The sequence below is a fragment of the Miscanthus floridulus genome, chromosome 8 (genome assembly GCF_019320115.1).
Source record: "Miscanthus floridulus cultivar M001 chromosome 8, ASM1932011v1, whole genome shotgun sequence".
In the NCBI taxonomy this organism is placed as follows: Eukaryota; Viridiplantae; Streptophyta; class Magnoliopsida; order Poales; family Poaceae; genus Miscanthus; species Miscanthus floridulus.
Window position 1 is genome coordinate 230449085 of NC_089587.1, and position 72089 is coordinate 230521173.

The following is a 72089-nucleotide window of genomic DNA, read 5'->3' on the forward strand; positions in this document are numbered from 1 at the left end:
AAACCGGCGACCGGCCACGGCTTGGTGCAGCCAGCAGATGTGCAGGCCTATTTGTTAACTTGGGCTGGGCGTCGGGCCAGCCCGCCAGGCTGCACTCGCGCGTGTTTGTTTACATGAAAATCTGTTGAGCTAGGCTGACACGCATGGTATAAAACGACTAAAGGCCTGCACGTCCAAAAAGCGCATCTGGGTTCCCATTCTTCTCACACGGGTACAAAATCGATTTTCTCTATTTTTTTTACTGGTGGTTCATAATGTATAGATAACACTAAAAATAAAACTGTGGGCGCAGGGTATAAACCGTCGGTATAGATTCATTAAAATACATGATTTTTTACTAGCAGTAGCCTTAAAAAAATATCAAGTAAAAATACGTTTATACTGACGTTTTTTAACCTAGCGCCATTATAAATAATATAAAATTTATTTTTTGATTTTTTCAAATGATCTCGGATGAAGAAATAGTCTGAACAAAAGTTGTAGTATTCTAAAAGATATACAACTTTGTAGTAGATAACCTTTTCATTTAAAATAAATTAAGGCGCCGCAATTATGTTTTAAGATTAATGATTTTAAAATTCGTATTTTTTGAATTTAGCAAATGACCTTGTATGCTAAAATGATCAAAAGCAAAGTTGTAGATATCGAAGAGATTAAAACTTTTTGTAGTTGATTTTTTTCATTTGAATCCGTTTCGGGCTTTAAATCTCTATTTCTAAATCTACTGGAGTGAATACTAAGGTAATATTTCTATTGTTTAGTCACAAGTGACTTTGATGTGCGGTGGTAATGAGTGTAACGCGAGAGACGTACTTGAGGTGTTGAGTTTGATTCCTGGGGGTTGCATATGCCTGGATTCCTCACGAAATCGCGAAAATGAAAGAAAACTCACAAAACTGTGTGTGGTTGCCCCCTCCTCGATAAAAAAAAATACTTTTTTAGCCGATTTGTAATTTCAGAAAATCATTTACAGTGATGGGTTTCCTAAGAAAACTAGCAATGTAAATATTTATATTGGCAGTTCTCTTTAAGATGGCCTTTCACGGTGGCGGTTGGTAAAAACGGTAGTGAATCACTGGGCTTTTTACAGTGGGCGGTTGGTAAAAACGGCAGTGAAAATAGGTTTAGAACTGCAAGTTACTAGCCAGTACAAAATCTTTTGTCACTAGGAAGCCATGAACGAAAATAGCCACCATGAGCACAGTTGCATAAGAAATTTTTTCCGCCGTTCGGTTGGCTGCTAGCCTGCTACGCATAAGAGAACAAGATTAGCTGCTCGCGAGGCAATTATTAGGCCACCCAATCGAATTATTTCTCCCGATACCGATATCACATAAAAAGATATATCATGAGTGGTAGTATGATGCATATACGTGCACTGACGCCAGACAGAAGGGGCTCCACGGCTAACCACTCTTGGTGCGGTGTACTGGCCGGCCGCGAAATGCCGAAATGCATGGATCGGGCAGCGGACCGGGGCACGACACGAGCATCAAATCGATCTGTGCCGGGGCTAACGGTGGTTGTGATTCTGAACCTGTGACCCTCTTTCGACATGGAAACGATGCCATGCATGTACTGCACTGCATGCATTGCAGTTGCAGGCAGAGAGAGCAATGCAAGCACCCGCGGCGGAAGCTTGGGTTTCACATGAACTTGCAGATAAATTAAGCGGTGAGTTTTTTCCCCCCTGCGATATACAGTAAAAACTAATCCTCCTCCGTTTGCAGAGAAAATGGCAGTTTGAACGAAGGAGCGGAGAATCCTGAGGCAATTAAACTCCCGCATTACTGCTCGTCGTCATCAGCAGGGACTATTAAGGTGGATGCGGGGGCGCACCCACGAGGCCACGAAGCAAGCAGGGGGCTCCCGGTCCCGGGCCGTCTTTGCCGGGCGCACGAGTTCTGACTTCTGGGAGCGCGTCCTGTTTGATCAACAGTGTACCCCCTGTGTCTCTTCCAATGTCAAACACCCCCCATAATCCGTGCAATAGAGACGCTAGCTGAGCTGAGCTGACCTCCGTTTATTATTGAGTTTAGTGGCCTCACTAGTACTAGCAGCAGTACACCGTGACAGCTAATGCTGCTTGGCCATGGTGATGGCAAGTATTGCACTTCCAGTCTAGCCCAGGTGGCAGCACGATTTGAGCTAAACGTTGGCTGACTGTGCGTTAGGCGTAGCCTGTTTGTTTGGCTGTGGCTTGTCGTAAACGATCGTAAATTTTCAGTCAGAACAGTATTTTTCTCTCACATAAATCAGACAGCAGTACTTATTCACGAACCAACAACGATACGAACCCGCGAACAAAACAGGCTATAGCTCGGCTGGAATCTGGGAATGTGGTCGAGTAGTCCTGCTTGCTACCTTGCCTTGCGGTTGCGGAGCTGTTTTTACTCTTTTACTCGATGGCTCTATGCGGAAAAAGGAAGATTTTGTTTGATCTCGTCTCCATTTTCGTCCAAACACGGCAAGGTCCGAAGGTGAAACTTTCGCTGCGGTGTTGCAGAGCTGTAACTTTTCTGCAATCTTCGTACTGTAATCTTTTTTCCTTTCTGAACTTGACCTGCTCGTCTTGTTTAGTTGGACCCCAAAGTCTAAAAAGTTGCTACAGTACCTGTCACATCGAATGTTTGCGGCCCATGCATGGAGCATTAAATGTAGACGAAAAGAAAAACTAATTGCACAGTTTTGTGGGAAATTGCGAGACGAACGTTTTAAGCCTAATTAATCAATGTTTGGACACTATTTGCCAAATAAAAACGAAGGTGCTACAGTAGACCCAAAATCCAAATTTCGTGAACTAAACAAGGGCTGACTTACTGTGCTGCAAGCTTTTTGGCCTGTCCAACCAGCAGAGTATCACGGGGCAGCAGCAGCAGCAGCCGGTGGCTTGGGCGCTTGGCCTGGCCTGGCCATGCAGCATTGCAGCTTGCCAATGCCAGCCTGGCTCCGCCTGCGCTGCGTGTCTTGCTGCACGAGCAGGGAATTGATGGGCGCTTTGGGGGCCTGCCGCGGCAAAAGGTTTCTGGAATCTGGCCAAGTCAAATCACTGGGGCAGGGGGTACAGTACGAAAATCCGGAGCAATCACCATCGCCGTCAGTCGGTCAAGCAAAGTCCACTCACCATCACAGAGAAGCATCTGGATTTGAAAGCCGCGCCTCGGGATTGGGATCGTCGGCTCCCTACCCAAGTGGTGTTCTGTGCTCTCTGCTCCCTTTGTCGCGCCCTCTTCTCCCTTTGTCACCGTCTCTCGGCGCCCTCTTCTCCCTTTGGCCTTGTTCGGCTGACATGAAACCCGGCTTGATCCGCTTCTTTTTTCAGCCAGAACAGTGTTTTTCTCTCACAAATTCATCCGTGAACAGTAACTTTCAGCCGCTACAGTTTTTTTTATAACCAGCCGAACGGCCCCTTTGTCACGTCTCTCTCATTCACCCTATATGGCTAGAGATGGCCATTCAGTTAGATCTGATTGGTTTGGTTTCTCGATTATTTGCTAAGTTTGGTTACCAAAAAAATAAAAGCCAATCACTTTCTATCTAGTGACCATCGAGTATTTTAGGTCTAGCTCGGTCTTTGGTTACAACCAAACTAATCGAGCTACCCATACGCAAGTAGAAATTGGAGCACGTAGAGTTTTCCATGCTTCCTTGTCTTCAGCCTGTTGACCTCCCAGCAACAACATCAACCCAAATTAGAATAGTTGCGTAGGGTCTTGGCACCGTTTGCCCGTTGTCACCACACCAATTAACGCCAAATTGCTAAGCGGTTACCACCCTTGCCCAGATCTCCATGATTGGAAGGGAGGGTAGGGTCTTGCAGGCGCTAGCCTTGCCCTCTTGTTGTGAGCGCATCACGCACGATGGGAAGAGTCCGTCGAGCGACACTAACGTGTTGAGTCACCGGCAACAATCGAGAGTAGGTTGAATTTGAAGAAGAATTGGCGGGTGTGGGACCAGGACCAGGACTAGGGGTGAGGTGTCTGTGATGGTTGCATCAGAAGAGTTCAGGTAGAGATCTATGGGTGGTAGGGACTTGAGGGTTGCACATGTGCGGGAGAGAGAGGGTGGGTCGACTAGGTCAGGGTGAGACCATGGAGGGTGGAGTGGCTAGGTGGCATTCATGTGTAAGGGGCGTCTTATATAAGCTTGCGTTGGGAACTATTGTTGGGCTTAGAACTCAGTTATTTTGGTTACCCAAGGCTAGAAATTGAACTAGATGGAATTATTGTTATGCTTGGAACTCGGTTATAAACAAATTGTCAGTTTCCTTTCCGGTCATTTTGATTCCTTTATAGGCGTTGCAAACAAAATTGTCGGTTATAGTCATTGGCTAACTGTGCCCACCCCTATCCGTGATCTCTGCTTGCCTTTCGCCTGGGGGGGGGGGGGGGGGGGGGGGGGGGGGGGGGGGGGGACATGAGAGCGAGGAGATCACAGAAGCTGCCATGGAAATTTCACAGGCGCCACTGCTGTCCTCCTGTGCGTACCACATAATAATATCATCGATTCATCGCTCCCAATCCACGCCATCAATTCGGCCCTGCTCCATGTGTCCGCGTACATTTCTCGCAGATCCGGCAGCTTCCGTTGCGCCCCCTCATTTACGCGCAACGCAGCTAAATCTTCCCCACGTTTCCGACAGTGCCGTTTCGAAACGGTCGATCGATCGCAGAGCCAGCCATCTCTTGCAAGGCTTTTTTGTTTGTTTGGCAGCATGGATGGTTGATCGCGCGGCTGTCACGATGGCAGGAATGGATCGCGCGCCTGTGCCCCTGGCAGCGTGTCTGGCTGCCCGCTGCCGACCTCGTGACTACTCCATGTCGTTGCACCGCACCGGTAGCGGTTGCAGGTCAATGCGACCCCAGCAAGTGCAAGAGAAGTACACGAACACGACGACACTAGCAGCGAGAGGCAGCGGGCCGTATCGTATCTAATCCTCTAGAAACAAATCGGAGAGATGTGCAGTACGCGCGCGCACGGTACACGTACACTGCGCTCACCGAGAATCGACCACGTCCTTTTGTTAACCCTTCAAAAGTCAACGAGGTTATAATATGCCTGCTTGTTCTAGGGACTGGATCCATCAACATCAAGGAAAGAATCAAGAAGGTAAAAACACCGACAAAACCAGGCAAAAAGAAAGAAAGAAAGAAAGAAAGAAAAGGGAGTCGATCTCAGCACATCAACGAACATCAGCACCGAATTGTTTGTTTTCTCTGACCTCAGCAGAGTGACCCACCACACTCGCGTGTCCCGCGCAGGCCACAGGTCGGGGGCGGCGCTGCTAACCCACACCTAATGCACGCTGTCCTTTTCTAATTCTAATCCTGATTACAATTGAGTACTTGGCTGTGGCTTCTCACGCAAAGCTTCCCTTCCCTCGCCTCTAAACCTGCACTGCAACTGCAAGTACTTGTAGCCAGGACTAATCTACTAGTGCTCTTTCTTTTGTTGCGTCGCTGGTCGCTCCACCACCACCACCTGCCCCCGGCCCCCGAAAAAGGTCCAAGAATTCGACGACACTTCCTCCTCTTCCATCTCCTCCTCCACAACCACAATGGCCATGCCAAGATCCTTCCCCAAATCCTAGCACATGCGCAGCAATTTGTTTTTTCCCCAAAAGGAAGGATTTCATTCCTTCCCATTCCATAGTTTGGATTTGCCATCAAGCAAAGGCAAAGCTTCTCCTGTGATCTTCTTCTACCTTGGCGAGCTGTGCGACTGATTGGTTGATCCAGGCTGTATATAGGATAATAATTAGCGGTGGCAATTCTTCGTGGCTGATGCCGCCGCCGCCGCCAGAGCCCGCGTCGTCGTCGCTCGACAACGTGGAGGCCAAGATAAGCCCCAGCATCGTCTTCATCGTGGCGATCCTGGCGATCGCCTTCTTCGTCTGCGGCCTGCTGCACCTGCTGGTGCGCCACCTGCTGCGTCTGCGCCGCCGCCGCCGCCGCGCGCGGGAGGACGCGGACAGCGTCACGGCGTTCCAGGGCCAGCTGCAGCAGCTCTTCCACCTGCACGACGCCGGCGTCGACCAGGCTTTCATCGACGCGCTCCCGGTGTTCGTCTACCGCAACGTCGTCGCTGGCGCCGGGGATGGGCACGGGGAGGGCAAGGACCCGTTCGACTGCGCCGTGTGCCTGTGCGAGTTCTCGCCCGACGACCAGCTGCGGCTGCTGCCCAAGTGCAGCCACGCGTTCCACCTCGAGTGCATCGACACGTGGCTGCTGTCCCACTCCACCTGCCCGCTCTGCCGCCGGAGCCTCCTCGCCGAGCTCTCGCCGACGTGCAGCCCCGTCGTGATGGTGCTCGAGTCCGACAGCGCCCGCGACATGGCCGCGTCGGCTGCTCGGGCCACCGACGACGCTGACACCGACCCACGCTCCGGGGCCACGGTTGCGCAGGAGGGAGCGGAGGAGGAGGTGGTCGAGGTGAAGCTGGGGAAGTTCAAGTGCGTCGAAGGCAACAGCGCCACCGCCAACGCAGCAGCGGACGGAGCAGGCACTAGCGGCGACGGCGACGGCGACGCCAGTGTCAAGGAAGGTCTCGGGCAGAGAAGGTGCCACTCCATGGGGCCCTACGAGTACGTCATGGACGACCGCGCCTCGCTCCGCGTGGCGATCAAGCCGCCCAAGAAGAAGCCCGCGGTGTCCAAGTCGCGCCGCCGCGGCGCCATGTCGGAGTGTGAGTTCGGCGCGTCCAAGCGCGGGGAGACCTCGCTCCGCCTGCCATTCCCAGCAACGGTGCACAAGCAGCAGCTGCTGCAGCAGTCCGACGCGGCCACGGCGAAGCTCGCCAAGGACAGCTTCTCCGTGTCGAAGATTTGGATGGTGCCGTCGTCCAAGAAGGATCCGGACACGGCCGGCGAGAGGCGCGCGGTGTCGTTCCGGTGGCCGGTGAGCAGCAAGGAAGAGGGAGACGGCAAGGACAGGAAGAGCGGGAGCGAGGCCGACTGGGACGTGGAGGCCGGGAGCTGCGGCGGCAACAGCGCCGTGTCGTCGCTGGCGGAGGAGAGGCCGTCCTTCGCGAGGAGGACCCTACTCTGGGTCGTCGGAGGTCGGCAACAGAGCAGAGTCGGGAACTGTTCATGATCACCGCACGATTGTTTGAATCAAGAGAAAAAAAAAGGCAAACAAATTCTTTTGTGCTCTTTTGGCAGATTGGTTGTAGTGAGTAGCGACTGCAATAGCTAGAAATTTGTAAAACCCAAAAGGCTCTGAAAATTTCTTTCTTTCGCTTGTGCATTCGATTCCGGCTTCATTTTAGCAGGGAGGAACCCCCTCCCAGATCAGGACTCGTCAGAAGCAGCGATGAACTGGACAAAGAAACAGCGAAATCAGCTTCAGCTGCTACCGAGACAAACATATGCAGGTCATAAACTGAACTAACAGTTCCCTTATCAGTTGCTAATGCAGCTAACAACAGCTTCTGAAACATTTGACGTTGTTTGCGTTGCTGCTCAGAGATTCAGAAACCAAGTGTCCAAGAGGATCGCTATGGGAGTAGTCCTCCGGGGCAAAGAAAGGAGCCGCTGGCTGCTCTGCACCTACACGCAAGGAAAAAGGGCGTTTGGTTGGATCCGCGCATCGGATCGGCCGGTGACGGGCATGTGAGCTAGCGTTGCATTGCATGCTGCGCGCAGCAGCAGCAGTGCAACACGGCGTGCTCCTTTGTTTGCTCCTGCTTGTATTTGGAATTCTGGCAGGATGTTTTTCTCCTTTTCAGAAGCGCCAACGCAGGCGTGCCGTCGAGTTTAGGAAGGTGGCATGCATCTTACTTGACCTCCTGACCTGTAAAGAGGCCCCCGCTCAGCTCTCAGCAGAGATTCTCCCTCCTCTGCTACTCTGACGGCTAGTATATACAATTTTGATATGCACGATCGTGAATTTATTTTTTCTGGTTCAAACGATTCAAATGTAGTGTAAAGTAGGCGTAGAACACACACACTGGTGAGTTGAACTTTGAAGTTTGGGCTTGTTTGACTTATAAGACATAGCTGAAAGTACGGTTGTCTGGTTTGGTGTGAGAGAAAAATACTGTTCATTGGCTGATAAGCCATGACTTATAAGCCAAATACGATCAGCGAACAGGCTGTTGAGCTCTAATTCAGGTAGTAGTGCTTTTATCCAGCGGCTGTACCAGTGACAGTAGGAGGACAATATGTTCTCACCCCGTCATCATCTCAAGCAAAAGGTTTTGGACGCTGATGAGCTGTTCTTCCATCACCACTGGTAGCAACGGAAACGGTGGAGTCCTTCAGGTCACAGGCTGTTCCAACAGACTGTTAATGCACTTCGTACTACTCCAGTGGTAGAGATATGGATCTCTGCATCTTGCTTTGTTAAGTATTCCGCTTTTGAGCAAAGTGGTGGTTAATGCAAGCGCGCCAAGCGCTGCAAATCAAGTCAAACGCATCTAACCCACGTTTACCCCTGATTAATTCCCCCTGCTTTTGCAGAGCTTGGGCAAAAAAAAAAAAGTCCTTAGAAGTAGGGCTAGGTATTACCAGCTCCGGAATTTTGTGGAGCTGGAGCTATGATATGCGTTGTTGTTTTTTCTTAAAGAAAGAGAGTCGACAGGCCTCGAAACCCATGAATGTTTAGCAACGGGACTTCAAAAGAATAGAGAAAAAAAAAAATCCGTGTTCCAAATAGGCTAAGAGCGTCTCCGAGAGCCTTTTTAAATCCCACTCTCTAAATCATCATTTGAAAAGTCATTTACATAAAAATCATTTTCTATATCTTTTTACTCTCCAACAGTTTTTATATATCTCGTGCACACTCTAGAGAGCCATTATCGTCTTCTATTTTTTGCTAGCGAAAAATCAGAACAGAAGATGCCTATATTTAGAAAACTATTTAGACGATGGAAAATAATTTTTCATTAAAATCTCTATTCTTAGCATTCAGGAACGACACAGAGAGCCTCTTGGAGTTTGGTAGGCTCAGTTTTTCTTGCCGTCGCCAATGCTTCTGTGCTCCGCCAGGGCCACCATTATATCACGGATTACCAGTTTTTCCGGTGGATCGGCACCACCATGCATACATACACATATCACACGTGTCACGGTCTCTCTAGTGGGCCCCACCTGGAGCATCCCATTGACCACATTCATGTTCATGTGCAGCTTGGTCAGTCGTTCGTTCCTCGTTCGTCGGTGCCGTGGTTTCAGGCTTTCAGCTCAATGGACCCCTCGGCCTTTTCTTGGTGGGCCTCGTGCGGCCTGCTTTTGAATTGTGGTAGAGACGCATAGAGCGAGAGACAGATCCATGCATGCGCGACCTCACAGACTGGGCCTTTGCATGCCTCCGCGTCCCTCCTTAACTTTGGGGCCCATCTTTGTTGATTAGGACAGTACGCTAAAAATGGGCCTGGAGTCCCCCTGGCTATTACCTAGCCCTCCATTTTATCGTTGGCAGGCTAAGGCCCGTTTAGATCCAAAAAATTTTGGATTTTGGCAACTGTAGCACTTTCATTTGTATTTGGCAATTAGTGTCTAATTATGGACTAATTAGGTTCAAAAGTTTCGTCTCGCGATTTCTCACCCAACTGTGCAATTAGTTTTTTTTCGTCTACATTTAGTACTCCATGCATGTGCCGCAAGATTCGATGTGATGGGGTACTGCGCAAAAAAAATTGGCAACTAAACAGGCCCTAAAGCTGAGAGCCCCATTAGATCCTTTCAGGTTTCTCAAAAATAAATAAATAAAATAAAATAATAGACTCTTTCAGAAGTTGGAGAGTGCCCTGGCAATCTGGCACTATAGCCTACTTCTTGTCCCAAGAATATATTGATCCTGTACGGCTACTAGAATGCTTGGACCTTTTTTTTTTCAAGTACAAGTAGAAGGATGCTTACAACATATTACTCCCTCCATCCACCAAAGAATGCAATTACGAGAATCGTGCTGGTCAAACTAGTCAAAGTTTGACCATGTTTATAGTAAATAATATTAAAAACTATGTCTCTAAATAAAGTTATTATGAAAGCATATTCTATAACTAATCTAATGATGCTTATTTTGTATCATGAATGTTAATACTTTTTAATATAAATTTAGTCAAAGTTCAAATTGTTTAACTTCTCGAAAAGTGAGAATTGCATTCTTTTGCGAATGTAGTACATCCTTTCCAAATTATAAATCGTTTTGATTTTTTCTAAATAAATAATAAAGACATAATATACATTCAGATCTTTACCGTGCACCTAGTAGAGAAACAAATGTTGTTATAATTTTGGGCGAAGGGAGAACTGCTTTTTGAAACTTAAATGCAGAGTTAAATATCCTATCGACGTACGTTGTTGTCTGTAAGATAAACCCTATATTGCTATGGCCACCTGTGTATTTGATTAACCTTTTATCCAGCTTATGTTAGCTTTGTTTAAACTGCCTCTGGTCCAAATAAATGGCGACTGTTTACGTTCAGGTGCACACGGGTGTTTGTTGCCCTTGCTAAAGTTGAGTTGGCTAAATCTAGTCCCATTTATCCACTTTTTATTCAAACACTAGGATGTTGTTAAATGGGGCTAAATTAAGCTAAACCTCATCTTTTAGTCTCATTTAGTCACTTTAGAGCCAAACACCTTGACTAAATGAGACTAAAAGACTACTTTTAGTCACCCAAACCAAACACCTAATTACTAAAGTTTAGTCTATGATTTAGCTACTAAAATTTAGCGAGTCAAAACCAAACGCCCCCTGCCTTTGTCGCTTGTCAACCAAAGACGTCATTTCTCTCTCGAAAAAAGTACGCACACCAAGGATAAGGAAGCAAGCCACGAACACCTTTTTTTTTTGTCAACGAATACGCCCTACGGATCCGATCGTCCACTAGAAGAGACAGTACCAGAGGAATCAACTTGCGCAACCTACCAAGTTGGATCACGAGGCACGGAACAAGGCAGCCGCGATGTCTAGTCCATTCCCTTTTCCTAGCTTGCCGTCCATGCTCGCTTCGACTAGGACGAATCGCGCCCGCCGAGAAGGTGCTGCCGCCCTTGCCGCCTGCCGGCCTCGCCCTCCTCGGGTCGTCGCGCCCGCGCCGCACGGACAGACGGCATCGGCACCGTAAACAAAAGCACACTCCAACGATGCGCGAACGAGAGGGGGAAAATGTATTCTCCGGCACGGTTGTAGCGCGGCGGCCGTACGTCGCCGTCGTCCGGCCTGCCGGCCTCAGCTCTTGCCGCGCGGGATCCGCACACGGCGCGGGCATATCCCCTTCCCAGTCGCCGCGGATAAGACGCCGCGGAACGGTCCGTCGTCCTCGTTCTTGCTTCGCTGGGAAAAAACCGAAACACTGTTTTCGACGGATTTGTTGTAGGAGAAAATTACGACTAAAAAATACCACTGAAAAAAGACGAATTATAAGAGAGTAGGGCCGCTGCCGGCACATGCTTACGGATCACCACCAGGCACCAGCCGAGACTGCTCTGCTACTGTCTAGAGAGCAAATTGTTTAGCGCTCAAGAAGAACCACGCCTGCACGCCGCGGATATTTCTTTGGATAGATATGCCATATATAAAATCTCACTTGGAAGCCTGTACTGTCGTGTCCTTTGGCCGGCCGGACGCCCGGATCTTCTCGAATTTCTTGGGGGGCGATGTCACGTTGGTTGCATTGAACAAGAGCTCACCTCTAGCGTACCTCGATCCATCCCGGTGCATTGTCCAAGCCGATCGAGAGCATGTGACCCCAATGATGGCATGGTACATGCAGAGAATGAACAAAGGAAGGAAACGAGGATATTCTTTGCTTCATCGCCATCGGCCCAATTATTCGACCAGAGACATCGGTGACATGCATGTGCCTTGCCTCCTCCATCTTCGTTCGTTCGGTCCGGATGCGTATGGAAACTCCAAAGTGGGATGTGTCGTGGAACGGTTGCATTCAGAGTTTCGTTCCGGTGGCGTGGCGGCGGCATGGATATAGACTTGGAGTTTGGATCATGTCCAGTACAGACAGACAGAGAACAGGAGCGTACATAGATCGTTAGATGTGGCTGGAAGCCTAACTTGTCACGTTCAAACATCTGTCCTAGCCAAGTAGCCATAGCTAGCGACCTAGCGCAGTAGTAGCTCACGGTGCAGTACGTGCATTAGGTGGTGATTAGACCCGGTTTACTGATGCGGTCGTGGTGTCCGTTCACTGCGTCCGGAGTTCGACGTTTCCGACGTTGCACCAGACATCAGATAACGCGATAAGGGTCGTCAGATGAGTGAAAGATTTGCGACAGTATACTACAGCCTCTAGCTATGGGATACTCCTTCGGTCTAGAAAAAAAATATATAATTCTAGCTTTAAACGTGGACACGACGCGGGACAGAAGGAGTAGATACGAGTAGATAGATAACAATGTGGCATGCCAGCTCTGGAGAAACAGCGCCCGCTGCATGCAGAGCCCAATGTAGTAGTAGTAGCGAGTAGTTCGGAAGCAAAGGCAAGCACGGAAAGGTAGTTCGGAAGCAGAGACGACCACGGAGTGACTGAAAACGGTGCTTGCGCAAAACAGTGACCATTAGTACAGAACCTCTCGTCGAGGAGAAAATTCTGCACACGTTGTAACTTCTCTGCCACCAGTAAACGTGCGAGTGCTGTCCGCATATGGATGATGTTTTCAGAACCCGTGGCGTTTCCTTTCGCGGGACATGAACGGCACGGGAGCAAATCGCCAAAATCCAATGTCCGATCAATCAGCCTCAGCGGAAACGTGTTTTGACAGCCGGGATGCAATGCAAACCCCCTTTTACCTAAAACCCATTGAGGCCAGGCCGTCTGCTACGTAGTATTGTCCTTCTCTGAAAGTCTCAACCAAGTTCCAGGCTGCTTCATTATTGCTTCTACTATCTGATCTGATTATTGTGCGACAGAGACTATTCACCGGGGTCAAGTGGTGGATGTACAGGTACCGGTTACCGACATGGTGTGCCTGTTGGCCAGCCATCTGGAATCATTTAGCCTAAAGCCCCTTGCCGGCGAGGTGAAATGATGGATCACCCGCCACCGCGCTGTGGCCTTTAACTGACATCACGTCTCGCGTGTACCGCATCTGGTACAGCCTGCTGCTGGAAACGGGAGGACGAACGAACGAGCTCCAAGCTGCTGCTAGCTGTTGCCTGGGCCTGGGTGTGGGCGAGAAGAAAAAAAGACGGCCTCAATCATGGCGGCAGCCGGAGTACTACTGGTGCCTTGTTACAGAAACCTTTCCCAATCCTAGGAAACGTCTGCCTCAGGCGTGCAGGACCCTACTAGCGATAGAAAATGTCCTTGTATTACAACCTCTGCAAGTCAGCGAAAACAATAAGGGCTAGGCTGGCTTCCCTTCGTTTCCACAGCTAGCATTGAGACGGACATGGCAGCCTGACTCCTGTTGCGGTCAAGCGCCGTAGCGGGGATAGATAGGGGTGGATAAGGAGCACCAGAACCAGATCACAGATCAGGCTCTATCCGGCAGCTATCCATACCGGACCAGGACTCTACGTATATAATGCAGCAAGGCCGCGTTTAGTTCAGGCCAGAGTTGGCGGCGCCTGAAATGCAGTTACACTGTAGTGTACTGTAGCATTTCGTTTGTATTTGATAATAATTGTCCAAACATTGACTAATTAGGCTCAAAACGTTCGTCTCGCAAAGTACAATCAAACTGTGCAATTAGTTTTTGATTTCGTTTATATTTAGTACTTCATGCATGTATCGCAAATTTGATGTGACGGGAAATCTTCTTTTTGCATAGTGCCAAATTCAGGAAATTAGAGGAACTAAACATGGCCCAAGGTGAAAAGCGTGATTGAATGGGACTGCCAACAGGGCAAGCAAAGTGAAAGAATCAATTTTTCCCCTTCTCATTTTCTGATTTCATCGTCATCGTCATCGTCAACTACATATACAAAGGTGGTCACAACATTCTTTGCATATTATGATACGGGCATATACAGGCACGAACGATTTGGGGGTATGCAGAAGAAGAAAAGAAGCAAAAAAAAAAAAAAACTGTCGATCCTGTAACTGCAGCTAATCCCTACGCCACACCGTCTGAATCTGGTTCATCATCATTGGTTATTCTTCCTCGATGTTCACTGCTAGCACTGTGTGTTCCTCAGAGCGAACCTTCGAACGAGACCCGGAGCTGCACCGCCGGCCTGGGCCGCTGCGTCGGCGCGCTGGCCAGGCCGTCCAGCATCTTGATCACGTCCACCGTGTCGTCCAGGTAGTACTTGGCCATGCTCGGCTTCTTGCCCACCGTGCACGCGAACACCTCGCTGCTGGCCGGGAGCTTCACGCTGCTGTTGGAGGGGCACACGATGCTCTCGAACATGTCCTCGTCCGACCGGTCGTCGCCGATGCACAGCACGAAGTCCGGCGGCTTCCCCGTTTTGACCATAGACGACAGGAGGCTTTCCACAACCACGCCTTTGCTGATGCCCTGCACGACAGCACCAAGATATTTTTTGCGCATGTTATTATGTTATTTGCTTCCTCCACCAATCCCAGAAATTTCCAAGTGGTTGCGGACAAAGAGACAAATGGATGGTTCAGTAGTGTGACGGGTTGCTTTCGGAGGGGCACAATTAAAAAGACCACATCCACGAGGCGGGCCGCGCAGTTCTCGCGGATCTCCGAGCCCATAAGGGCATGGTCCACGCTGATTCACAATCCTATTGTCGCAGGCATGTAGTGGATGAGGACTGGATTGGATTAGATCAATCCTTATCCGATGCCTTTTGGTTTGAAAGCTACCAACGATAATACATTATTTACCGCTTAGTTTGGTGTGTGAGAAAAATATTGTTACATAATTACGATCGTATACGGCCCAACGAACAGGAGCGAACAGGCTACGGCGAACTGGCTGCATATCTATAGAATAAATTAATGAGCGGAGAAGGCATGCACGCGTTTGGCTCGCCGCTCACCTGGGGGTTAACCTCGACGATGTGCTGGCCTCTCTTCACCACCACGGGTTCGTTGGCGAGCACGTTTTCGAGATGGTCGAGCAGCTCTTTGGCCTGGCAGGATCCAAAGTCCGGATCCGCCTCGTGGTGGTGCCAGACGATGGCACTCTCCTTGTGCTCGATGTAGGAGCCATCTGTTGCCTCCGTGTACAGCTGCATCACCGGCTCCGCGGTCTTCTTCCAGTCGAAATCGGCGGCCAATCCTGAGGTCTCCCATGGCGCGTCCCTGCTCCACCTGCAGCACAAGAGTCGGTGACCCGTCATGTATCGGCCTACTGCACGTTATAGGAATAGTAATGCTCTTTCTAAGTTGTAACCAAAAGTGATTGGCCAACGCATCAGGAATACTACTAGTACGAATGCTCCTCCTAGGATTTGTTCTAAAAGCAAGAGTACCACCGCTAGCAATGATCTAAAGAGTGAAGACCAGAGCCCATAGGAAGATTTTTACCTTGTGAAGTAACCGTGCTCCGCGGCGATGCCCAGCTTCTCGCAGGGGGCGAACCACCTACTCAGCTCGTCCTTCCCCCGCCCGCTCACGATGAACACTCTGTTCTTGGGGTCCTCGCACAGACGATTCAACACAGAGATGACCTCACTGCTCGGCGTCCTGTCGATGGAATTCTCCGGCATCACGGTGCCGTCGTAGTCCAGGAGAATCAGCCGGTTCTCCGTCCTCCGATATGATGGGACAATGTGCTCCACGGAGAGCCGCCGGAAATTGGGGCCAAGGGCCACCACCTTGAAGCTCATGCCGAACCCGATCCCCCAATGCCGGCGCGAGAAATGGTCCTTGCAGGCGCGCTGCAGGTCCGAGTCGAAGGACCGCGCCCAGTAGGCGACGTCGTGGGTGCTCACGTACTTGTAGTGCTTCTCATGCCGCAGCCGCTGCTCGGCCTCGGGCATCCGCAGCGCGGCGTTCATGGCCTCCGCGACGGACTCCACGCTCCACGGGTTGACGCGGATCGCGCCGCTGAGGGACGGGGAGCAACCGACGAACTCGGAGAGCACGATGACGCTCCGCTTGGGCGCGTCGTCTCCGAGCGCGGTGCTCTCCTGCCGGCACACCGTGTAGATGTAGGGAATCCGGTTGAGCCCGTCGCGCACAGCGCTCACCACGCAGCACTCGGCGGCCGCGTAGTAGGCAGCCTTCTCCTGCGGCGTCACCGGGCCGTCGATGAGCACGATCGGCGTGTACCCGGGGGTGCCGAAGCGCGCATTGACCCGGGCGCTGATGGCCCTGGCCTCGACCTGCACGCCCTGCACGTCGCGCCCATCGCTGCGCGCAGGGTTGGCGATCTGCACCAGCACGGCGCGGCCGCGGAGCTCCCGGTGCTCCACGAGCAGCTGCTCCATCGCCAGGAACTTGAGCCCGATCCCCTTGAACAGATCGACGTCGTCGACGCCGACCATGAGGCGCCGCCCCTTGTACGCCTCGGTCACCCGCCGCACCGCATCCTCCGTCTCCGGCGCCGAGACCACCGACCTGAGCTGGCCCATGTCGATCCCGACGGGGAGTATCTTGACCGTCACGGTGCGGCCGTAGTACTCGATGCCGATGTAGCCGCGCTTGGACTGGTAGTCCAGGCCGAGCAGCCGCGAGCACGCGGACAGGAAGTGGCGCGCGTAGTCGAAGGTGTGGAAGCCGACGAGGTCGGCGTTGAGGAGGGCGCGGACGAGGTCATCCCGCACGGGGATGGTGCGGAAGATCTCCGACGAGGGGAAGGGCGAGTGGAGGAAGAATCCGACCTTGGCGCGCGGGAAGCGCTTGCGGAGGAAGGTCGGGAGCGCGAGGAGGTGGTAGTCGTGGATCCAGACGAGGTCCTCGTCGGGGGACAGCACCTCGGTGAGGCGGTCGGCGAAGGCCCTGTTCGCCGAGAGGAAGGAGTGGTAGAGCGTCCGCTGGAACGGGAGGCCGCCCAGCGACGACGGCGTCAGCGGGAGCAGGTAATGGAGGAGCGGCCAGAGGTAGTGCTTGCAGAATCCGTGGTAGAAGCGGTGGTGGAGGTCGGTGGGAAGGTACACCGGCAGGCACGAGAAATTGGCCAGCAGGTAGTTGGACAGCTCATCTGAGGCGGCCTCCGCCGCCACCGCTGGGAGGGTGCCGATGTGGAGGACGGGCGCGTTGGCGGGCAGCCCCGAGCGGAGCTGGTACGCGACGGTGCCGGAGTCGACGGAGAAGTTGAACCCGAACGGCGCGGCCGGGTCCGGCGACGCGCGGAGCGGCAGGCGGTGGGAGACGATGACGCGGCGCGGCGGGGACGGGGAGGTGGGCGAGGCCGGGGACGCGACGGACATGACGCGCGGGAGGCGGAGCGGCGTGGGCGACGGCAGGGGCACCTCGTCGGCCGCGGCGAGGTCGAGGAGGTTGTGGCAGGAGAGCGAAGGCATCGCCCCCTCCTCCTCCTACTGCCTATCTGTGGGCGGCGTCGCAGAGGTGGAGGCGGCGGCGATGGCGCATGAAGAGAAGAGAAGCGCCGCGACGCGACGAGGAGTGTGTCGGGTTCGGCGGGCGGTCGGATGTGAAGACGGATCGATCACTTTTGCCGAAGCTTCTGGGGATAAGAACGGCCGAGGTGGGTCTCGGCCGCGGAAGGAGGAGAGGCGGTATAAATATGGCAAGCTGGATATGCGTGTGCGTGTGCGTGTGCCCCCGCTCGGCGGCGTCGTGTGCGAAGCGAGGAAGAAGGAACGGACGGGGGCGACCGGGAGTAGGCGGTGTGACGGCATGGCCATCAGGGCCATGGGCCTTATCCACATCGCGGCTGAAATGACGGGACTGCCCCGACGTGGGATGGATCAGTGTCGCGGTCCACCTAACGGTTGGGTTTATCTATCCGTCTCTCGCACCGTATCCGCTCGTCCAGTCGTCGTCGCCGCGCGGCCTTGCCACCTCACCTCGCTTGCGGGCGGGATACGTACGTACTCGCGTGCGCCGACCCCGATCCACACCCGGTAGACGGATAGGATGGATAGGCACTACCGCCTACCGGTGCTCCACTCCGGTTTGCCTGGCTGGGAAGAAAACGAAGTATGAGAGGATTAGGCGCTTCGACAAATCATGCTGCACAGCTTGCGTGTCATAAAACCGTGCTTCGAAACATTGGGGGCAAATATGTTATTAAGGCTATAAATAAACTTATTACTCAATTGAGACTTTTGAGAGAGAAGAAAAACGTTTGTACTCTTTCAGCGTTCTTCGTTCCTCTTGATAAACTAGATTAATGCATCAACCTCTCCAAGAATTTCCACTGTCCATATTTAAAACATGCCATGTCACCTGTTTTTATCGGATCCACCACATCGCTGAGGAATTTTCTACGCCGACGAGCGAATGAGCGATAAGAACATTTTTTTTAGCTTTATCCATTTGCCATTAGAATTATTATTGCACAGTATCTGGCGGTTTAAATTGCTTCTACTGCACCACATTATCAATGTGGCATTGATATATTGCTTAAATAAAATTTCGAACAACATTGATCAATTGTGCACTAAATACTGCCTCACCAAACAATAGACTAATTGAACCACACATTGTAGAAGCTGATCAAGCAAGAAAAACAGAGATAAAACAGGAAATCTATATACTTCGAATATCATAAAACACGCATGCCGGAGTATGTTCACTTTGGTCTTTGTCACAACTTCTCATCATTCATCATAAAATTCAATGGTGCATATTTCTCATTTTTCTGATTAATCTTGTAATTTATAGACCTTGTATTTGACATAGATATTCTATTTATTATTCTAAGCCATTGGATCATCATAAATCCAAGGATGCATATTTTTTTTTATCTTTTCGATACTTTAGTTATTCTTGACTGTTAGATCATCATAAAATTCAAAGGTGTATATTTATTTTCCAATACTCTATTTATTTGTCGGCTTTAGAATGTCATAAATCCAACCATGCATAGTCTTTTTTTGATTAATTTCTTAATTTTATGGTCTCCTCACCTTGACAAACATGGTGATTTTCACTATTCTAAGTACCCTTTCTTTTCTTCGGAGCCAATAGCGACGAAATTTGTTCCTCAGCATTATCCAGTTAACATGGAATTAAGTTTCGAGTTATATAATCTTTAAATTGCATCTACATGCTCTATTTATTCTCGCGGTTAGATCATCATAAAGTTAAATTATGCACATCCATTTATTTTTTTCTATTGATCTCATCATTTCTAGGCCTTGTATTTGACATGGATACTTCATTTATCCTTGGTTGCTAGATCATCACTAGCAAATGTGTTCATGTGTTACACGTAGCCCAATATGTTTTGAAATTGAACTCTGTATCATCACCAGACGCGTGTTGTTCTAATTTGTATGAGCACGGATCATGAATCTAAGTCAATATAGATACGGAGAGCACAGGAACAATTTACAAAGTAAGAAAGTGGGACGAAAAAAATCCATACATGCGCAACACATTCCACTCTTGTTGTTATCGACTTTCTTTCACAAGGAGATGGTTTAACACACATACCACACAGAGAGCTGTGTGGGTCGAGCAACGGTGACAGTCGAGGTCTACGGATACACAACACTTCGTCCCCAGTGACGAACTGGGCACGAGCAGAACAGGCCATCGTGGCAGTGCCCGAACAATGTGCAGGACATGTCAAGGTTCGGCAATAGCGAAGACATGGTGCATTTTTACGTCTGATATTGTAGATTCTTTAGAACTTGGCTGGACAGCCTCACCTATTCGTCCTATATTTTTTCTTTTTAAGTTTGGTATTTCTTTAACTTGTTATTGTTTATCCGATGTCTTTTTAGACTCATTATTAGGCGAATAATTTGGTTTTTCAATATTTATGTCTTTAATAAGTTTTTGTCTCAGAGATAACTAAATTAAATATATGTCTCGTTACATCATAAATTTGAATGGAAGATGTTTTTTTCAATTAATCTTGTAATTTCTAGATATCCTCGATGGATGTGGATTTTTTTATCAATTGTGTTAATATAAGGCATGTTTAGCGGCTGCAGTCACAGAGAAGCTGTAGCGAATGAACCTATAATAAATTGGAAGTGACTATGATTACATACTTGAAATTGTTTGACTTGTCCGGAAAGGAACGAGATTTCAATCGTGTTTTGGACGGAGGGAGCACAATGTTTGGTTTGTGGTTTTGTAACGCAAATGGATTACAAAGTGATTATGTTACATACGGTTGGTTCAGCTTAGGCCCCGTTCGCGGGTCTGAAACTTGCTGAAACTGGCTGAAAAACACTGTTCTGGCTGAATTGTTGTAAGAGAAAAATACTGTTCCGGCTGAAAAAAGAATCTGAACAAGCCATTTTTAAGACAAGCGAACGGGGCCTTAGTCCGTAAACCATGACCCTGTAATTGGATAACAGTCCTTGAAAATTGATACCGCCACTCCTTAGATGTAATCTGTTACTACTACTCCATTAGCGTTGTTTTCCATTTCCTTTTCCGTCTGCGTTCACTGTAGTGTATTAACCCAACAGCACGGAGGTACCGGTCTCGGCATGTCGGAGGAACAAGCGGTGTGAACAGTCAACAGTGCACCAGTACCCTGGTGCTAGTAAACTCCAGCGTGGTAACCGCGTCGAGCGCCATTCCCAGCTCTGCACAGGCTGTAAATGGGGTGGCTGCGGACGCTGCTGCTGTGTTGCACAATGCGGGCATGCCGACCTGCACGTTCCCACGGACCACGGTCTCCGGCGACCGTCGCACCACGCACCGGCACCGCCGCACCGGAGACCGTCAAGTGCCGGTCTTCCAAGAGGCTTCTGTCGCGGTCTCGCGCCCCCGCGCGTGCCGTGGGCCACAGCCAGCCTGGGCGCAGCTGAAGGGCCGTGCAAAGGCGGAGCCCAATCCGATGCCGCCACGTGACGGTGCCCCCCTCACGTGGACTCCTGCCCGGAGCCACGCCCTCGCGGGGCCCGCGCCGGTGGCAGCTGGGCATTGGCCGCGCGGCACGCGGGAGCTGGAGCCGGGGGTGGAGCGCGTCGCCGCACGCGGGCCTCTCGTCTCGCGCGCTTGCGGTTTGCATCGCCGAGTTGCCGACTTCGGCAGGAAGAAGGCCGTGCCTGGGGCGCCTCACTGTTCACTGCCTTTGGAATGAGCTGCACCTGCACGCTGCACTCTTGGGGCGTCAGACGTGTATGCATGCCTATCACAACGCCTCGAACTTTTCCTGGGCCACGTTTAGTTCGGCCGAATCGGCGCCGCCAAATACAAGCTACAGTGTCATTTTGTTTTTATTTTGTAATAATTGTCTAATCGTTGATTAATTAGGCTCAAAACGTTCGTCTCGCAAAGTACAGTCAAACTGTGCAATTAGTTTTTTATTTCGTCAACATTTAATACTCCATGCATGTACCACAAATTTAATGTGATGGAAAATCTTCTTTTTACATAGTGTCAAAGTCAGGGCCTGGAAGTGGTAGTGGACCTAGTGGTGTGGTGCGTTCCGTGCGCACAGAAAATACCTGAAAATAAATAGCTATGGCAACCACACGTTATCCTATTCTACTCTCCACCGTTCCACGTGTCAGCTGCAGCACTACTATTCCTACTAGGAAACACACGATTTTTTATCCAAATCATATCCGTTGTTAGAGACGACGCAGCAAGCCGAATTAATAAGCAACTAGTGGAAAGGGGGCGCGCAACTGATTAAAGAGATGAATTGGTATGGTAATTGAAAATTTCCCATTTCCATTCTAGAAATGGAAATACAATGTTCTTCAGGATAAAGGTGAGACATGTAAACAAGACTATAAGGGAGACAATAAAGAAGATTTATTCATGTATGATGCACGCCATATATGTTATCTGATCATGGTCCTTATTAGGATCGGACTGGAACCTTATATGTAGATCTGAACCTACGAAGACCAATAAAGAAGAGAAACTTGACAAGGCACTATATCAAGAATTTAAGAAGCATCTTGAGCACACTAAAGCTGCATGGCAGGATGTATAGGAACGTATAGGAACCACATTGTTCATACCTAAGCTGCAAAGCCTAATAGGCAGATTCAGGACTTTTCCTTCTCTAATGTACCATCTCATTCACTGTTGTTCATGGTGAGACGCCGCTGCAGCGCAAAACAAACAAAGAAAGCATATGGTATCAGTAAACATTATTTTAGGAAAAGCAGCCCAATGTGTAAGATTCTGGTGACAACACTACCTCAGCCAAACCTTCCTAGTGTTGGTAATGGCAATGTATAGCATATACAATCAACCATACATGTTCAAGCCTACATAAATGAAAGAAGCCACATGCAAACTCTGCGTGTAGGTAAGCAGACTGCGGCCACATACATCGCAGGTACATTATCATACTGTATAATAAACTGCAACATCATGAGCGATGGGGTGTGGCAAGCCATGTTTGTAGTTGCAGTGGACTCATTGTAGGCATTGAATGAGCCAGAAAAACAAGGAAATATCTAAATAAGATGTAGCAGAACAGATACAACGTAAGGTAGCCTGCAAACTGTACCGACCAGCAGGGGCAATATGTAGCCTCTTTTCCCCATAAAACCAGGAGGAAGAGCAACATGGTGTTGCACCTGTGTATTTGCATGAATGGAGACAGATGGATAGGAACAAAAACATCATCGGCAATGGGGTGTGCTCAGTAATAGAACAACCAGCAAATTGTATGAGGCAAAGACATCATTGGCAATGGACCTGTCCTCCGAAATGAATAGAAAATAAGTAGCAACCAATGAAAACAGAAGAACAAATGGAAAAGAGAGCTGGCAAGGTCTAATGATATTGCCATCACAAAATCAATGCAAACAGGAAGGTTCATGGAAAGATGAAATAACCAAACACCATTTACAATTCCATTGCCTCAGTCTAGAAACAGTTCATCATCGCACAATCCCAACACCTCAGTCGATAACATATAGAACGAAACAATTAACCATCACCATATAATGAGGGACCTGCACCTATGTTGACCAACCAGGGAAGACGAAGGTGAGTTGTCCCTGAGCTGGGCCAGTAAAACTGTTTGGGTGCGACGTGGCCAGTACAACTACATGGCTGCCATCTGTAGCCTGTCAGGTTAAATTTTGGAAACAAGAGAGCAGCAGGAGCCAACGACCTCCTAGGGGAGTTTTTTTTGGGGGGGGGAGGCAAGATCCTCACAGGGAGGAGAGGGAGTCTGAGGGAAGGTAAGAGGGAGAATGCATCTCCTTGTTTCTTCCTGATGAGCCCAAAGGTGCAACATGAAGTCTTAAACCATGCACCGATACACGTCTATAGATGGCAAATTTACCAAACATAGGTTCATGCTATGCGCCAACTGGTTTCTCCAAACACAAACAGCATGAACTGTCAATCTGGAGGTAAAATAAAATCAGAGAGAAGGAAGGGTTTAATGCAAAATCAAGGGAGAGAAAAAGGAGACAAGATCTTAGAACCCAACCAGGTAACAGGACACAAACAATTGAACAAGAAAGTAGGAAGGAACAGACACTACATGGCATGGGGAGGACCTGAAAGTAGCAGTTGGACATGAAAGTAGCAATGAACACCGAAGATTAGTTGTAGACCATAAAACTAGACATGGAAATTTTACTTGCATAGCATAAAACTGGGCGTGGGAATTTTACTTTGTTTCGCACTCAATTCACCAACAACTATGAAATTTCTAGGCCAAAGCGTAACCGAAGCAAATGATGCAATCATAAATTATGTTCGATATTTATGTAGGCTAAATATACATAAAAATTGTAGCAGGTTGGCACACAAGCACCGGTCTTTTGGAACACATGGAACTTGTGCTAGCCTGGTAGAGTTTCTATTTATATCCAGCATAATTTTTTTATGCATAACAATACAAACCCTACCGTATGCAGATGAATATATAACAACACATGTTTTGTTTTTTTTGCATAATTTATGTTTTAGCATCATAAAATAAGGAAATGAATATATGACAACACAAATCCTAGCGTATGCAGATAAGGTTGTAAATGGGACTTCTCAAAAACTAAGGCTTGCATGCAGCAGATGATATAGCCAAAAAAAAAGAGAGGCAAATCTGCAGCAAACACCCCCAAATTTCGTTCCCCTAAATATCGAATCATTTTGGATGTGCAAATACAATTGTGACTTACTGAATGAGTAGCCTGCACTGCTTGTAGAGGGAGATCATTTGCTGACAACAAATATGTAAAATGACAGCGACAGGAAAAGTATGCTGTCACAGTGAAGAAGATAAGAATCTTTTGTAAACGAAGACATGATTTTTAGAGGCCTCAGAAATATAGCAATCATCATTTGTTCACCAACTTGGATCCTCAAGGCATGGTGTTAACTGATGGCCAAAAAAAGGCATGGTGTTAATTGGTTTACCCTCAGAAACTGCATGATATCAGTAACATAACACTCATGCCCAGTACCTCACAAGCGAGCGAACATCAGATCATATCATTGAGCAATGCACATGTAATTTTCGTCACAGGCTCAAGAAGGAAAAAATAGCAAGGCGAGAGGGACGGCTACCTGTATTGGAAGCTGTTTTGCTGAGGTGGACCAATCAGATAAGACGAAGATGATGCAGTGCTGGCATGGACCAATCGCAGTTTTAGGGGCGACGTGTACCAACTCGCTACCTAGGGAGGCCTTCCCGAATAGAGGCCTCAGAAACATAGCAATCATCATCATTTGTTCATCAACTTGGAGCCTCAAGGCATGGTGATAACCGGTTTACCCTCAAAAATTGCATCATATAAGTAACACCCATGCCGAGTACCTCACAAGTGAATGAACATCAGATCATATCATTGAGCAATGCATATGGAATTTTCATCACAGGCTCAAGAAGGGGAAAATTAGCAAATGGCAAAAGCTAAGATCATCTGATCATAACCAAATCTCGGTTTACAATCAGAAGGTTGACCACGGTAGGGGAGCTAGGCAACGTGACCCCAAAATCACCTCTACAATCAGAAAAGGATGTGATTTTGCGGTCCTAATTTGGCCGCTAACCAGAAACTTGGAATTTGAATGGCACCTAAGCTAACATGGACTAAATTTAACAAAATTAGAACTGCATAGAACCACAGCAGAATTACCTCTTTGGATAACCATTCTTCATTTCCTCTTGCTGGCCATAAGCAAGCACGACCTGAAAACCAAAGCCAACAATTACATTACACAAAAGGAAGCCGGAATTATAGCACATCATATTAGTGTGGAAGTGCAATAGGCTAGGTAACAGGACAACCGCTACCAGCAACCTAAATCATACTGGAAGTGAGTAAATGACCAGTTCGGTTGAAAAAATAAAGCGATGAGCATAAAAAAGAGAAACAGCATGGCAAGAAAATAAGCAGGTAAATGATTTATGCAGAGCAATGAATGGAACAATTAGCAGTAACTAAGCAGGTAAGTTATAGATGAATGATGTGGAGCACAATGTCATGGAAAATTTCATGCACAGGAAAAACGGAAGTAGGCTTCAAAGGGATAATCGTAACAAATTTATTTCTAGAAGATAAAAATGGCATACCGTTTGTTCATTAGGTAGTAAATAGAAACCATGTATGGCAGTACCGAGTTTATGTGCTAACTGACCTCATCAAAGAAGTGCTGATCACAGAGTTCAAACAATGGTATTAAGATGAATGACAAAACGAAAGCACAATTAATTTTAGGAGTACTTTGGTGCAAGAGACAACTTCCAAGGTAGCTCAGTTTCATATAGGATCAATATTAGGCTGCATAAGTTTAGGTTGATGCATGTTATCAACCAAGATAGTAACGGTACGACAGAACACAAGGTAACATAATTATATTCCATCACTGATCAATGACGACTGACTATGCAGGCAACCTCCTTGTATTAAAATTCCTTTCAACAACCAACCAATGCAAGATGAGTCCAAATTGTTTCTACATGCAAGATTTGCAACGGGCTGCCTGAACACTATTAGTTTTTTTTTGTCACAAAGTTTCATATAGGATCAATATTAGGTTGCATAAGTTTAGGTTGATGCATGTTATCAACCAAGATAGTAACAGTACGACAGAACACAAGGTAACATAATTATATTCCATCACTGATCAATGACGACTGACTATGCGGGCAACCTCCTTGTATTAAAATTCCTTTCAACAACCAACCAATGCAAGATGAGTCCAAATTGTTTCTACATGCAAGATTTGCAACGGGCTGCCCGAACACTATTAGTTTTTTGTCGCAAACACTTAACACAAACCACGAAAAGTAATCTGAGACAAGCAAAGGCATAATGCATAAATAATAGGTATAGTTTGGACAGTTAAAGAGGAAACTAAGCCTGATATTGACGTTCACTAAGTAGTAAATTACCTTTGTAGCAAGGCCAATCGTAATTACATCATTGGCAATGGGGTGTGCTCAGTAATAGAAGAACCGATGAATTGTATGAAGCAAAGACATCATTGACAATGGATGTATGCTGGCTAACAAATGGATAAAATGTGCAACTAATAGAATGACATTGTCACAAGATTGAAGATTCACTGAAGAATGAAATAACTATGTACTCATCACTGCAGAACTCCATTGTCTCAGTCCTAAAAAGATTATCATTGCACCATCCCCAAGCCTCACTAGATAGCATGAATGTAACAATTTACAATCACTGTACATGGAAGGATATCAGTTGTGCACAAAAGATAACAGTAAGAGACAATGGACATTGGGCGACCTTGCTCGCTGCAGCGAAGAGGAGAGGGGAGCCAAGATTCCCATAGTGAGGAGAGGGAATTTAGGGGAGGGGAGGGAGAAGGGGAGAGCACGCACGTCGGAGTTTAGGGTTTGGCCCATCCGGCATCGTACCTAGGGTTTCGCCGACAGAAGGAGCACCGGGGGGTGCGCTCCGGCCACACCGGCGGGCAGCGGCGGGACCCACCCTAGCCGGTGCGGCACAGCGGCCGCCGTCGCCCTATGCCCGTTGAGAGGAAGAGAGAGAGCGGGGATGGAGAGAGGAAGGAGAGAGTAGAGTAAGAGGAAGGGAGGCGCGTGCAGGGGCGCCACCGGCGGTGGCATTGCGGCGACCTATGGGAGGAGCGGAGGAGGATGGGGAAGAGATAAGGTGGAGGCCTTTTTTTTTGCCGGAAGGATCAGAATCAGAACGGTGGGACCCGCCCTAGCCGTTGCGGCACAGCGGGCGCCGTCGCCCTGCGGCTGTCGAGAGGAAGACAGAGTGTGGGGACGGAGAGAGGAAGGAGAGAGTAGAGGAAGAGGAAGGGAGGCGCGTGCGGGGGCGCCACCCGCAGCAACGTCGTGGTGACCTGCGGGAGGAGCGGAGGAGGACGGGGAAGGGATAAGGTGGAGGCCCTTTTTTGCCGGAACGATCAGAATTGGAAGCCCTGTATATATTGTGTGGCCTAGCTTCGGAGCAGAAGCTGCACGACACCAAGAGAAGCAGAGGTAAAGCGGACGGAAGCGACGGAGGAGAAGAAGAAGCCGCTTCCGGTAGAATCCGCTCCGAGCGATCATAGGCACACGATGATAGATCGAACGGCCAAAAATAATTTGGGCAACATGGACGGTGGTTCCTTCGGGAAACCATCGCAGGCTTGTATAGGTAAATGGCAGACTGGAAGCAGGGGTCAATGTTGTACTCCATGCTCTAGCTACGCCCATTAGGCACAGGTTATTTGGAACGAGATCTATGAAGTCGGTTCATGTCTGCTGCAGGCGGTCACTCCATCGCTGAAGTTCAATGTCATCCGACGAAGCAGCTGAGCCCAGGCAATACCTCCTTCGCACGTGCATGTTTTGGCCCAATAACATGGCCTGTTAAACGGGAAAAGTAGCTGGCGGCGTTCCTCCTTTTTTAGCGCGACAGCTCGCTGTTTTGGCGCAGGGCCCGGAGCCAGGATGACCGAGGTGAGGCGGCGATCATCGACAGCTTGTGCTACGCTGCCATTGATACGATCAGTTGGTGGAGTACTCTACGCTCCTAGATCTTTCTCTCTACTAAGATTTTTCGTTGTTCTAATCTAGTCATCGCTGGCACCCCTAGATGTGTTAATATGGATTAAAAGAAATTCTTTGTCTGCGTGAAAACGAAACCTCCAAAGGCCAGGACCTCCGGGGACGGCCTTGACCTCCAAAGGTAACCAACGATCTCTGTCTCGCCTGACCTCCGGGGACGGGCTTCGTCTCGCCCTACTCTAAGGCCACGATCTCCGCCTCGCTCGACCTCTAAGGGCGGGCTCCGCCTCACCCGACCCCGAGGCTGCGGGCTTCGCCTCGCCCGACTCTTAGGTTTGTGCTCCGCCTCGCCCGAACCCCAAGACCGTGGGCTCCATCTCATTAGACCCCTTGGGTGCGGGCTCCGTCTCGCTCGACGGGGACCCATACCACCGCCAACCACTCCAGGTCTAAGTGTATGGGCCTGGGTCTAAACTCTGATACCAAGGAAGAGACCGGCATGCCCCGATGTAACCAGCGGCCATGACAGGCCATACCTAAGGATTCACATCAAGAACAGTATTGGGCGTATCGGTGCTATTCTGCCTAACCCTTGTACGAACACTGGCAGGTGCGTTAGTTCACCACGACGTCCGCCAGAACAGAGTGGAGCGCCATGACCGGCAGATGATGCCTGCGCATGGCACCAGTGACGGACAGGACCACGACGTAAAGCCATCCCTATTGACATCTACAGGATCGACGGGACCTGCATGAAGGAGAAGAAGGACCCGATGATCCTGGAGGCCTTCCTCTCTCTCGTTCTTCTCCTTTTCCTCCGCTATAACCCACGCTTTCCCTTGGCCTATAAAAGAGAAAGCAGGGCACCCCATGAAGGGGATCCTAAACTGATCGATCCATCCAGATCCGATACAGATCCGCACAGTTGAGCAATGATCGAGCTCTCAGCACCACTCACTCCTTTCACCAGAGACTTAGGATCCTTTCTGTCGGTGCAGAAAATGACCAACACGTAAATATTTGTAGTTTTGTTGTACGTTGTGATTGGAGGTGGCCTAGCACTTAATGACATAGGGTTTATACTGGTTCAGGCAATGTGCCCTACGTCTAGTTTGAGTCAGTCGGTGACTTTATTCCTGAGCCCAGGTGCTCGAAGTTTGCTGTGGGGTTACAAACAGAAGGGAGAAAGATGGAGGGTACAAGAGGTCCGGTTGGACTCTGGCCTGAAGGGCCGAGAGTGACGGGAGCTCCACTATGCACTAAGTGTTTGAGCGTGTGCTCAAGGTTTCAACCTAGTGGTTCTGCTGTTGTGTGCTAGTGAACTGATTGAGGGTGCATCCCCTTTTATAGTTGAAGGGGACGACCTTACAAGTAAGGGAAAGAATACGTATGCTACTAAGTCTTGTTGCCCACACTAGCGGGTACCAAATAATAGTAGGCGCCCACAATATTGTTTAATGTTAGATGCATGTGGGAGGTTGCGTCGTCTTCTTCTGGTATGGCAGACGTCAGTGCCTGTCATACTGTTGATGCCAGAGGCATGTAGGGGGTTTTACCATATTCGTCTGGTATGATAAATGCTGGCCCCTACAACACTGTTGATGCCTAGAGGCATGTGGAGGGAAGCCTTACCGTGTTTGTCTAGTATAGGAGTTGATGGCGCCCACAACACTGTAGGGAAAATGTCGGCGCCTACAACACTGCTTGGGTTCTGTCGTGCCAGGAAGATTGCAGGGTACTGTCCTTTAGGTGCACAGGGTACGGTCCTTGGTATTATGGGTGACTTGAGTGCCCTGCCTTACTTTCTTCATTCGTTTCCTGGTCTTTACCGAGCGGGCGTCCCTTGTTGGTTGGTCCTAGTCGGCTTTGATTGTGCCAGTTGGAGAAGAGTTGTGAACAGGGGTTCGGCGTATCCTCGGTTGGAGACGCGGGTCGAAGTCAGAAGTGGTATTTGGCCAGGCCTTCCGGTCGAAGAGGCCGTCCGGAGGTGGGCCGGAGTCAGAAACGAGCGCTGTTCCTCCTTAGTGAGGACTTCCGATCGGAGAGGCAGACTAGAGTCAGAAGCAGGCGTCGTTCCTCCTCGGCTAGACCTTCCGGTCGGAGATTGGATTGCCCTTCTGGCCTATCGTTTAGGTTTTTGGGCCGGCCCACGAGTTATGCATCGTTCGTAACATCGTCTGCTGGGCCGAGCCTTTGTTGTGAAGCTAGTTCAAGAGGGACCCCAGGTTTATGAACCCAACAGGAGTCCCTGAGCCCCCGGGCGATTCGGGTAGAATCGTCTAGGGGATTTTTTATCTTAACGGCGGGTGCGCGTGAGCGTACCCGTGGGTGTAGCCCTGAGCCCCCGGGCAATTCAGGTAGAATCGTCTGGGGCGTTTTTCGTGTTGCAAGCGGGGGAAGTTTTCATTTTGTCAATGGGTGTAGCCCCCGAGCCCCCGGGTGATTCGGGCAGAATTGCCTGAGGGGTTTTGTCAGCAAGCAGTTTAGGGACCGAAGTAGTTTTTCAGGGATCGGGCAAGACAGAGCTCGGGGATCCTAGCGTCGGTCGCACGCGCCAGGCGTAGCCGAGGTAGTTTAGGGATCGGGCAAGACGGAGCTCGCGGATCCTGGCGTCGGGTGCAGTCGTGGTAGTTTAGGGATCGGGCGAGATGGAGCTCGCGGATCCTGGCGTCGGGCGCATGCATTGGGCACAGCCAAGGCAGTTTAGGTGTCTTGAGCCCTGAGCCCTGTTGGGCTTGGTAGGCATCGGTTGAGTTTAGTGCGTTACCCCGTTCACAGTTTCTCACAACCGGAGGGGCTGAGCTAAAGTCGCTTGCCTCGATGGCTTGGGCTCGAGTGACGCGCTCGGTGAGCTCGCTAGCGGGTATCATCGAGTGAAATTTGGGTCCATCATTCGTGATGGGGTCGACATAGCCCTCTTGTGACATTCCACTGCTCCTTAACCTGCAACCCGCTTGCCTCCCCTCGATGGAGATTCTGTGGGCTTGGTAGAGGGTTAGGATCGAACGAGAAGATTGAGATGACCCTGTCTGCTTCAGGATAGACTGGGTGAGAGCCACTCGGGGCTCATCTACGTTTTCTCCCCTCACTCTATCTGACGCGAGGTGGCCTCGAGCCCTTTGTGGGCCAGGCTTCGAACCTCGGTCGGTCATTGCTCATGTTGACTAAGGCAACTGCCACTTCGTGATACAACACGGAGTGTTGTGATGCATTTGACTGCATATGCAATGCTTTGGATGTATGGAATGAATGAATGAATGCGTGTATAGATGTATGAATGATTATATAAAGAAATAGTGGGGGTTGGTAATGTTACCTTGATGACTTGAGTGATGGGGTTTGAGGAGCTCCAATCAGAAATGTCCGACCGGGATCCATGCTCGTCGTTCGTGATGGAGTCAGCATATCCCACATGGGGCATCCCATTGATCTTTACCTATCTCTCATCGTTTTCCTGAGCTGTCCAATTGACTTAGGAAGCCCAATGGTCTCTCCTTGGCAGAGATCCCGTAGTTGGGCCTTTCTAAGTCTTGTCTGGGAAGGCGGAGGGCCGCCTGCACATGATGGCTCTTTGTTTCTTGCGCCCGGTCATGCGGTAGTGGTGGGCCATACCTAGGCCATGTCATCTACATTGAATGGGGGAATGGAGAGGCTTGTTCGCCCTAATCCTTTCGCCTTTCCTCAACTGCTCTGCCTCTTCTTTAAATAGGGGAAGGGAGAAGGAAAGGAGAACTCACAAACCTGTTTGTGATTTTGGAGCGCGATGTCGAGTTGGAGGTCCCCCAATGTAGATGAGATGGTGCTGGCCGCCTTCGTCGAGGAGGGGTTGGTTCCACCGAAGGAGGTGGCACACTGGAGGGTGTCGTACGTCGCAGGCTTCATCACCGTCTGTGAGGCTTTCATCGGGTTGGAGCCGCACGTGGACTCCTTCCGGCGAGTCTTCTCCAGGTGAGCCTTGTCGGAGAGAAACACACTTGGGACTACACTGGTGGGAGGTTTTGCCCTTGCAGCTACTTAGGTTGGCTAGTTCATAAAGTTTGATGAGATATCTTCCAGCCACGGCGGCCATACCTCGACGGGCTGTGTCCTTGCCCAAGAGCTGCCTTGACTACATGAGAAGGTCAGGAACTCCATGCTCTTCTGCTGAGCATCTATGGGTGCGACACCCTTGAGGTACCCGTTGCGCTCGCCGAAGTCGAGGGAGCGGAACTAGGTGGGGTCCTTAAGGTACTCGTTGCGCTCGCCAAAGTTGAGGGAGCGGAGACAGGCGGGGCCCTTGCGACGGTGGTTATGTCCGGCGGCTTGTGTCGTGGCCTCTCCTTTGGCATCAGCTGATGCCACTAAGCGGTCACAGTAGTATTTGGAGTAGAAGTGGTCAGCAAATGTAATCGTTAAGTTCACGGGGGAGCCCCCGTGTTAACAATTTTTGTCTCAATGAATACATCAGTTCTGTTTTGTGATCGAATCACTATCCGTTCCTTGTTTTTTTTATCGTAGCATAGCTTTATTTTTATCCTTTCTTTTTCACACCTGCCCATTCGTTCCATAGGCTGCAACTTTTAAGAACCTGGGCATGGCCCGCAAGGCTCAGCTGCTTGTATCTGTTGGTCGTGGTGGAGTGTGCTCGGTTGGGAGTAAGAACAAAGTCACATAGGGTAATCAAAGGAATGGAATGCGCTTTCGTTCGGGAAAAAAGTTTTTACCATGTGATTGTAAAAAAGAGAAGTAGTATTTAGTATTATACCCTCATGGGGCCCCCGAGCCACCTAGGCTGAAAGTGTTTAGGCTAGGGTGCTTTACAGGAGCAAATGTTGAATAAAAGCTATAAGACTAAATTTAGGGGGAAACGACGTAGCTGTTTAATGTTCCAAATGTTGGTGAGAACGTTTTCATTGTTGTCCTTCAGTTGGTAGGTGCCCGGTCGGATCACCTCGGTCACCGTATCGGGTCCTTCCCATGGTGGAGAGAGTTTGTGTTTCTCCTTCATTGATTAGGTCCTCTTGGTGAACTTGTCGACCGCTATGAGCAGGTGAGTGAAGCCGCCCGGGCCCTTCTTGAGGGGTCCTACCATGTCGAAGCCTCAGATCATGAATGGCCAGGTGATGGGGATGGTTTGAAGCTCCTGTGCCGGCAAATGAGTTTGTCGAGCATAGAATTGGCATCCCTCACACCTACGGATGACCTCCTCTGCATCTCGTAATGCGGTGGGCCAATAAAAACCTTGGCGAAAGGCTTTTCTGACCAACGACCTCGGGGCCACGCGATATCCGCAGATTCTAGCATGGACCTCAAGGAGGAGCTGCTTCCCCTAGTTGGTAGGGATGCACTTCATGAGCACCCCTGATGGACTCCGTTTGTAGAGTTCGTCACCGAGTGCGACGAAGGTCTTGGCACGTCGAGCGATCCATCGGGCTTCAGCCCTTTCAGGTGGGAGAACCTCCCCGTGAAGGTAGGCGAGTAGCGGCGCTCGCCAGTCAGTTTGATCGAGTGCCAACATGGCGATGTCAGCGGGTGACATCGTCACGGAGGCACTAGGGTCGGAGCCCCCGAGCGCCGTCTTAGCATTGGGGTTTGTCTGGATCAGACCTTCCAGGACGCGGGGGGATGGTGTCGGTGCAGGACCCATAGGATACCCCGCAAGGAAGAGAGAAGATCTAGTCTAACTAGGATTCTTCCCATGTAATCTTAGTAGTAGTATTATTCTGTAATCCTACTAGGAACACTCATTATAAACCGACTAGGATTCTGACCTCCTGACTATATAAAGGAGGGCAGGGTTCCTAGAGACAAAGGGGAGAGAACAATTGTACAACACAACACTTTACAATCAATCCAACGCAAAGGCTAACGCCGACTGGACGTAGGGCTATTACTCGATCAAAGATCAAGGGCCCGAACTAGGATAAATCGACTGTCTCTTGCGTTAACCGTCGAGTTCTGCATACGCTGAAGCCCGAACATACTGCCCCGGGTACCCCCATGGCAAGCTATCGGTGGTAAAACATTGACAGCTTGCGCGCCAGGTAGGGGCCTTCGACGACTTTGCATCCGAGAGCTCGATGGACCTCGACAACATGATCTTCTTGAAGGGATCAACCTTCATCTTCAGTTCATGGATCTATGAGGTAGGCGACGATGGCAAGCTCTAAGGCCGTCTCCTCAAAGATTCAGATCATCATCAGGACTTTTCCATTTCGGCGACAACGACAGATCAACTTGCTAGAAGATTTGTGCAGCTCGCGATGTCCGATCCAACTTAGATTTCGCGGCTTCACGCAACCGATTGAAACTCAGGCTCCACTTTTGAGATGGAGTCTTATTCGAGTTCTTTCGGAAAACCGAGTTCTTTTCCAATAAGGCTCCAGGACACGACATCAACCTATCGAGAATACAACTCAGAGTACACTCAGAGTACTCTAAAGAAGACGGGTTTTTTTTGTTCGGTCTCGGCAACATGGCAATGCCTTATCAGGCACAGCTCGAAAGATCTCTTAATCCAGTGCTTGGAATACCACTGACAAGAGCTCAGAAAGGTCTCGTACTAACCATTACATCTCAAGACTGCATCGTCCACTATCTAGGTTCAGTTCCTAAGGATAGCAGTACCCGGCTAGTTGACACAACAACGACAACAGCTCTACCCTACCAAGAAGGAGACTCGATCCGTGACCCTGAAGCCTCTACTAAAGTTATCAACAACTCTAATAGTACGAAAACCAATGCTGATGACAGAATGACTCACGCTCGAGAAGTATTCATGATTCGCCATCCTCGATCACCATTGGTCCCCCCAGAAGTGCCCGACATCAGGTCTTTAGATGAATCCGAATCCAACATATCACCATTTACCTAGGGGCACGATGGCGAGACCGAGAGTCAGAGGCAAGCCAGAGAGAGAAAGAATAAATTGAAACAAGGACATCAATGCCGTGCTAAGCAGCGCAAGGAAGCTTGGATCAAATATGAGTCAGACCTAGCCGAGTACAATAGAAGAAAATCAGAGCGAGAGGTCGAAGAAGGACGAGCGGCGAATACACCCTACGATAAGATCCAAGGAGCACTAGAAGAACCGAGGGCGACTTCACATCCCAATGAAAAACAAGAACAGCTCCGAGACTTCCTCCGATCAAAAGTCCTAAGGACACATGACAGAAGGGTCCGCTCAAGACTACCTGACAAGTCAGCATCTTATGAGCAGGAAGATCAAAATCAAAGGAAGTCCGCTTTCGAGAGACTTGGTCCAAGTGGAAGTCACAACAGAGAAAGTAGAAGAAATCATACTCAAAACGATCGAGTTGAACAACCAAGAAAGGCCAGAAGCAAAGCACCTACTCAGACAGCCACGCAAAACTACTCTCACCAAGACAACAGTTGGCAAGAAGGGGGCGTTGAATCAGAATACACAGAAGCCAGAATGCACGATAGATTCCTCTGTTTTGCAAATAGACTTGCTTCAATACGACTGCCTGACAAGTTCAAGCCGTCCATCCACTCCAAGTATGATGGCAAGACCGAACCAAGGTAGTGGCTCAAGATTTACTCGCAATCAATTGAATTGGTCGAAGGAGACGATGACATCAAGACCTTGTTCTTTCCCATGGCCCTAGAAACCATGCCCCTTTAGTGGTTTGACAAATTGAATCTAGGATCAATCATAAATTGGGAGGACTTATAAAGAGCTTTCTGTGAAAATTTTGTGGGTATCATTACACACCCAATCACCCACGCAGAGTTAAAAGGACTCAAGCAGAAAGGAGGTGAAAGTCTCAGAAATTACTATCGACGATTTGGCGAACTACGAGCTCAAGTACATGACATCACCCAACAAGAAGTAATTGAAGCTTTCTCTCATGGAATCATGGCTAGGTGGCAATTTCAAGACTTCTGCAAAGAAAACCCAAGAAACAATAAAGAATTCAGATGAACAGTGGAAAAGATGATTACCGCAGAGGAAAAGACACGAGGAAGATTCCTGGATAGAAACAACCGAGACAATCCGGACAAGCAAAATCTTCGAAATAACAGACATCAGGAAAGAAAATGTGGACCAAACAACACCATAGCAGTCACTGACAAATCAAGGAAGTTTTCCAAGCCCAGAAGTAATGACAACATTGAAAACATGCGTTGCATCTTGCACTCCAAAGGAAATCACACCATCGGAGATTGCTACACCTTCAAAGATCGATACACAAGGAAAGATAGTAAGGAGAATACCAAAGAAGGCAATAAAAAAAAAGTAGAAGACAACCACGAAGACAAGGGATTCCAAAAATCTAGGGGGACAATAGCAGTAATCTTTGCCGGGGTTCTAGATTCCAGAAGAAAACATCAAGAAAAGCTAGCGCTGCGAACCATCATGGCAGCAGAACCGGCTACTCCAAGATATCTCAACTGGTCATAGTATCCAATCCAATTTTCAAGAGAAGACCAATGGACTAGCGTAGGAAACGTAGGCCATTACCCACTGGTTCTAGACCCAACTATTGCTGGTATGACTGTTATGAAAGTACTAATCGATGGGGGAGCCGGACTCAACATTATTTTTTAGAAACTCTAAGGAAGATGGGACTACAACTCGCCGGGATGATTACACCAACAAGCACGCCTTTTTATGACATAGTACCCGACAAGGCAGCAATGCCGCTTGGACAAATCACTCTACCGGTTACTTTTAGTACTCCCTCGAACTACCGTATAGAGTTCATCAAGTTTGAAGTCGTGGATTTCGATTCATCATATCACGCAATCCTCGGGCGCCCAGTACTAGCAAAATTCATGGCAATACTGCATTATCCATACCTATTGCTTAAGATGCCAGGGCCTAACGGTGTCCTTTCTCTTTGAAATGATTTGAAGTGCACTTTTGACTGCGATGTTCAGGCAATCCAAATTGCAGCAAAAGCACAGGCCGCCAATGGAAGAAAAGAAACAGCCACTGTCACAGCAGAAATGAGCCCAGAAGAGTTAGTAATATCGGCTAAAAAACCCAGCATCCTAGCACCACCAAAAGAAGCCGACGTCAAGCAAATCGACCTGGGCACCGGTGATCCCTCCAAAACGGCAACCATCAGCGCCCACCTCTCAGCAAAATAGGAACTCGCGCTCACCAACTTTCTTCGGGACAACAAAGATATATTCGCTTGAAAGCCGGCCAACATGCCAGGGGTCCCAAGAGAGTTGGCTGAGCACAGAATTGATATCAATGAAGGCTCCAAGCCTGTGAAGCAACGACTACGACGATTCTCACCTGACAAGAATGCAACAATTAAAAAATAAATCACAGAACTAATGGCAGCTAGATTTTTCAGAGAAATCCTCCATCTAGATTGGCTAGCAAACCCAGTTCTAGTACAGAAAAAGAATACAGACGAGTGGCGCATGTGTGTCGACTACACAGATCTCAACAAACACTACCCGAAAGATCCATTCGGGCTACCACGCATTGATCAGATAGTTGATTTAACAGCAGGATCTGTCCTATTATCCTTCCTTGATTGCTATTCAGGATGTCAGCAAATCGCATTAAAGAAACAAGACCAGAGCAAGACATCTTTCATCACTCCACTCGGTGCCTACTGCTACAAAACCATGTCATTTGGACTCAAGAATGCTGGTGCCAGTTACCAAAGAGCTATCCAAACATGCCTTGGTGATCAGATCGGCAAAAACGTAGAGGCATACGTGGATGACGTAGTAGTAAAGACAAAGAACCCGGATACACTAATTGAAGACTTAAAGCAAACCTTCGAAAACCTAAAAAGATGGAGGTGGAAATTAAACCCAAACAAGTGTGTATTCGGAGTTCCTTCAGGACAACTACTCGGATTCTTGGTCAGTCATTGCAGAATCAAAGCAAGCGCCAAACAAATTCAAGCCATAACAGAGATGGGCCCTCCTCGAAGTGTTAAAGATGTGTAGAAACTAACTGGCTGCATGGCGGCCCTCAATCGTTTTATATCAAGACTAGGCGAAAAAGGGTTACCTTTCTTTAAATTGCTAAAGAAGACAGACAAGTTCGAGTGGACAGAAGAAGCCAACGAAGCTTTCAAGAAGCTCAAGGCATACCTCACCTCCTCACCCATTCTCACACCTCCAAAAAAACACAAAGACATGATGCTGTACATTATGGCAACTTCTACTGTGATCAGCACAACAATTGTCGTAGAAAGAGAAGAAGAAGGGCGTGTATATAAAGTACAACGCCCCGTATACTACATTAGCGAAATACTATCAGAATCAAAAATCCGGTACCCGCATGTGCAAAAACTACTCTACGCCCTCCTGATCACTTCACGCAAGCTTCGTCACTATTTTGAAAGTCACAAGATTATCGTGGTGACAGATTTCCCACTTGGACACATCCTACACAATAGAGACGCAACAGGGCGCATATCTAAGTGGGCAGTTGAACTTGATGCTCTCAATATCGATTTCACCCCACGGAAGGCAATTAAATCTCAAGCCCTGGCTGATTTTGTTGCCGAGTGGATAGAAATTCAACAACCTATGTCAAATACCATCTTTGATCATTGGAAGATGTACTTTGATGGATCACTCAAGAAAGGCGGAGTCGGTGCAGGCGTTCTCCTCATTTCTCCAGATGGAAAACAACTCAATTATGTCCTTCAGATACTATGGCAAGCTACAAACAATGAAGTAGAATACGAAGCCCTCATCCACGGGCTATGAGTGGCAATTACTCTCGGAATCAAGCGTTTACTCTATACGATGATTCAGCAGTAGTCATCAATCAAGTCAACAAAGATTGGAATTGCACCAAAGAAAACATGGCGCCTACTGTGCTGAAATACGAAAGCTCAAAAAACATTTTCAAGGATTAGAAATTCTACACATCCTGCGTGATTCTAATATTGCGATAGACGTCCTCGCCAAGCTCGGATCAGACAGGGCGAAGGTCCCACCCGGTGTTTTCATAGAGGAGTTATCAGCTCCCTCTATCAAACAACCCGGTGAGATAACCCCTGAAATCTCAGCTAAAGGCATCCAGATTTTTGTAATCACCACTTCATGGACTCAGGTTTTTATTGATTACATCAAAGAGAATAAGTTGCCAGCAGAAAAAGAGGAAGCTACCTGAGTTGTTCGCAGAAGCAAGAACTACGTCCTAGTGGGAGACAAACTCTACAGAAGAGCCGCATCATCAGGAGTACTCCTAAAATATGTCTCATTTGAAGAGGGCAAAGAGATCCTAGACGAAATACACTCAGGTTGCTGTGGAAATCACGCCGCTTCAAGAACTCTAGTCGGCAAAGCATTCCGCACCGGATTCTACTGGCCAACCGCTTTGAAAGACGTAGAAGAACTTGTCAGAAGATGCAAAGGCTGTTAAATGTTCGCAAGACAAGCTCATGTGCCAGATCACAATCTCATCTGCATCCCACCCGCTTGGCCTTTCTCCTGCTGGGGGCTGGATCAAGTAGGACCTCTCAAGAAAGCAAAAGGCGGTTTCGAGTACATCTTCGTTGCAATTGATAAGTTCACCAAGTGGATCGAATACAAACCACTCACAAAATACAGCATAGCCAAAGCAGTCGAGTTCATCCAAGACATTATGAACCATTTTGGCATGCCCAATCGAATTATTACAGATTTGGGTTCTCCCTTCACAGCCACAGAATTCCAAAGTTGGGCACAGGACTGTGTCTTCAGAATAGATTACGCATCAGTCGCACATCCAGAGGCCAATAGACAGGTAGAAAGGGCTAATGGACTCATACTAGCTGGATTAAAACCAAGATTGTATGAAGAACTAGTGGACTATGAATCAAAATGGATTGAAGAATTACCCAAGGTCGTATGGGGGCTACGGACTCAAATAAGCAGAGTCACCGGATACTCACCTTTCTTCCTGGTTTACGGATCAGAAGCCATACTACCTGCTGACTTGATCTGGACGTCTCCAAGGATAGAACAATATAACGAAGGAGAAGCAGAACACACCCGAAGATTAGAGCTCGACTGTACATAAGAAGTCAGAGTAAACGCTACCCTTCAATCAGCAAGATACCTCCAAGGATTAAGGCGCCACTACAACAAGAATACCAGTCTCGATCATTACAAATCGGAGACCTAGTACTAAGAAGAATACAAAAAACTGACGGACGTCATAAACTACTCAGTCCATGGGAAGGTCCTTTTATCATCAAAAAAGTCACCGGACCAGGCACATACAAGTTGGTAACTGAAGACGGAAAAGAAGTCAACAATACATGGCACATCAGCCAGCTAAGAAGATTCTACGCATGAAAACAACTCAAGGGAAAATATATACACAAGCCACAAGAGATCAATGTTCATGATCAATAAAGATGGTGCTCATCAACAACATATGTACTATTATGACTTATCAATATTCATGATCAATAAAGATGGTTCTTTCTCGACAACATATGTCTTATTATGGCTCTCCCCGAGTTGTTTCCAATGAGCATACTGGCCGAGAGCAAAAGAGCTGACAAGATGCTTGAGCCTGCCGATGAGGGTAGCTAATAAGCTAACACCCGAACAAAAAAGCAAGATGGCTGAAAAGACGCCTGAGCATACCGGCCGAGAGCAAAAGAGCTGAAAAGATGCTTGAGCCCGCCGATGAGGGTAGCTAATAAGCTAACACCTGAACAAAAAAGCAAAATGGCTAAAAAGACGCCTGAGCATACCGGCCGAGAGCAAAAGAGCTGAAAAGATACTTGAGCTCGCCGATGAGGGTAGCTAATAAGCTAACACCCGAACCAAAAAAGCAAAATGGCTGAAAAGACGCCTAAGCATACCGGCCGAGAGCAAAAGAGCTGAAAAGATGCTTGAGCCCGCCGATGAGGGAAGCTAATAAGCTAACACCCGAACCAAAAAGCAAAATGGCTGAAAAGACGCCTGAGCATACCGACCGAGAGCAAAAGAGCTGAAAAGATGCTTGAGCCCGCCGATGAGGGTAACTAACAGGCTAACACCCGAACCAAAAAGCAAAATGGCTAAAAATACGTCTGAGTATACCGGCCGAGAGCAAAAGAGCCGAAAAGATGCTTGAGCCCGCCGATGAGGGTAGCTAATAAGCTAACACCTGAACCAAAAAGCAAAACGACTGAAACTAAGCCGGAGCATAAATCAGAGCAATTTCAAGACAAGACCCTCTAGCTCCTTGTTCCAAATAGCAAGAGGCTCGGGGGCTACACTCAGAAGATCCCAAGAAACACTACACGGTTTCACTCAGGAAAGCACTCAGACGACGCTTGTACCTCCTCAGCAGGACCTAAAGGAACAAGATGAGGCTTCCAGAGCTCTACCATGAAGTGCTCAGGGGCTTGACGATCCTAGGATGTTTTTGCAACCAAGGAAAGGACCAGACGCCAACCATATCTTGAGTTAAGCAGAAAAGAAGAAGCTGAAGATACTCGAGATCGCCAGTCCTAAGTCTTTTTAGTACTAACAAGAACACAAAGTTTGTCAAGACAACGATCTATACCGAGTTGTTTACAAGTCACAGACAAAAGCCAGACAAGCACTCGACAAATCAAGGAAGTCTGTTAAGACATCAATCTACATGTATCGAGTTGTTTACAAGGCACAAACGAAAGCCAGACAAGCACTTGATAAATCAAGGAAGTCTGTCAAGACATCAATCTACATATACCGAGTTGTTTACAAGGCACAAACGAAAGCTAGAAAAGCACTCGACAGATCAAGGAAGTTTGTCAAGACAATGATTTACCTAAACCGGGTTGTTTACAAGACAAAGAAATACAGACAATGACGACATCAACAAAAAATGAAAAATCTCCATTCAATCTTCAAGTATAGTGTTCTATTACAAAAGCTAGAATACAAAGGTCGATTACATCAAGCATTGTCATCAGGAGAAGAAATATCAATGTTAAGATTATCTACAATCTTCCTGGCTAAATCGTCGACCTCAGGCTCCAACTTCTCAACAGCATCCAGATACTCTTGACTCTCGGCTTCATCGGCAACCTTGGACAAAGGAAACTCTGGAGAAAGAACCCGGACCTGGGCAAGAACATTCCTAGTACATAGATGGGCACACTTCTTCACAAACTCTTGGAAACGGGTCGGCACTTGGGGAATAAACTGAGCCCAAGAATGACCATCATCTGCTGGAGTCCGAAGAAGGTCAGCTACTGACCGAAAAGACTTCCACAAAGCATTCCAGTTCTCAGTAGCCGTTGCCAACTTGCTGGACAAGTCTTCAATGGTTTTTTGGGCCTACACAAGATCCCTGTCAGCTCCACGCCTAATCAACTTAGCAAGCGTGAGTTCTTCTTCAGCTCGAGTAATTACCTCCTCAGCCTTATTGTGGTTAGTACGAACAAGTGTCTTCATCTCCTCGATACCCTCCGAGAGCTTCTGCTTTTCAACTCGGAGAGCTAGACCAGGCAACAAAACACAAGTCAGCAGAAAGGCAAATTTGAATAGAAAAAGAAACGAAAAAGAACTCGCAATACCATGGCACTCTTTCTTCATGGCCTCCATGTTTTTCAAGGCCTCCTGAGCAGCTGCATCCCTCTGCTTTTCTACCTCAACTACCCAGGCACAGAGAGCCTTCTCCTCCATCTGATGCGTCTAACGCTCGGTCTCCAACTCAGCCTGACAGAGGTCAAGCTCTACCTTCAAGGTACTCACCTCAGAAGACAACTTTTTCTCGTTTTCAGACGAGAAAAAGAAGCCGGTATGATCATGAGAAAAAGACTGAGCAAAAAGAGAGAGAAAAACAAGACATAAGGATAGGAGAAAAATGAACATCCAAAGAAAGAACTTCAGAAAAACTTAGCTGGAGCTTTTCCCCGAAAGAAGTCGTGAAGGTCACCAAGTTTCCCCAGGCAGCAGTCAGCTCCGACAATCGATGAGTGGCATCAAATTGCTGCACCACGTCATCAGCCAAAGGCAGACCACCAGAAGCAAGAAGAGTAGAGGGAGAAGCCGGTCGAGACAAAGAAGGCACAACCAGGGCAATCTCCTAGGAAGCCACGGCCAATCCCTCAGATGAACCTGCCGCCATGGCCTCGGTCACCTCAGGAGTCAGCAAATCAGCGGCTGCGTACTCTGTCCTCCTCACAGCCACCTCAACAACCATGCATTCTGAGTCCTGAGACTCAGTACACAAGGGTGCACCAGAGGTCTGACAAGAAGTCAACTGGAGGCTCAGGGAAGACAAAGGCCTAAAAGTTGACAAGGAAACTCACCAATAAGAATAAGAAAAAAGGAGAACAGAAGCAAAGAAATAAAACTAGAATTCACTCACTCAGCTATCTTCTTCTTCATAAAACCAAAAGAAGACCTCACAGGGCGAACCACAGCAGCAAAAACATCACCACCACCCTACGACAGGAGTAGCGCGGCCGGTACTGGAGCCCCAGAAGAACTCAAACCCAATGACCGCTTACTACAAGGGAACAAGACCAAAGTCAAAACAAAAAGAAGGGTTCAACAATAGGAAAATGAGAAAAGAACTCACCGATGAGTAACAAGGGTGGCATCATCATCCTCCTCTTCTTCACTCTCGACCAAGGCCACCATAGCGCCAGCTGAAAAAGGACAAAAGTACTCGGTCAAAGATAAAAACAAACAACAAAAGGGCAGAGCGTATCAATATGCTCACCTAAGAGCATGCTAGCTACAACTGGAGTACCTGGACGAGTACTCGACTAGCGAGACTTCTTGACAGCAGATGGAGCAGAAGAACTATCTGCTCACCCCCTCTTTTCAATAGTACAAGGAGCTCGAGGAACTGAACAAGGAACATACTCTACATATACATCAAGGTTTGCAGGAGAAACACCATGAAATATTGTGGTGGTCTGAAACTCACTGGTCAAGGACGCCCCAGCTAGACTACCCCCAGCCTCCACATTTGCAGGAAAATCATCAAGGGGAATTGGATCAGCGAAATTATGCCCCAATTCCTACAAAAGAGTAAAACAACAAGATAAGGAAGATTAAGCAAAAAGTGGATATGACAAAAGACATTCAAAAGTACTCGCATAAGAAAAGAACAACTCACAGCAGGGGGTGGGTTGTTAGCACTGTACTCAAGGACAGCAAGCGGGACGACACTTACTCCTTTTAGCATCTTCTGAAGATGCTCGAGCACCTCCTCATCAGTCAACTCAAGGGCAGGGACCATACGAGAAGGGTCCTCCACCCTAGAGTACTTGAAACCGTAATGTTCTCGCTCCTTCAAAGGTTGAACTCAGCGGCGAAGAAAACTACAAATAATCCCGAAGCCGGTCAAGCCTTCCTGTTTCAGAGTGCAAATCCTCTCAAGAAATGGCTTGATCGTCTAGAGCTCAGCCGCCGTCATAGGATTCTTTTCCCATCGGTCATTAACCAAGGGACCAGATCCAGAATGAACAGAAAGAGGAGGAATCAAGTTGGCGGCATAAAACCAGCCAGCACGCCAATCCCTCACAGAATCAACCAGGTCATAGTCAAAGAATTTGCTCTTAAGACCCTGGCGAAACTGAATCCCGCAGCCACCAAGAACATTGGTGTCATCGCGGCGGGGTTGGGGCTTCAGGCAAAAAAGGTAACAAAAGAGAGAGAGAAGGAGGAATTCTAAGAAAAGTTTCACAAAGATGAACGAAAACAGAAAGATGAAGGACAGCATTGGAAGCAAGATGGTTCAGGCTAATCCCAAAATAGTTGAGAAATCGGTGAAGAAAGGCAGAAGCAGGAAGGCAAAGACTAGCACGGATAAAGGAGATGAAAAGAATAATCTCACCAGGACTTGGAGCAGGGACCCGATGCTCACCTAGAACTCTCCAATCAGCAAATTCCTTGCTCTGGAGCAGACCATCACTCACGAGCTCGCGCAACTAGTCCTCAGTCATAGTCGGAGCCGGCTAGACCTTCTGAGCAGCCCTCATGGCCATGAATTCTTGATTTTCAATGACGGAGAGCGATGCTTCCTCGTCGACAAAGGTCGCCTAGGACTTACTCGCCGACTTCTTTCTACCCATATACTAGCAAAAGCAATGGGCACTAAGAATCAAGAAGGCTCAGACAGCAGCGCTCAGATGACGACGACAATGGCGGCGGCGGAAGTTTGAAGACTAGGGTTTCAGAGGAAAATTAGGGCAGTAAGGAAGAAGAAGAGGAAAGGCCCTTAAATAGATTTTACACCAGTAAAAATGCGGCCCACCAGGCCCGCTTTTAACATGGCATGGAGACGCAATGGTCCATTTACTGACACAGCTAAAATAACGGACGACACAAATCCACACAATGGTACAGTTCAATGGGTAGATTTCAGACTTATCCATCTAACACTATGGCGGAGTTATCACATTACTACAAAAAGAACTCATCAGCCATGAAGCAATGAAGGGTTACCTCACAAGGGACGCAACAACCCTGTCCTTATAGAAAGAACTTGGGAATCTCATAAACAACTAGGACATCAGCAGAATAAAGAATGACAGCTCAGAAGACAAGATTCTTTCCATTATAAATGGTTTCAAAAAAATAGAAGATTACACATCTTACAAGATCCAACGAACTCGGTACTACGGCAAGCAATGTAGCAAAGAGGAACCCAGACACGGCTAGGCTCTAGAACGACTACGTGTTCCAAATTGCTACTCGATAGGACAAACCGTCCTCGGCTATACTGTTTTCTTCAAAGGATGGACGTAGTGCATCCAAGGTGGAAATCAGCAGCACGGTGGGACAACATGGAGCAGAGAAGGCCGACAGGCATCTGTCTACCCAAGTCCGATGTGATACTGGATATGGTGTTGATCTGCACTGGATAGTCTCAGGACAGGCAGCGAGGATCAACCCAGAACTGCCAGATGAAGGATCACATCCCACATCACAAGACTCCCTCCAACTACCGCCACATACTTCCAAGTACAATGCTGCTGCGGGATTAGCCTATCTCTAATCCCTATCACAAGACTCCCTCCAGCTATGGCAAGATACACAAGAACTACAAAATACGTCCGGGGGCTGCTCTACTTCAGTAACTATCATATTCATGACTATGGAGATTTCAGACCACGCAACAAAGTGCTCGATGAATCAAAACAGCACACCAGAAAGGTATTTATAGACCAAAGAAGCGGTGCACATAGACTGAGAGCACCAACGGAACAAACCTAACAAAGGACATAGTGAAAAGATAGAATTCAATGAAAGAGGACTCAGGCGTGAAGGAACAGTACTTAAGGACAAGCATATTCGAAAGGATATACCGACACTGTACAACTCATGAGCAAACAGCATTTACACACAACCACTACCATACAACCACATCTGACAACAGCAGACTACCAGAAAATATGCCAAGACCCTACACCCAAGTTCTTTTTGAATAAAAGAACCCGGATATACGCTCGGGGGCTGCATCAGGAGAGGTTTTTCAGCTCTTTTAAACAACATAAGATTCAAGACCCTCTAACTTTTTGTTCTAAATAGCAAGAGGCTCGGGGGCTACACTCAGTGAGTGCACTTTTTCCTTCAAAAAGCGCACATCACTCAGAAGACTTTTTCAAGATAGACCACTTCAGGGCCACACGACAAAAGAACTCGGACATAGCTATATCCGAGCTCTTTTTACAAAGAACCCAGGTATATGCTCAGGAGCCCTTCGACGAAGAATTAGAGCGATTTCAAGAGAAGACCCTCCAGCTCCTTGTGCCAAATAGCAAGAGGCTCGGGGGTTACACCCAAATGGGAGTACTTTTTTCTTCAAAAAGGTATAGACCACGCGAAGATCTCACAAAGAGTTACACGGTTTCGCTCAAGAAAGCACTCGAACGACGCTTGTTCCTACTCGACAAGACCTGAAGGAACAAGATGAGGTTTCTAGGGCTCAACCATGAAGTGCTCGAGGGCTTGTCGGTGCGGGACCCACGGGATACCCCGCAAGGAAGGGAGAAGATCTAGTCTAACTAGGATTCTTCCCATGTAATCTTAGTAGTAGTATTATTCTATAATCCTACTAGGAACACTCATTGTAAACCGACTAGGATTCTGACCTCCTGACTATATAAAGAAGGGCAGGGTTCCTAGAGACAAAGGGGAGAGAACAATTATACAACACAACACTTTACAATCAATCCAACGCAAAGGCTAACGCCGACTAGACATAGGGCTATTACTCGATCAAAGATCGAAGGTCTAAACTAGGATAAATCGACTGTATCTTGCGTTAACCGTCGAGTTCTACATACGCTGAAGCCCAAACATACTACCCTAGGTACCCCCATGGTAGGCTATCGGTGGTGAAACATCGATAGACGGTTCATGGAGATCGTTGATGAAGATCCCGCTCGAAGATGGATCCCACCTAGTGGCCAATTTTGCGAGAAAATAGCGGCATCGTTGTCCTTTTGGGGGACGTGTGCAACTCAATCCCATGGAATTTGTCCTTGAGCTTGCGCACCTCCTAGTAGTATGCTGCCATGAGGGGGCTTTTGTAGGAGGACTCCTCCATGACTTGGTCAACGACCAACTCCGAGTCACCATGGATGTAGAGTCACATAGTGCTAAGCTTGATGGCGATGCATAGCCTATTGATGAGGGCCTCATATTCCATGGCATTGTTTGAGGCCAAGAAATGGAGGCAGACAGTATAGCGGAGCCTACTCCCTTCTGAGGAGATCAGAACCACTCCAGCACCCGGGCGGGGCACCATTATGGACCCGTCGAAGTACATTGTCCAGTACTCATGGATGACGTCCGGGGTCGATAGCTGCACCTCTACGAGAGCCTAAGATTTAATAGCGGTACAGGGGATATACCTAATGTTGTGGCCCTTGAATTCGAGTGCCCACTTGGAGATCCGTCCCACAGTGTTGCGGTTGCGGATGATGTCCTCGAGCGGGTATGAAGTCACGACCATGACTTTGTGGTCGGTGAAGTAGTGCAGGAGCTTCTGGGTCGCCATCAGCACGGCGTATAGGAGTTTCTGCACCTAGGGTACTGAACCTTAGGGTCGGTGAGTACCTCCCTGATGAAGTATATAGGCCACTGGACCTTAAGGTAGTGTCTCGGCTCCTCCCTTTCGACGACCAGGGCGGCGCTCACCACATGGTTGCTTGCCGTGATGTAGAGGAGGAGGGGTTCTCCCCATTTGAGAGTGACAAGGATTGGGGCCGACGTTAGTGATGCTTTGATGCTCTCTAGTGCCTGCTAAGCTTCCTTAGTCTAGACGAAGGCGTCTGTCTTTTTGAGGAGCTTGTTGAGTGGCATCCCTCGTTCATCGAGCTGGGAGATGAATTGGCTCAGGGCAGCTAGACAATCAGTGAGCCTTTGTATGCCCTTGACGTTGTGTATAGGGCCCATGTTAGAGATGGTCATGATCTTTTCAGGGTTGGCCTCGATGCCGTGCTCGGACATAATGTATCCAAGCAGCTTCCCCTTCGGAACCCCAAAAATACATTTCTTGGGATTCAATCTGATGTTGAATCTTCGGAGGTTCACGAACGTTGTGGCCAAGTTTGTGATCAGGTCACAAGCTTGAGCCATTTTGACCACTATGTCATCAACATAGATGACGATTATTGGTTTCGGCCACTCGGCTTGATCAGGCTGATCAAGCGGGTCGATCTAGTCAGTGAAACATTGCTACATGCACCTTTGATAGGTAGAGCCAGCATTCTTTAGGTCAAAAGGCATGGTTACGTAGCAGTATGAACCATACGAGGTGATGAAAGAGGTTGCGAGCTGATTGGACTCTTTCATCATGATCTGGTGATAGCCCGAGTATGAATCTAGAAAGGAGAGGTTCTCACAACCCAAGGCAGAGTCGACTATCTGGTCTATGCGCAGTAAAGGAAAGTGATCCTTTGGACATGCTTTATTGAGGCCAGTATAATCAACACACATTCTCCATTTCCTGGTCATCTTTTTAACAAGAATGGGATTGGTAAGCCAGTTGGAGTGGAAAACCTCTCTGATGAATCTGGATGCTAGGAGTTTGGCGATCTCTTCATCTATGGCCCTGCGCCTCTCATCATCGAAGCGACGTAGGCGTTGCTTAGCGGGCTTTGAGCCTGGGATGAGGCATAGTGCGTGCTCAGCAATGTCCCGCGGTATGCCTGGCATGTCAGATGGCTTCCATGTGAAGACATCGTGATTGGCGCGCAGGAAGTTGATGAGCTCGCATTCCTATTTGGCCGGGAGCTGGGTCCTGATCCGCACTGTCTTGGTTGGGTCGGTGGGGTCAATCCCCACCGCCTTGGTTTCCTCAAGTGGGTAGAAGGCCGTCGAGGAGGTTGGTTTGTTGCCATCTGGGACTGCTGGGGTCGATGACTCCCTGAGCTGTGAGAGCTTGGACGAATTGATGACCACGGTGGCGAGCTTGATATGCTCATGGTCGCACGTGAAGGCGTGCAAGACAGCGCTGCTCACGGTGATGATGTCGTTCGGTCCCGGCATCTTTAGCTTGAGTTAGGCATAGTTGGAGATTGCCATGAATTTGGTGTAGCATGGCTTGGTAGGACCCTAGGAAGTCCACCACTTCGAAGGTGAGGACCTCCGAGCGAAAGTTGGCTCGGTTGCTAAACATGATGGGTAGGTTGATCTGCCCGAGCGGGTATGCCCGCGCTCCCGGGATCACCCCGTGGAAGAAGAGCCCGCTGGGTGGACTTCCGACCGGGGGATGTACGTGGCGTCGAGGGTGTCGACATAGAGGATGTTGACACCGCTGCCTCCATCCATCAGCACCTTGGTGAGGCGCTTCTTATGGATGATGGGGTCAACAACGAGCGGGTAGCATCCTAATCTCGTGACGTAGGAGGGATAGTCCCTCTGATCAAAGGTGATCAGAGATTCCGACCAGCTAAGGAAGGAGGGGACGACCATCTTGGCGGCGCATGCCTCCCTATAGCGTACCTTGTGCTAGTGCTTGGAGCAGATGGCGTTGGATCCACCGAAGATCATAATGCATTCCTCGAGGTTAGGGAATTTATCCCCATCCTTGCCCGCCATGCCTCCTTTCTTGGCTACCCCCTCTTTGTCGTCTCCTTCTTTTGGCCCGTCGGCCTGTCACGGGAAATGTTTGAGGAGCTCGCAGTCCTTGTAGAGGTGTTTGATAGGGTAGGCGTGGTTAGTGCATGGGCTATCCATGAGCTTGTTGAAGTGGTCAGTCCAGCCCTACTAGGGCAACTTTCCCGTGTGATCAGCTACGGCGACCAACGTGGTGTTGTCCAGTCGACGCCGATCCTTTTTGTTCTTCTTGCCCCTTTGTGTGGAGGGGCCCTTGTCTTGGTCCACGTGCTTGACTTTGCCTTTGTCCTGGCCTCCATTGTAGATCGCTCCGACCGCCTCCTCACTGGAGGCGTGGTTAGTGGCGATGTCGAGCAAGTCATGGGTGGTATGGGGCTTCAGGCAGCCAAGCTTCTGGATCAGGGACTCGCAGGTCGTCCTAGAGAGGAATGCGCTGATGACATCCGCGTCGATGACATTAGGGAGGGAGTTGCTTTATTGGGAGAACCTATGGATGTAATCCTACAGGGACTCGCTAGGCTCCTGCTAGCAGCTCTTGAGGTCCCAGGAGTTACTAGGGCGAACATACGTCCCCTAGAAATTTCCGACAAAGACCCTCTTGAGGTCTGCCTAGTCGTGGATGCTATCATGTGAGAGGAATTCAAGCCACGCCCAAATGTGTTTCCCCACACAGATGGGGAGATATTGAATGATGAAATGGTCATCATCCACCCCTCCGGCTCGGTAGGTGAGCCATAAATCTTTGAGCCAAATACCGGGGTTCGTCTCCCTAGTGTACTTGGTGATGTTGGTGGGTGGTTGGAAGCACTGTGGGAACGGCACTCTCTGGATATGCCTACCAAAGGCCCGTGGTCCTAGGCCATCCAGGCTAGGACTTCGGTCATCTGGCCGGTGATCGTGCCTGGGGCACGTTTCACCGCTCCCTTCGATGGTTCGACCGGGGCCCATGTCGACTACCCTCGCCACGGCCCAAAGGACGTCATCATCATACTAGGCCTGATACTAGTTGCTGATGATGCTACAAGCATCTTGGTGCAGACCGAGCCATTTGTGTACCGGCGGTCGGTGTGGAGCAGGTGCCAGGTTGGACCACGATGCAGCCGCGGCCTCCCGAGCCACGCTTGGCGGCTGTATTGGTGAGCGGATGGAGCGATCTATCTAGTGTGTCCCCACTCCTATAGTAGGGAGAGAGGGCATGAGTCAGAGTCGCGATGCGGAGCTTTCTGCCTGTTGAACGGCTGTGGCTTCAACCAGCGCCTGAAGGTTCCAGTTGACTGCCCGCTCCTAGGGGTCAATGGGCTCGGGAACACCGCGTGGAAGCATTGCCGCAGCGGCGATGTTCTGGCTAGCCCAAGCAAACTGTGGAGGGGTCATTCCCCTCATTCATGATGTCACGCTGAACCTAACAGGCACGACCCCGGGCACCACTCGTCGGGTCACGCACATGGGGCACGACGTGCTGCACCGAGCGTGCCGGTGCAGGTGGCAGCTGGTTCTACCGCTGTTGTCGTAGCTCCTCGGCGTGCTCGTGTGCGAGCGTGATGACACCCGCATGTGGGTCTAGAGGGGTGTGAGTCTGCAAAGACTCCGCAACCACCGACGGCTATCCTAGAGCGTTCGCCATAGCACACTCCTAGGACGGACGTTGGCTAGGTGCCACATCGCCTATCCTAGAGCCATCGCTCTCAACCTCATCATCCAGGAGTTCATGGAAAGTGGTGGGAGCATAGCTCGCCATTCCCACAAATTTGGATGTGAGAGGGGGCAGCGCCAGCATCCTTCGGAGCCCCCGAGCGTACACATCCATGAGGGACGTGATGCCATAGGGGAACCGATCGTACAATGTTTGCGGTACAGACAATACCATCCATTCGAATAATCGGCGGGAGATAGTAAATAGAGAGTAAATAACATTATGCACATTACTCACAGCGGGGTTTGAGCAGAGAGTTTGCTCAGAATGAAGCGTAGGTGCATCGTCGTTGAAGTTGTCGTGCATCCCGAAGCCGATGGAGGGGCCCCCTCCGATGGGCGCTGGAACAAGTGCCACATCATGGAGGTGTAGTACGCCAAACCGGTCGATGACGAAGTCCAGGCTTCCAAAGAGAAAGGCCTAGGATGGCTCAAAGACGGGCGGAACCCACATTCCCATAGGTTGGAGTGCGAGAAACTCCAGTGAGCTAAAGCGAGTCATATCGCTTGAGCCCGCCAGGGCAACGGTGGCGGAAAAGTGGGCCACCTTATGACCAAAAGTGTGAACATACAACGTCTTCCCCACGGACGGTGCCAACTATCGGTGTAGAAAATGACCAACACGTAAATATTTGTAGTTTTGATGTACGTTGTGATCGGAGGTGGCCTAGCACTCAATGACACAGGGTTTATACTGGTTCATGCAACGTGCCCAACATCTAGTTTGAGTCGGTCGGTGACTTTATTCCTGAGCCTAGGTGATCAAAGTTTGCTGTGGGGTTACAAACAGAAGGGAGAAAGTTAGAGGGTACAAGAGGTCCGGTTGGACTTCGGTCTGAAGGGCCAAGAGTGACGGGAGCTCCGCTATGCGCTAAGTGTTTGAGCGTGTGCTCGAGGTTTGAACCTAGTGGTTCTACTACTGTGTGCTTGTCAACTGATTGATCCTTTTCTTGGGAGAGGGCGCATCCCCTTTTATAGTTGAAGGGGACGGCCTTACAAGTGAGAGAGAGAATACTTATGCTACTAAGTCTTGTTGCCCACGCCGGCGGGTACCAGATAATGGTTGGGACCCATAATACCGTTTTATGTCAGATGCATGTGGGAGGTTGAGTCATCTTCTTCTGGTCTGGCAGACATCAGTGCCTGCCATATTGTTGATGCGAGAGGCATGTAGGGGGTTTTTCCATATTTGCCTGGTACAGTAAATGCCAGCCCCCACAACACTGTTAATGCCTAGAGGCGTGTGGGGGAGCCTTACCGTGTTTGTCTAGTATGGGAGTTGATGGCGCCCACAACACTATAGGCAAAATGTCGGTGCCTACAACACTGCTTGGGTTCTGTCATGCCAGGAAGGTTGCAGGGTACTGTCCTGTAGGTGCATAGAATACGATCCATGGTATTGCGGGTGACTTGAGTCCCAACCTTACTTTCTCTGTCCATTTCCTGGTCCATACCGAGTAGGCATCCCTGGTCGGTTGGTCCTAGTTGACACTGATTGCGCCAGTTGGAGAAGAGTTATGAACAGGGGTTCAGTGCATCCCTGGTTGGAGACGCAGGTCAGAGTCGGAGAGGCCTTCCAGTCAGAGAGGCCGTCCGGAGGTGGGCCAGAGTCAGAAACGAGCGATGTTCCTCCTTAGTGAGGCCTTCCGGTCAGAGAGGCGGGCTAGACCCAGAAGCAGGCGCCGTTCCTCCTCAGCCAGACCTTCCGGTCAGAGATTGGGTTGCCATTCTAGCCTATCATTTAGGTTTTTGGGCTGGCCCAAGAGTTGTGCATCATTCGCAACATTGTCTGCTGGGCCGAGCCTTTGTTGGAAAGCTGGTTCAAGAGGGACCCTAGGTTTATGAACCCGACACTTTCCCTCTCTCACCCGTTTATAACCCCTACTACAAACTTTTGGTGCTAGTAACACGAGCAGCAGCGATGAACTGGACATAGGGACTTTTTGCCCAAACTAGTATAAACCTCGTGTCCTCTAAGCATAGCATCCGAGCCAGACGTGCAATAATACAAATTTACTCGTCGGTGGTAACTCGAAACACCGACAGTTGGCATGCCATGTAGGGGCCTTTTGCATGTCTCGACATCCACATCAGGCCTCGAATGGCTATTCATGGTGTCAGCTGGGTCCTGGGAGCGCACATGCGTTTCGAGAACCTGGACTTCATCATCACGATGGAGGGAGGGTTGGTGCAGCCTCCTGCCACCGTCCAACCTCTCCACTTCACCGGCCTCGACGCGATAGCCAAGGCGCTTGAGGAGCTAAAGCTGCACGCACCGGAGGCCTACACCCTCGGGAGCGACTAGCTCCTCGGCTTCGATTACGGGAGGCTAGAGCGCCAACTTGGCACCTTCCTAGAACCTCAACCATCCCAAGAGAACTTGCACCACCTCACCTTCTTGTTCGCCAATGTCATGACACAGCTTGCCAGAGGAGAGCCGCTCTCCCTGAAATACCTCATCCGAAGCGCCCCGACAACGCTCCCGTCTAGTCTCCACAACACCACAGAGACCATTGGCCACCCTATGGTGCAACACACGCCTCCATCCCCCACAAATGATGAGTTCATGGGGATGACTGAATATGTCATATAATCTTTCCATGACCTCCTCGCGAGAGAATCAGGGTCACCCTCTGACTCTGACTTCAATGGGGGGAGCCATCACCCTTCTCATAAATGTTTCATGGCAGGTACCCCTGAGGGACATGTCAAAAGCATCCATGAGGGAGAGTCTACCCCAATGAATGACCTCGATGACGAGGTTGAGAGGGATGCAGGGGCCCTACCTTGCCAATGGATTGAGCAGCTGAAGGCCCGGCACCAAGAGCTCAAGGAACCACAACTCTAGCTCGAGAAGGAAAGGCACGGAGCTCGAGCAAGAGATCGAGTGCCACAGAGACAGTGGGCATGCGAGTGCCATGGCCTACGACATGAACCGGAGGATCATTGAGGATGATGAAGCCTTCCAACACTTTACCCGGGCATGCCAGAACATCGCTGCTGCGATGGCCTTGCTCTGGTTGCTTTCGGGGCCAACAACGCCCAAGGATCATCGGGCCCACCATGAGATTAGCATGCTACTCAAGCGTGCGGTGACACAACAGGATGAGTGCTTGTTGTCCTGACGATGCAAGCTTGACACCAGCCAGGGCACACCCTCAGAGCAAAGCAACATGGATGTGTCAGTCCACTAGGCACAGCGAGGCTCTAGGCCATGCACCGTGGTCCTAGTGCACAAGCGTCTCGACCACAACCATGACACACACGACACCCTCAATGCCTGTAGGCATGCTCATGGCGATGCGCGGGAGGGGGCCAGCCGTGGCTACCACCCTCATCGTGGCAGACGCTACGACAGTGGCGAGGACTAAAGCCCAAGCCTTGACTTGCCAGGACCTTGGGCCTTTGTCCGACACATCCTCAACGCCGCCTTTGGCTCAGTGGAGCAGATAATGATGATTTCATTATCCACAACCTTCCATTGTTCCTGGCCGATTCAGCGCGAACGTGGTTGGAACACCTTCGGCCCAACAGAATCCAAAGTTGGGCGGACCTAAAAGAGATCTTTGTGGGAAACTTCCATGGCACATACGTGCATCCTAGGAACCCATGGGATCTCAAAAACTACTGATAGAAGGTTGGGGGAACTCTTCATGGGTGCATCCGTCGCTTCTCCCGATAGTGCAATGAGCTGCCTAATGTCGCCGACATCGACGTCATAGGAGCCTTCCTATCTGGGACCACCTATGAGTCCCTGGTTCACAAACTAGGGCATAAGGGTTCATGAACCACCAAAGGAGCTCCTCGACATCACCACTAACCATGCCTCGGGTGAGGAGTTAGTTGGAGCGATCTTCGTTCGCCTCAAGGACAAGACAAAGCAGGACGAGGACACCGGCAAAGGCGCCTCCAACCAACCTAGCAAGAAGAAGAACAAGCAGTGGCAAGAGGGCTCGCTCATGGCCGTCGCCGACCGCAAAGGGGGTCAGAAGCCCATCGAGGGCACCCTAGACCACTTCAAGAAGCTGCTTGAAGGACCATGTCCGAACCATGATTTCCCCATCAAGCATCTATACAAGGACTACGGTCTCATGAAGCGGTTCTTGTCCAGAGGCTCCAACAAGGGGGAGCATAGGAAGGACCCTAAGCCATCCATGGATGATGCTAAGGGGAAGGATGGTGGCTTTTCGATGCTGAATGGCTGCCTCATGATCTTCGTAGGGTCGGTGGCCTACTACTCCAAGCGCCGCCAGAAGCTCACATGCCACGAGGTCTATACGGCCGAGTCGGCCATGCCTACCTTCCTCCGATGGTCAGAGTCCGCCATAACCTTTGATCGGACTGACCACCCAGAGAGCATCCCACAACCAGGGAGATATCCACTCATGGTTGACCGGATCATCGGCACAAAGTGGCTCACCAAGGTACTGATGGATGGAGGCAGCGGCCTCAACATCATGTACGCCAAAACGCTCGACTCCATGGGCTTCGACCGATCGTGTATCCGACTGATCAGAGCACCTTTCCATGGCATTGTGCCTAGAAAGCAGGACATGTCACTTGGGCAGATCGATCTGCCCATCACCTTTGGGGATCCAACCAATTATAGGACGGAGACCCTTACCTTCGAGGTGGTCGGGTTTCATGGAACCTACCACGCCATCTTGGGATGTCCATGGTATGTGAAGTTTATGGCCGTCCCCCACTACACCTATTTGAAGCTAATGATGTTGGGACCGTGCAGGGTCATCACCATCAGCACCTCCTTCCAGCGCGCCTACAAGTGCGAGGTCGAGTGCTGCAAACACACCACGGCAATCGTCACCTCCAAGGAGCTTGCGGCCATCAGGAAGGAGGTCACCGAAGAAGCACCCGACCCTAAGTGGTCGGCCAGGGTTTTTGAGCCTATAGAGGGTGCCATGGAGGTCCTAATAGACCCCAGTAGCTCCAAGGGCAAAGTGGTGCGCATTGGCACCACGCTTTCCTCCGAATAGGAAAACGCGTTCATCGACTTCCTCCGCACCAACAGAGACATCTTTGCATGAAAACCCTCGGACATGCCAGGCATTCCGAGAGAAGTCACCAAGCATGCCTTGAAGATTAGACTAGGCTCCACGCTGGTGAAGCAGCACCTATGTCGCTTTGACAAGGAGAAGCGCAGGGCCATCGATGAGGAGAGTGCGAAGCTTTTTGTGGCCGGGTTCATCAAGGAAGTATACCACCCCAAGTGGTTAGCCAATCCCGTTCTACTATGAATAAGGAGTGGGAAATGGAGAATGTGTGTTGACTACACGGGGCTCAACAAAAGCATGTCCAAAGGATCCATTTCCTTTGCCATGCATAGACAAAGTAGTTGACTCAACCTCTGGGTGCGAAACCCTTTTCTTCCCTGATGCATACTTTGGGTACCATCAAATCATGATGAAAGAGTCAATCCAGCTCATGATATCGTTTGGTCAAAAAAATGTGGGGGCTACGTACCAGTGTTGTATGCTCAAATGTTTTGGGGACCTCATCGGGCGAACCATTGAGGCCTACGTGGATGACATCATGGTCTAGTCCAAATGGGCTAACCAAGTCATAGCTGACCTAGAGTAGACCTTCATGAAACTCTGAGCAAATAGCATTAAGCTCAGCCCCGAGAAAGTCCATTTTTGGGGTCCCAAGGGGTATGCTGATGGGTTTATCATCTCTGAGCGTGGCATCGAAGCATGGGCCCGATTCAGAATATAAAGGGGGTACAGCGAGTTACTGGGTGCCTCGCTATGCTCAGCCGCTTTATCTCACGCCTCGGCGAATGAGGTATCACCCTCTATAGGCTCCTAAAGAAGGCCGACCATTTCGAATGGATGCCCGAGGCCCAAGAGGCACTTGACACAATCAATCAGCTTCTGATGAAGACCCTGATCCTAGTCCCTCCGACCGATGGGGAACCACTTCTGCTCTACATTGCAGCCAGCACGTAAGTGGTCAACGCCTCCCTGGTGGTGGATCGAGAAGAAGAGGGACATGCCCTCAAAGTGCAGCGTCCCATGTACTTCATTAGCGAGGTCTTGTCTAATTCTAAGACTCGCTACCCCTAAATCCAAAAACTCTTGTACGCCATCCTCATTGCCAAGAGGAAGTTACGTCACTACTTTGAGTCGCATCTGATGACGGTCATGACATCCTTCCCTCTCGGTGAGGTTGTCCAAAACTAGGATGCTACAAGAAGAATCGCAAAGGGGGCACTCGAGCGGATGGGTCAAGGCATTTTGTATGCCCCTTAGACGGCCATCAAGTCCTAAGTGTTGGCTAATTTTGTTGCAGAGTGGACCGAGGTCCAAATGCCATCAGCAGTCGTCAACCAAGAGTACTAGACGATGTACTTCGATGGATCGCTGATGAAGAAAGGTGCCGGCATGGGGCTGGTCTTCGTTTCGCCCCTTGAGGTTCGCATGAGGTACATGGTTCGCATATATTTTCCCTCCTCCAATAATGTGGCCGAGTATGAGGCACTCATCAATGGCCTACGCATCATCGTTGAGCTGGGTATTCGATGGCTCGACGTCTGGGGTGACTCCTAGCTGGCCATCAACCAAGTCATGAAGGAATCAAGCTGCCACAATGCCAAGATGGTTGCATACCACCAAGAGGTCCACCAGCTGGAGGACAAGTTCGACGGTCTCGAGCTTAATCACATCCCGAGGTAGCTAACACGCTGACAAAAATAGTGTCTGGCTGACAAGCCATCGGTCCGCTGTGAGGAGTCAGAACAAGCTAGTGATGGGCCGCCTACCCTAGGTTCAGGGGCTAACCAGCCATAGGCTCCATCTGACCTCGAAGTCATGGAGCTTGATGAGGATCCAGCGATAGAGCCCAACCCTCTGGCTGACTGAGGACGCCTTACCTCGACTACCTCCTCCATGAGGCGCTACCGATAGACAAAATGGAGGCTCAGCGGCTAGTGCATCATGCCAAGTCCTTTGTCCTTATTGGGGGCGAGCTCTATAGGTGAAGCCACACTAGGATCTTGCAGCACTATATCCCCATCGAATAAGGGAAGCGATTGCTGAGCGACATCTACGGTGGGGTCTGCGGTCACCATGCCGTGCCTAGAACCCTGGTCAAAAACACGTTCCGGCAAGGCTTCTACTTGCCGATCACGGTAGCCGATGCTGAACATATCATGCGCACCTACGAAGGGTGTCAATACTGTGCTCGATAGACCCACCTACTGGCCCAAGCACACCAAACGATCCCCATCATCTGGCCATTCGTGGTCTGGGGCTCGATCTGGTCGAACCTCTCAAGAGGGTGCCCAGGGGCTAAACGCACATGCTTGTCACCGTAGACAAGTTTATAAAGTGGATAGAGGCTCGACCAATCTCCATGATAAAATCCAAGCAAGTCGTGTTGTTCTTTCTCGACATCATCCATCACTTTGGGGTCCTAAACTTCATCATCACGGACAATGACACGCATTTCACCAGAAAGAAGTTCCTCTAATTCTGCGATGATTACCACATCCGCATCGATTGGGCCACCATGGCGCACCCCCACATGAACGGGCAGGTCGAGCGCGCAAATGGCCTGGCCCTACAAGGCCTCAAGCCTAGGATCTTCCATCGGTTGAACAAGTTTGGCGGATGATGGGTCGTGAAGCTTCCCACGCTGCTCTGGAGCCTAAGGACAACCCCAAGCTAGGCCACCGGCTACACACCATTCTTCATTGTCTATGGTTCCATGGCTATCCTCCTAACTAACCTCGATTATAGAGTATCGAGGGTCAAGGCGTACGATGAACAGGGAGCCGAGGAGTCCCTCGAGGATGCCATGGACCAGCTAGACGAAGCACACGATTTGCCCTCCTTTGCTCGGCCAAGTACCAGCAAGCGTTACGCTGGTACCACAACCGTCGAGTGCGGGGTCGGGTGTTTAACATCAGGGACCTGGTGCTCTGCCTCATCCAGAGCAACAAGAACCACCACAACCTCTCTCCGCCTTGGGAGGGACCATACGTTGTCATAGAGGTGCTCCGACCAGGCACCTATAAGATCAAGACCATCGATGGTGAAGTCTTCGTCAATGCCTAGAACATTGAATAGCTATGTCATTTTTACCCTTAATAAACGCACAATTTCTCTTATTAGTTTCGCTACCAACTCCCCAATCTTTAGTGACACCCGACCCTAGCAACGACAGGGGGTCGGGCCTCACTTGGGGGCTGATATGAGCATATCTATTCGGTAGACATTCTCTACGCCCAACCCTTTCTCATGTTAAGACATAGAAGGATGGGTTACAGAAATAGACGCTGAGTAAAACTGGTCGGATGGCAAGAAACCTACGCCCCAGTGGCTACAGCGTTTTTGCTCACCAGCGTGATCATAGTTTTTTCCGTACCCCGAGCTTTTCTAGTCTTAACTATGGAAAGAGTTTGTACATGTCTAAGAGTATATCCACCTAGCAAACATTCTCTATGCTTGACTCTCTCTCATGTTAAGACCGAGAAGCTAGGGTTACAGAAGCGAACGCTGAGTAAAACTGGTCGAACTACAAGAAACCTATGCCCCAGCGGCTATGACATTTTTGCTCACCAGTGTGATCAGAGTTTGTTCACCCGCACCCTAGGCTTTACAACCTTAATGACGGAAATGGTCGGAATGCATTAACCTTTTTATATAAAAAGGGGAGAAGGGATAAAAATATGTTTGGCCATAATGAAATTTAAGAGCTTGTTCACTTGTTACGAGTTTGTCGTCTGGCATATCTGCCTAACTAATTTTTTGGGGAGGATGATCTCATCCTCAATCTCTGCAAGAAAGTGCTGTGCCAGCGGGTCACTCCGGTTGGTCAGACGGCTCAGACCGCTGTCGAGAGACGGGCAAGGAGTAATAGGATGCCCCATGAGGGTTATACCGACCCTGTCATGAACGATGGACCCGAATTCCACTCGAACATATCCGGTAAGAGCTCCTCAAACCCGTCACTTGAGGCATCAAGGTAAGTCCTATGCCAGCGGGCCACCTAAATCGATCAGATAGCTCAGACCGCTATCGAGAGATGGGTCACCTTTAATTTATGCACGTCTTCTCCTATTGATTTCGCTATCGACTCCATGATATCTAAGTGACACCCGAGCCTAGCAATGGCCAGGGGTCAGTCCTCACTCAGGGCCTGGTAAGAGTATGTCTATTTGGTAGATATTCTCTGTGCCTGGCCCTTTTTCATGTTAAAAAACTAGAGGCATGGTTTACGGAGACAAACACTAAGTAAAACTGGTCGGACCACAAGAAACCTACACCCCAGCCGCTACAACTTTTTTTCTCATCAGCATGATTAGAGTTAGTTGCCCACACTCTGAGCTTTAGCCACCGCCTTCCCACCTGTGGAATCTCCATTGAGGAGAGGCCAGCATGTCACCCAAGTCGATCGGACGGCTCAGGCCGCTACCGAGAGACGGGTAAGGAGCAGTGGGAGGCCCCATGCGGGTTATGCCGACTCCATCATGAACGACTGACCCGGATTCCACTCGGACATATTCGATAAGAGCTCTCTGAACCCGTCACTCGAGCCATCGAGGTAACTTTACCAACCCCCATTCTACTTTTCTAGTGCATGATCATTCATTCATCCATTCCCATGCATACTTTCATACATTCATTCATCCCATACATCCAAGCATCGCATATGCAATTATTGCATCACAACGCTTCGCGTCGGGTCACGAAGCGGTAGTCGTCTTATTCGATATGAGTGGCGACCGACCGAGCTTCAAAGGCCGACCTATCAAGGGCTTGAGGCCGCCTCGTGTCAAACAAAGCCAGAGGAGAACATGTGGATGAGCCCTAGCAACCTTTGCCCGACCCGCTCAGAAGTAGACAGGGTCATCTTGACCTTCTCGTTCGATCCTAACCTCGAGCCATGCCCATAGAATCTACATCGAGGGGAGGCCAATGGGCCACTTGAGTCGATCTCAGGAGTGACTCGGGCATCTACCGAAAGGCGAGTTAAGGAGTAGTGGAATGCCACACGAGGGCTATGCCAACCTCATCATGAACAACGGACCCAGATTCCACTCGGACATGCCCGTTAGCGAGCTTGTCAAGCGCAACACTCGAGCCATCGAGGCAAGTGTCATTAGCTTAGCCCCTCTGGTTGTGGAAATCGTGGCTAGGGTGAAGCATAAAACTTGGCCAACCCCTACCGAGCCCAACGGGGCTTGGGGGCTTGAGCCGCTTGACCCCAACTCAGGAATCTAACCGACCGAGGTTCAAAGGCTAGCCCACGAATTTCTTGAGGCCACCTCGCATCAAACAGAGCCAGAAGGGAAAACACAGATGAGCCCCAGCGGCCTTTGCCCGACCCGCTCAAAAGCGGATAGGGTCATCTTGACCTTCTCGTTCGATCCTAACCTCGAGCCATGCCCACAGAATCTCCATCGAGGGGAGGCCAACGGGCCACCTGAGTTAGTCTCTGGAATGACACAGGCATCTACCAGGAGGCGGGTTAAGGAGTAGTGGAATGCCACTAGAGGGCTATGCTGCCCCTATCACGAATGATGGACCTGGATTCCACTCAGACATGACCATTAGCGAGCTCACTGAGTGCATCACTCGAGCCATCGAGGCAAGTGACGTTAGCTCAACCCCTCCAGTTGCGGAAACCACGGACGGGGTAACGATCGCAAAGACGAGCCAACCCTCGACCGGACCCCCGCTATGCGTGGGAGCTTGAGGAAAGTTGGAATCACAAGGAGACCGAATGTGTAGTCATAGAATGATGGCTTAGATCCTAGGTAGGGGATACATGTGAAAAACTAAGGATAACGTTTCTAAAATAAGAGACATTTTCTCCTACTAGTTTCACTATTGTCTCTCTCGATCTTTAGTGAAACCCGACCCCGACAACGGCAAGGGGTGGGGCCTCACTCGGGGGCTGATAAGGGTATATATACCCTTTCTAAAACAGTCATCATGCTCGACCCCTTCCTCATGTTAAAAACCTAGAGGCAAGGTTTGCGAAAACGAACGACTGAGTAAGGCTGGTTGGACTGCAAGAAACCAATGCCTTAGCGGCTATGTCACTCTTGCTTACCAGTGCAATTAGAGTTTCTCGCCCATGTCTCGAGCTCTATGGTCTTAACAACAGGAAGGGTCGGAACGCATTAACCCCTTTTTACACACAAAAAGGAAGAAAGAACAAATTTATTCAAACGAAATAACAAGTTTGTTTTAACAAAGCACAAGGGTCGGAACTTGTTTGCTTATTACAAAAGTGATCGCCCGACCTATTTAACTAACTAGCCCTTCTAGGGGAGAACTATGCCTTCTATCCGGTCCGCCAGGTCCTACGAAAGGGGAGCCACCATTGTTTCCATCTTCTACAGCTCGAGGACTTCATAACCAGGCATGTAGTTGTGGCTCATCGCCTCCAGATCGATGTTGTCCCCATAATAAGAACGAGCAATTGCGAAGGACTAATTGACCCCGGCACGAAGGGCATTCCTCTCGAGCTGGCATACCTAAGCCATGATCTTGATGGCACAAGCCGTGAGCGAGCTGGTCCCCTCCGACCACACCACCTCAAGGTCGTCGCAGACAACTCTAAGGGCAGCGGTTAGGATACCGAGCTCGTCACTCTCTGCCTCAAGTTTTCTCCTTTCCTCAGCGAGATCCATAGACAACCCGACAGAAACGCTCTCGGCCTCTAGCTTCTGGGTCATCTCCCTTTTGAGCTCGGCCTAGAGGGAGCTAACTTTATGCTGCGCATCGTCGCGCTCTTGGTAGGCCTAGTCATGCTCTCGGAAAGCCTGTTCGCACTCCTAGTGAGCCACGTCGTGTTCTGAGCGAAGGCTCTCCGTGGTTTGGATCAGCTTATCCCGCTCCTTGCATAGCTGAGCGACCACCATGCCATCCAAGCTCGCCCTTTTCTCTAGGGCCACGAGCTTCTCCTTGGCCCCTAGCCTCAGATCCCTTTCTTTCTCAACCTCGCTCAGAAGGTCAAGGATCCGCTGGTTGGTTTTGGCATCCTTCTAGAGCAACTCATCCCGCTCCTTCCTGACCCTGGCGGCTTCTTCATCATCCTTCCGTGACCTCATCGTTAGGGCCTCGAACGCCTTCTTAGCCTCGTCAGCATCTCGACGAGCCTCGTCCACCCGCGATCGAAGATTGGCTGCCTCCTCGGCAAGGAGAGATAGCTCGACCACCCTCTACTGGGCGGCGGCGAGCTAAGCTGTCACCTCCCCACATAGTCATGCCTCCTCGATGAGGCGGTCCTAGGTTTCCTTCTATTGATGAAGGAACCGAGATTTCCCCTGATTGTGAGCTATAAGGGACTACAACGAGATGATGGTCAGGATACAAAAAGTATATAGAGGAAGAAAAGGGCAAGAAGCAGGACCAAACCATACCTAGCCAGAGGGAACAACAATGTTGTGCAATGCACCTGTGGCGTGGTCTAGGGCCTTGAGCACAGACACGATCCATATGTCGAGGCTCTCCTGCTCCATGCTCTCTCCGACGTCGTCAAGGGTAAAAAGCGTCGACGCCAGATCCTATGGATCTATCCAATGGAGCAGGGGCTCACCCTGCATGGGCGAGCCACTACCTACCAACATTAGGGTCAGGGATGACTCTCATAGAAGGGGCCAACGGTGCGGGCACGAACCTCTCTCCCAGCACCATGACTCTCGTGGACCCCTCGGCCGCATCCCCCTCCATTCGGCCCACGCCAAGCGTCGTCGCTTGGGTCGCCGATGGCACAGGTCACGCCAATGCCTCAAGCAACGCTGCGGTCATGCCTGGCTATGATCCATCTATCATGGCCACTGCCACTTCCACCTACGTTGGCAGGGTCATGATCGGCTGCGTCACGCCCACCACGGTTGGCGCCACGAGCACGGTCGGTAGCCCCGTCTGCCCCACCATCGATAGCTGTATTGCGGCCATCACTGGCTACTCTATGACATCCAAAGGTGACCCTTGAATGCTCATGTTCGCCTATCCTGCTGAGGGCACAGGCACCACCAAGCGTGGTGCCCAACCGGCCAGCGACGCGGTCACACCGGCGCTGCTCCCGCTCGGAATGTGCGTGACACCAGCTAACGGTCGTCTCCCCGATTGGAAGGCGATGCACTTCTTCAATGCTAGCGCCAAATGATTTCGCTACCTACCGACACTACAAAGGACAAAAAACATAAGTCACGATGAACTCCGACTAAAACAGGAAAAAACAGAGGAATCGATAACTCACCTCTGCACCGTTGGGTGGCAGATTCATTTGGGGGATGAACCCCTCGACCCTTGCTCTGCCTCATCGGAATGAGGCTGCTTCGAGCCTGCCCCCTGCTCCTAGGCAGAGGGGCTCGCCCCGGGCAACTCTTGGGGCACTTGGTGGAATGCCCCGCTCCCCTTGGCTCTTAGGGCGCGACGGCGGGGCCACCCACCTCCACTGGTACCTCGGGCACGATGGCAGAGCCACCCCACCTCTGTTGGCTCCTAGGGCAGGGCAATGGTACATCTCGCCTCTGCTGGCTCCCCAAACATACCCTCCCCTCCATGGGATGGGAAGGGTTCCGACGTCTGCAAGGACAAACCGATGCCTGTCAGCACATCCTCGTTCTCCAGGTGGTCCCACTCGATATCATCGGCTACCGATTCTTCTTCCTCCATCACCTCATTGTCGTCACCATCATCATCATCATCATTGTCGGTGTCCTCCCCTTGTTCCTGTGCCCACAACTTCTGCTGCTTCTTCCTCTTCTTGTCCTCCTTCGCCTTCCTCAACCACTCGCCCTTGGCCTGATTCGCCGCCCTCACGGCCGAATCCCTCGGTAGCGGAGCCAGGTGATCCATGAGGATGAGGTCCCTTGACGGGTCCTACCCCTCTCAAAGTTAGTCCCATGGGGTCAGAAAAATCAATTGAAGAGAAGGCAGGAGAAAGGGAAACTTACGAAGATGATGTAGCCTAGCTCCGACCGCATTGGAGGATGCCCTGGCATCGGGTAGACGAAGTCAAGGGCGGCACCCACGTCGTCCCGTAAAGGCTCCATCACCTCCTTGAGTTGGGGAGCATTCCCTCGACGAGTGCCATTCTATCAAACAATGCCTCGGGCGCCATCGCGTATAGCGAAAGCACACGCGTCATCAATGGTGCCACCCTCTTCGCGTGGTAGGCCCCGATGATGCCTAACCCTTTCAGGCCGTTCTCCTTTAGGATGTGGATGGCGGCGATGTAGTCTCAGATCTTCTTCTTGTCCTTCTCTAGGATGCCCCACTTCCTCCACTGCTCCGAAGACTCTTCAATTAGGCGCCCGGTGAACTCCAGCTGAGGGGTGGCGGTGTCATTCTTGAGGTAGAACCACTACGAGTGCCACCCATTGTTGGACATCGAGAGCCGCATGGACGGGTACTCGCCGACCCGATTGTTCTGAAGTTGGATGTCGTCGCACCCCATTGGCATGTGCAGCTCCTGCCTACCGCCCTTCTCCCTCTTCCTCTGAAGGCTGACGGTGAAGAAATACCTCCACAAGTCGAAATGGGGGCTGATCCCCAAGAATCCTCCGCACAACGCGACGAACGCCGCTATGTGTTGGATCCCGTTGGCATTGAGATACTGCAGCTCAATCTTGTAGAAGTGCAGCAACCCTCAGAGGAATTTATGGGCGGGGGTCACAAGCCCATGCTCATGGAAGTGGGCAAACAACACCACATAGCCTTCGGGCGGCGATGGCGAACCCTCATCACCGGGCAACAACCACTCCTCGGTCGAGGTCCACGCATGGAGTAGAGCACGATGGACGAGGCCCTCCATGCGCTGGAAGGTAATGTCAGAATGGCACCATGGATCCATTAGAGGTGGGAGCAGATGGATGCGAGCTCAACGGCGAGGGAGATGCGGAGGCAGGAAACCTAAGCGTTGGCGGCGATGACGTGGCTGTGGAGGTAAGGATGCAGGTGTGCGTATGAAACCCGAAGGGCTAACCCTTTGGTTTTATAGGGGCGGCGGGTGCGAGGAAACCAACCATCTACCTAGATCTCCGCGCCTGCCATGACTTGTCACCACGTTTCATCGTGGGGCGTGCGCACGCAACCTATGACTGTCCCCTCGAAAAACAAGTCGGATGTTTTGCCTCCCTAAACAGGCAATGACCCATCACTGGTAAGAGGGATATGGAGGTGAAAACGCTCCTACGGCCCATCTAAGCCTAGGAGTTCGAAGGTTGGCCCACCAACGGGTTCGATAACCACTCCAGGCACTTTGAGAGTGAGGGGTGGAAAGGGATGGGCCCGCTAGCAGCTATTACCCGAGCGCCGCGGGCGTCCTGACCCATGTTTGAGCCTCGGATGGATACGATCCATGTTTTTTCCTTGGAGAAAGGCAGAGAGCCCTCGAGACCGATTGAATGGACCTGAGAACTATATGGATTGACCGCTGAGAATCTAGAGTCGGTCACCAGCCGACCCAAGCCGTACCCCCATGAATGGGATGCTAGAGCCCTACTCGGACTAGCCCATTAACAACTCACCAAGCACCATGGCTCGTCCATAGAGTAAAATCATGGCATGGTTCAGCCCCTCCTTTTTATCGGAAAAAATGCTTGAGGGACAACAATCACGAAGATGAGCCGACCCTCGACCGAACCCCTGCTACGTGTAGGGGCTCGAGGAAAGTTGGACTCGCAAGGAGATCAAACGCATGGTCATAGAACGATAGCCTCCCATAGGTGTTGAAATCAGGAAAGACCTTTTCTGACCCACTAAATCTCATGACTATACCCCCGAGAGGCCCGATCACAACAAAAGGGAATCACCATCCCCAGGACACGCTGTGGGCGACAAAAAAGGCCAAGGCCCTCAGAGTCCTCCCGTTTGGAAAAGCCTCCGAAGGAGTATTCTACTCCTCCGTATGCTGGGAGGCTACTATCGGGGACCAATACTAGGGTACCCGAAGAGGAGGAGCTAATGGTAATCAACATTGATTCAACCTAGCAGTCAAGAGCGCGCCTATAGCTCCGCTCAAACCCGAGGTGCACGGGCTCCACCTCACCCGACATCTAGGGGTGGGCTCCACCTTGCCCAACCCTGAGGCCACGATCTTCGCCTCGCCCGATCTCTGGGGGTGGGCTTCGTCTCTGTAACAGAACCGACCAATTTATAAGAGCACAAGTACAAAAGCAATCACCGGAGTGATCAAACCGTCATACTTGAACCCATATAAACCCGGTAGTCAACTGAAACCACGAAGGATTTCAAACCAACTTGTATACAACCAAGATCACGGTAATTCAACATAACAAGCCATATGTTACATCCATTTCACAAGTAGTTCATAAGTACCACATACATCAGAGTACACATAGTTATTATAAAACGAGTTCACAAATAGCGGAAGCAAAGTAGTTTAACACCATCACACACACGTAGTTCAAATACAAGCCAGTACCATAGTCATTTCCAGCAAAAGCAGTAAGATAAGATAACAAAGATGATCATGCCCATGATCTAGTCTTCATCCCCCGCAGGGTGGAGACAATACTTACAGAAGCCGTTATAGAGCACGTCATCTGCAACAAGGGGGAATAAACCCTGAGTACGAGAAGGTACTCAGCTAGACTTACCCGTCGTAACCCAGAAATAAATGACACCAAGGATTATGCAAGGCTTTATCGGTGGATCTAGCTTGACAACCATTTGGCATAAAAGCTTTAGTGATACGAGAACATAATTTGATTTATGAGTAAGCAGCAATTTAACACTATTAACCTATCAACTAGATTAGCACCTGTACTAGAGCAAGCAATTGATTAACTCCAAACATTAGTAACCATATCTGGTATATTGTTGTATCATCATCATCATTGATTTAACCATCAAGTTCAATTAAGTGCATCTACGTTGCCGCTGCTCAGTCAAGTTCTCACTATCCGGGAGAGACGGTGATTCGAATCGATTCCTATCCAGCTGGAGGGGTATTCCTAACACAAACCCAGGCATACCTCGTGAAGGCAGCCTTAGGTCACCTTTGGTACATCTCAGAAATCGCGGCTCCGAGCAGCGCCGCACCCTCAGGGAGTCCACTCTGCCAGGTGGTCAATCTCACCTCGGACTTACGCCAATAGCTCCCCACACATCCTTACTACCGCCAGGGTGCGCACTTTCACTTCTCGGTCTTCCGGCCTGAGTTGAGCTACTCGGCTTCGCGGTTGGAACGAGTTATCCGGCCAACTAAGTGATAGGCATGCGTTCAACATGACATGAGGACGTACAGCGAATCGGTCCTTAACCGACACAGATGGGGATAGATCCACAACCAAGACCTCCTTGCCTTGTTGCTTCCCTATCGACCTCCCGCCCGGGCACAATTCATTATTAACACATGGTTATTCTCTACGATAGCGATTATAGCCAACCGTGATCAGACATTTTTCTAATATGCAGGTGACAGGAAATCACCCGACTTTTACCAGTCTAAGCATGGCTAAGCTTTGATTCGCTCCTGGACCTAAATAGGATTCAGGGTACGTATACTGGCCAAGGAATAGGTATATATGCAACAAGTGTTCGCATCCAATTCCTATCACTTAATGCATCAATAAATAAAGATACTCAAAGTAACCATTTTGAAAACATAGGAGTCTTAGAATGCTCCGGGGCTTGCCTTTCAGAAAAGATGAAGGTTGGTGATCGGGGCACTCAAGAACTTCTTCGTTGACTCCTTCTTCGGGGGCCTGCACCTCCTGCTCCTGAGCTTGCTGCTGCTCCTCCGGAAGTACTGGCTCAAATTCCAGAAGTGTAACTCCCTCCGGAACACCTATTGCATGCATATGCATAGTAAGAATCGTGCATGCACAAGAGATGGAAGATGATGATGAAATGTATAGCCATGTATGAATGGACGCATGAAAGACATAATGATGCAAGATTAACATTGATTTTTACCGAGTAGGTGCATATCTCTTTTGGAAAACAAGAATGGCACACTCACCAAGTTCTAATAACCTAAGATAAAGTTGTTCATCTTTGGTAAGAGGTCTAGCACCTGCAACTAACAATTTATCTTAAATTAGCCTAGCATCTAAATCATCACATCAACTCATATAAAGCAAACCAGTCAGTTACTGCACTCAATAGTTTTCAGGCTGTAAACAGCAGCTATAAGTTTGATCCATAACTAGAGTTCTACAGATCCAAATACCATGATTTAAGACTTTTTGGAAAGCTTATAAAATTGTCTACAACCTTGTTATTAACCATTTTCCCAGCAAACTAATTTATCATGGGGAACTTTCTAAAGTTCCCAGAATTAGCCAGAAAGACACAACGTAAGAAATAATTATTAACTTACATTGTAAACATACCAGTGGACAAAACCAACTTTACTAACTCATCATACAGGTTGAAAGAACACCAGAAAACATAGTGTCCATTCCTAACTAAATTATTCTCCTGCCTTTAATAATTTATTTAGATACTTAGGTTAAATAATAAACACATATCCAAAGTGTACATAAAATTCCACAAAAATTACAGTAGCATATACATGACTCCAATAGGCTACTACATAAATTTCACATCAATTGAACAAGTATCTCATCCTACACAAAAATGACAAGGCATAAAGGCTTAAAATGGCATAAATAGGAAACCTTAGTGAAAAGTGTCAAGCAACAGATTTCATATTTTTCCTAGCATACTTAAGGTACTAGGACATTCTCCAATAAATTTCATAGTGATTAGATTCATAAATAAATTACTAAAATTCACACAAGAATTGCCCAATGATAAAAGGAAAATCTATAACTCAAAAACCATACATGCAATGACTCTAAAATTTTTACCAGAGATTCTACTCATCAAGAATAGCTGACCCACAAAATTTCATAATTTTTGGAGCAAAGGAACTCTAGATATAATTTAAACAAGTTTGCATGTATTTAAAAACACATTTTAAGTTCCTATTTAATTCATCCAAAATTTATACAACATGTGCTCATGTCCTATTTTTCTTAAATACTACACTTCATTGTGACTCTACCAAAATTTACCTCACTCCATTTGGATCTACCACTGAGGAGATACAAAAATCACAAAATAGCATAAAAATCTGCATTTAAACTCAAATCTAAAACTGTATAAGCCATTGACAGGCGGGTCCCGCGGGGTCAATGGACCCACCAGCCAGTCACAGCCGAAACAGGGGAGGTCGTTGACCGGCCACCGCTCAACGACGGCGAGGATTCCGGCGAAGGGGGTGGCACCAACATGCTCAGCACACTGCCCCGCGCCGATGGGAGTAGAAAACGGGCTCCCTAGCTACAGAGGAGGAGGTCGCCGTCGGCAATGGTGCTTGCGGCGGCGCTGCGCAAGGTACGCCGGCCAACCTCGGCCATGGCGGACTGTCCTAAGCCAGGCATGAGCATCAGAAGTTCGCAAAGACACGAGGGATGGGAGAGAAAGGAAGGAGGGAGCTCCGGTGGTGGTTGGCCACGGCGGGCTCACCTCCGACGAGGTTGCGACGGCGCGGGAATGCCGAAAGCGGCCTCACCAGAGGTTGACTGGCTGCGTGGAGGCAACGACGAGCAAGAGGAGGTCGCGGCGGAGCTTGGAGCTAGCAGGCGACAGCGTTTTTGTAGTGGCGCGAGAGCGAGGTAACGGCGGAGGCTCGGCCGGCAATGGCGAGCGGCTGTGGCTCGGTTCGGCGCAAACTGACGAGGCCAGACACGCATGGCGAAGCAAATAGGCGAGCTGAGGGGCGCGTGGCGTCTTCGTGGCAGCAACGGCCTGACGAGCTAGGGCAGCGCCGGTGTACGGCCTCCACTTGGCGTGCGCGGCCAGACGGCGGTCGGCCACGACGGCCTGAACCCAAAACCCTGTAGCTCCGATTCAGTTGAACCTCAACGCCTGACAGCGTGATTTGGAGTCGATGGATCTCTGAATCCTTTGGTAATTAGCGCAAACCTCCTAAACCAAAGTTGAAGTACTATGTACCAGCTACAAAACTCCTTTAGAGATCAAAGTCTAATTCACAATGGATAGAGAGTAAAATCAAGCCAAAGTCGAGCCTGCAAAACTGGAAATCAGCCCTTAGACTTAGAAAATTTCTAAGTGTAGAATCAGCCCCAATTCTGACTTGTGAGCCATGTTTGAGACTGTTCCACACATTTTCATGACTTGACCTCTAAACAAAGTTTGTTCCATATAAAATTTGCTACAACTTTACTTTAGGTTGCTCAGACATGCAAACACTCTAAATTGTACTTTTTAAACAGTCAAAGATAAGAGCTCTAGGGTCAACACAAGTCAAACTATTACTTAGAAGTGTAATTAGGTAAGATGGTCAACATGAACATTGTTGCTAAAGACATTCTAAGTGTAGCTAAGTTGTTTAAGAGGACATTTGGCACACATTTGCATATACCACACATGAGCACACACAAATGCTAGCATAAACCAAGCAGTTCAAATAGAAACACACATGAAATGATAATATTCATAATGATATGATGCTTATGAATGAGATGATGATGCTCATGCTC

At 49.4% G+C, this 72089-nt stretch overlaps 2 protein-coding genes across 2 annotated transcripts; one reads left to right on the forward strand and one right to left on the reverse strand.

The window, feature by feature from the left end:
- Window positions 1-5395: 5395 nt before the first annotated feature.
- Window positions 5396-7244, forward strand: LOC136478501 (RING-H2 finger protein ATL13-like). Its single transcript, XM_066476979.1, has one exon. It carries the CDS (start codon window positions 5784-5786, stop codon window positions 7089-7091), a length of 1308 nt encoding a protein of 435 aa, XP_066333076.1. The 5' UTR covers window positions 5396-5783; the 3' UTR covers window positions 7092-7244.
- Window positions 7245-13894: 6650 nt separating this feature from the next.
- LOC136478500 (probable alpha,alpha-trehalose-phosphate synthase [UDP-forming] 11) lies at window positions 13895-17621 on the reverse strand. The gene is made up of 3 exons (XM_066476978.1): window positions 15406-17621; window positions 14916-15189; window positions 13895-14425 (listed from the first exon to the last, which is right to left on the reverse strand). Exons 1-3 carry the CDS (start codon window positions 17343-17345, stop codon window positions 14099-14101), a joined length of 2541 nt encoding a protein of 846 aa, XP_066333075.1. The 5' UTR covers window positions 17346-17621; the 3' UTR covers window positions 13895-14098.
- Window positions 17622-72089: the final 54468 nt, after the last annotated feature.

Bases quoted from the DNA above. Each gene is read 5' to 3' on its own strand.
- LOC136478501 (XM_066476979.1), top strand. From the start codon at position 5,784: ATGCCGCCGCCGCCGCCAGAGCCCGCGTCGTCGTCGCTCGACAACGTG.
- LOC136478500 (XM_066476978.1), bottom strand. From the start codon at position 17,345: ATGCCTTCGCTCTCCTGCCACAACCTCCTCGACCTCGCCGCGGCCGAC. The intron at 15,190-15,405 runs GTAAAAATCTTC...CTTGTGCTGCAG, and splicing joins GAGCACGGTTACTTCACAAG to GTGGAGCAGGGACGCGCCAT. The intron at 14,426-14,915 runs GTGAGCGGCGAG...GCTGTCGTGCAG, and splicing joins TCGTCGAGGTTAACCCCCAG to GGCATCAGCAAAGGCGTGGT.